Below are 71,302 nucleotides of genomic sequence, written 5' to 3' on the forward strand. Positions count from 1 at the left end.
TATTGTGTGTGTAATCAAGTGCATGTGAGTGGTGTGCCATGAACCACTTGTAGGGGTCAGAGGATGTTTTTATTTTTTATTTTTATTTTTTTGCAATCTCTTCTCTCCTTCCACCTTTACTAGAGTTTTGGGGTAGAACTCAGGCCACTAGGCTTACTTAGCAAGTGCCATCTTATTGGCCCTCACACTTATTTTTAAAAAGCCTGGCCAGTATGTAATGGGCAATTTTACACATGTGGCTTCACTGGGTTGATATCAAGCTTGGGGCTTCAGACAGGTTTGGAAAACACTCTACCATTGGGTGTCACCTCCAGCCCGCATGCAGCCCTTTGCTTTTCATCTGACACAGTGACACTATACCTTACTTGTTCCCTCCCTAACATCTTTTGTGACTGATATCATGGTGTCGGGTGTTTTTTTCTTTCTCCAATTATTTGCAAATAAACTACAGGCAGGATGACACTGCTTACCTCTACTACGACTTTTTACAAAATCCTAGCCTATCCACATTTAACACTGATGGAGCACACAAGCTAATGAGTTGATTTTAACTGTCTCTGTAATATTGCCCTCTTGTTCTTTGAGCCAGGACCTAAATAATAAACATACATCATGTTTGCCCCTCTCTGGCCCCTTTTATCTCACTGCTTTTACTTTCACAATGCTGTGCTTTCAAAGAGGTCAAAGCAGAAATCTTTGAGAACTGAAGACTCTGTTATTTACTTCTTACCAGGTAAGCAGTCTCAGCATTTGGGAAAGTGACTTCTTTCTCAAGGGTATCAGATAAGATTACATAGGTCTGCATTTTACCATTACTCCATTATTAGGAGTCCTTTTGTCCCTAAAAGGAAACAGCTGAATCAAAATTCCTTCCCTTTGGATATATCATTAATTTGGAGTTAGTAATATGACCCCTGGCTAAAAGATGCTCCAGAAGAGTATCAGAACAATGATAGAACAAAACCTAAGGTTTTACTGCAACCACGGCCTAAAAGGTGTTGGCCCTTAGGCAAATCTCAACATTTCCATTTATTGTAAAGGAATATGGTGGGGTGAAATTGGTCTGTTAGATTAAGAACCTTTGAGTTCTAAAATTCTGTAAGTGTGACAAACTCATTTGTGGGATAAGAGAGTTGAACTTGGAATCAGATTTGAAGACTCCTAACACAGCTCTGCCACACACAAGCCATATGAATTTTTATAAGTCATTCAATCTCTTTTAGCACCTGGGAAGAATTACAGGAGTTGTTATATCCCAGAATTCCTTAAAAGCCATAAAGAAATACCAAACTGAACTGCCAGGTACGATTATATAACGTCCAGTTTTCCTCCATTTGAACCAAATGCATCAGCAATCCAAAGTAAGACACACCTCACCTTTTTTTTTTTTTAAGATAGGATTTCTCAGTTTAGCCCTGGCTGCTCTGGCTCACTCTGCAAACATCAGGCTAGAGTAGATAGATCTCGGAATCCGTCAGCCTCTGCCCTCTAAGTGCTGGTATTAAAGGCATGTCCCACCACTGTCCGGTCCAATTTAAGTTTTATAATCAGGAAATTGGACAAAGATGTAAAAAACAAAATGAAACTCCCCGAACCCGTCACTATTAGCACCTTAGCACGCCTTCTAGGCTCCGCCCAACAGCTACCTAGCAACAGTCAGGTAGGCCTGGCTTGCTATAAAAGGGAATGTTCCCCCCACCCCCTTCGCTCTCTGTGACCCCTTTCTCCCTCTCCCCTCCCCCTCTCTCTCCACGTGTTCCTGCCGGCCTTTTCTGTCGCCTCTCTTTCTCTTCTTCTACTACTTTCTCAGCTCCCCTTCCTAAACCCCCAAATAAACTCTATTCTATACTAGACCTGTCTTATGGCTGGTACCCTGGGGGTGGGGATGCCTCAGCATTGGCCTGATGAGGCAACCCCTCCCACCGCACCATACCGCGCTCTACAAAACATATCCTTGGCTTTACAAAACACATCAGGCATCAGGAAATATTAATTCAGTTCCCCGTGTATCCTAACTTTATCAAACTTTGTGTTTATTCTACAAATATTTATGTTGTGATAATACTAAATTTACTAAGATACTATAGTCACTAGTACGGGCTGGCTCTCCATAAAGTGGTCCCTGTCCTTGACTGCCGGGTGCGCAGGGCAGAGAATACTGTATAGGATCAGGACAACACATACTTTTAAGCTAATCTCTTTTTGTGAACAATTTCATTGAGCCATCAGGCCCGCTGGGAAGGATGGGCAAACTGAGGCAACCGCGGATGTTTTCCTGGTAGTTTTCAGGCAAATAGGGGCTAAGCTTCAGAAGGTCACAGCGCGACACTGTCCCCTGGGCTCAGGGCCTCGGGAGGTTTCGCGGGGCGTTCGGGGGCGGAACCCGTCGACCTAAATTCACTAGTGTACCCCGACACCTTTCCGCGGTGATTCCGTACTTCCGGGAAGGCTTGCGTACACGCCCCCTCATTTAGGAGGAGTACTACTTTGTACTATGGGGTGCCTCTCATGAGGCGATGGCTCTAGGTTCGAGATGCGACGAGAAGGCGGCTAATGGAGAGGCGGGAACCGCAGCACAGAGGATAGCTGAGCGGGTGGACGCGCGAGGACAGTTGAGAGGCCACGCTAGAGGCTGAACCAATGGTCCGCTCGGAGCTCCGCCCCCTCCATGCCTGCTTAGTGCGCACGCGCACCCGTCATCCGGGTGCCGCTGCAGGTTGCGCTGGAGCTGAGTCGGGGGCGTGGTCCCCGCGGGGGGGCGTGGTCAGCGGCTCATTGTGCGCAGCGTAGCGCGGCGCCGCTGGCCGCCCGGGCCAGGGTTGGAAGTTGGTGCTGCCGCGGCCACCGCCTCCACCGCCGCTGCCTCCTCCTCCGCCGCCGCCGCCCTGCAGCCCACTCGCTGCCTCGGCAGCGCGTTGCTTTCCCAAGATGGCTGCCGCTGCCGCTGCCGCTGCCGCTGCCGCTGCCGGGGCCGTGGTAGCCTCGGCCGCCTCAGGGCAGGCAGAAGGGAAGAAGATCACCGAGCTGCGGGTCATCGACCTCAGGTCCGAGCTGAAGCGCCGCAACTTGGACATCAACGGGGTCAAGACGGTACTGGTCTCCCGGCTGAAGCAGGTGAGGCCCGGACGCTGCGCGCAGGGCAGCGTAGGCCGCGCCGTTTAGCTGCTGCGCTTCCGCGGTCGGGGCGGACCGGGTGGCGCCTGTGCGTGCCGGGCGCGCGAGGCCCGCGCCTCCGCGAGGAGCCTGGCTTTCCAGCAACCTCGCGAGCTGCCGCCGGTCGCGCCCCCTGCCTCCCCTGGGACGCCCCCTCCGTCGGCTCCGCGGCCTGCGGAGGGTGGAGCTGCAGACCCTGGGCGGCGCTGGGTACCCCGGCCTTCGGGCGGTGCGGAGCGCGTGCATCGCTCGGGCTCCGAGGCGATGGTTAGTTTGCTGACTTGACCGAAGTTACCGTTTAATTGTGCCCAACCGTTTCTTCACCCTGTTGGGAGAAATCGGTAGTGGGAGTTGATGAGTGGATGAGGAATGTTCATCTTTTTTTCCATTAGGTTTTTAACTGATTTATTTTTAATTTTTAATTTCTGATTGCATCAGCGTAATCATCCACGTTCTCAGTCCTGTTAAGCTTTCAGGTTTATTCTCGTGAAACCTTGGAATCGGAGAGGGTAACAAGTGTACGCAATACACGTTAGGAAAACTCTTCATTATTTAAGAAGCTACAAACTTTTCTGTAATAAAACATATTTAGGTTCTTGTTCAGTATATGTATCGTGTAACCATCGCCTGGGTGGAATCTAAGTTCCATGACATTTCAGTACTCAATACCCCCACCCCCACCCCTTTCTGTGTAGCATAATTACTCGTTTGTGAAGTCGGTTTGTAAAATAACTGGCAATTCTAATGTCTTGAGGCTGGAGGTTTGCTAATATATTTTCATTAAGTTTTTATAAAATAAGTTTAGATAGTTTGTGTAGCATATTAACTTCTCTTTCTAATGTAGGCTATTGAAGAGGAAGGAGGCGATCCAGATAATATTGAATTAACTGTTTCAACTGATACTCCAAACAAGAAACCAACCAAAGGCAAAGGTTGTTACGAGTTCTGAACATATTTTACAATATATTTTGGTTATCTAACTTGGCTCTGCTCCTGTCCCACTCGCCCTGTTTGTATAGTGCTACTCTTTGCTATTCCCCTCTGGCGCTCTGCCTTCTTGGGTCAAGGAAGAAAAGTTACTGTTAACAGGCTCCGAGTAACTTGCGGCCTTTCAGATTCGGCTGAAGATGACCAGAAAGTGAGAATATTCTTTATTGGTTCTGGAGAAAGGTACAAAGTTACATTGCATACTGATCCTTCATAGTAGGAATGTCTGAAGACTAAAATACAGTTTGATCCGTGTCTACCTTGCCCCACAATTGGCAGAGTTTTGGTGAAATTCCTACCAGACCTTTCCTTGGCTCTTTGCTGTTCTCTAGTATATCCAAGTTCTGTAACCTTTATGTTTAGTGTTTTAATTGACATACTGGTTATTTCGCATTTATTCCAATATGTAGTCTAGTAATTTTCAATGAAATTCAAAAGACCATCGATCATACTAACAAAAGCAAAAACCCCAGGACTCATTAGCTTTAAAGAAGTTTTAAGATACGGGGATAGTAAAGGTTTTTAATGTTGTAACTTTTAAATTGGGCTCTGTGTATTTCCAGGGCAGAATGATCTGGTGTGAATAGTGAAAGGTAATTTTCAAATGAGTATTTTGATAATAAATGGGAATTAGTTATTCTTAAAAACATCTGGTGAGTATAATCATATTTGAATAGTTGCAGATTACTGCTTCTCATGAGGCACTGTGACAGAGGGTAGACAAATAGCTCTCTGATGCCTGGTCTCTTTAGTTTCCAGGCAGATTATGTCATGAACTCCTGGGTCATTTTGTTAATAACGTAACTTTCTTTACTGCCATATTTGATCTATCACAGTTGTAATGGGAATAAGATAATTAAATAGGCCAGGTGGTGGTGGCACACACTTTTAATCCAAGCACTTGGGAGGCAGAGGCAGGCAGATATCCAGTTGGGGGCCAGCCTGGTCTACAGAATAAGTTCCAGACAGCAAGGGCTACAGAAACCCTGTCTCTAAAACCCAAAAAAACCAAACCAAACTAAAACCCAGATGATTGAATTTTAGTAGAAAAGAATCTTCAATTTTGATCTAAAACACTATGTCTCAGGACCTGGTCAGCTAACTATTTGAGATTTCTTGATTCAAGAGTTCCCTGTGTGTGCTGATAGAAATTAAAAAGGGGTAAGGGTTTCCTGGGTCAATAGGAATGCCAGTATGGCGTTACAATTTTAGATTAACTAAGTTGTCTTGAAGACCTGAGGCTTTTAATTTAGAGAGATACATTCCTATTACCTTGGAAGCTTCTGGTGAAGTAGTTGTTTTATATGAAAAAGAAGTATGTCATGGTCAGGAATGACCATGTTTTTATATAGGTTTCTGATTCACATTATTTATTTGGTGTATTATGAGAGCTGACAAGCTGTGTTTCAAGTTACTGGTTTTAACACTGATCATGCCGTCTGATTTATTCAGTTCACACATGCTTTTATTGTTTGGTTTTGAAATTTTTGTTTTATATTTACAGCTCTGGGTATATAGATACATACATGTGTATATATGTAATAAATATATATGTAAAAAACTAAAAAACAATGTATGTTCGGTCTTGGGGTAAGACTCTGGGCCATGCCGTGGGTTCAATCCCTATCACTCTTTTTCCCCACCTAAAATATGTTAAATGACTGTGCTCAGACAGGTTAGAGGAAAAGGAGTTTACAATCTTAAATACAGAACTGAACAGCTACAGGGACAAAAGTCCGTGGTGTGGATTACATTGTAGAGGACTCTGGTATTTGTAATAACATGTAGCTAATATCAAATAGTTTATGTCTTGGGTTGGTTCTCAGTTTTTTACAGTCTCTTTCCTGGGAACTTTTTAATAAGTAACCAGATGAAAGCTTCTGTTGAGAGTCACTATCATATTACTTGGGTGTGTATTCAGAAAGCAGTTAAACAGGTAGAGCTAATGCTTCCTGCCTTGTTTCAGAGATACTGTATCTGTTTTCTTTTAGATTTTCAACCTTTAAAATTACTACTAAACTTTAGCAAATTATGTATTTAATCAGTACACCGTTCAGCATTAAATATAATACCTTAATTGGTATTGAAACTAGTTTTCAGTGCTTACAGGCTTTAAAAAACTGTAGGATTTCCCCCTATAGAAATAAGTATAATATAGATTTTTGGTTTGCATAAACATCTGAAACCTAATATTTTTGTGAGAAAATAACACAGATAATACTATATTTTTATTCTGTGAAACTTTCCAAAATTACCAACTAGGATGATATAACAGCCACAGAGCACATTCCTAGTAGTTCAATCCCAGTGCATGGTCATTTTGCCCACTACCTGCTTTATAGTGTGTCGGATGTTAGTCACTGGCAAAACTGGAGTGAGAGGTACAGTGAGCACAACATTTTCACAGCTGCTTCTCCCGTGCCTGCTAAACTGAAAGCTCTGTGATATATATCAGTGAAGTTCCAGGGTATAATCTTTATACCTCTAATGGCCAGAGGCAAGTAATGTGTGCTCAAATGTTTATTGAATACATTTTGAAGGCTATTGTCTTTGTAACTATTACTTTCTAAAATACTTCTTGCTGCCTGTTTCACTTGGATATTTGTAGGAAGCATTTATACAGGCATTTGTAGTCTGTCAGGTTGTCTCAGGATCACAGTGCTTTCTTCTTATATACACACTATGTGAAGTGTGCTTTGAGACCACACAGCTCACTGCACTGCTCTGTTTGTTACTAAACTGGAGCTGCATTGGAAAGCCTCCTGACCCTTGCTGGAATGTCATCTAGTATCTGGATCCTATGTCATTTTCATTTCACAGAGCTAGTTCATTTGTCTCAGCCATTAAACATATTGTTTATCGCTAAGATATTCTTGTACCTTTTCCAGCTGCGATATCAAACACAGTATGTGCCAGGATAGCACTTTGCTGCCAAGGCACTCATCTTAGGGATTCTATGTCACATGCTGAAAGCTATGAGTTTATTTCCGTTTTATGAACTCATAAAATAAACTGTTGATTCTATGTGCATTTCAAAAAAGAAATCTTAGTACTGTTGATGGCATGAGATTTTAATGAAAAGATTGAATGGCTTAGAGCTCATGTAGATTATTGATTTATTTAATCAGCCATTCTTCTGACAATGAGAGGACCTCAGTGTTGTCAGCTTCTGGAGTGAACTGTGCAGATCCTAAGCTGCACAGCCTTTGTCGCCTCTGTGTCAGCCCTTTGACGCTGGAATAGTAGTTTAGTGTTTTCCAGGTCATAAAGGTGGAATGTTTTTGTTTTTTTAATCAGATAATCCAGAAAAATATAAAAGGACAAAAATAGCTCATAATCCTACCATCTTGAATGTCATTCTGTTCAAGTATTCTTTTTTTACTTAACATTTTTTTAAAGATTTGTAAAATTTTGTCTCTGTGGGTTTTTGCCTAAGTGTCTTCATGTACATCACATGCATGATTGAAGAAGTCAGAAGCCATTCGATGCCTTGGAACTATTACTGCATCTGGAGTTACATGTAACCAAATGGCCTTTCAATGCCCACCCCAGCTCTGAATAATGACAGAGACTTAAATTTATTATAAGCTTTAGGCACGATCGTTGTGCAGATTCTCAGCTATTCCAACATGACAATACTACTATTCTGGCCTACATTCTGCCCTGTGGCTCTTGTTCATTTTAGCTCCTGTTTCAGGCCAGAAGGTTCTCCCTTAATTCTCCAGCCCAGCCATTGGCTGTTCAGCTCTTTAGTTGGCCAATCAGAAGCTGATGGAGAACAGCATTTACAAAAGACTTAAGGTGGGAGTATGTGTTTCATAATAATGACAATACACAGAAACCAGCATTTGAGTAATAGAAGGATAATCTACTACCGTACACAAAAACATCACTCCAACAGTTACTGAAGGTTCTCAGCCCCCATCTTGGGTTCTCTAGAAGAACAACAGGTGAGTCATCACTTCAGGCCTGTTGTTTCTTTTTCAACAACTGAAATAAGTGCACATGATACACTTGGTGCTCTGTTACCGTGCTTCTACATGATAGGTTGAAAACCAGCCCTTTCCTCTCATTTTCCTTACTCTGGTCTTGTTCGTTAGTGACACCCATCACCTAAGTAGTCTATACTCTGCACTAAAGTCATTGGAGTTTTCAGAAACAGACACCAGGTTCCCAGTTCTTTGAGGCTTAGTTTTCATGCTTTCTTGCGCAGACACCAGTCTTTTCCAAAACGGCCAGATGGTTCTCATGTGCAGCCAGGGCCGTAGTACTTTTTCTGGGTGGCTCTACTTATTAGCTTTATATGCCTTATTCTCCAAAACCTTTCACATGGCTTTTGTTTGATTCTCACAGATGTGTTGAAATGTAAGCAAAACTTAAGAAATACATAATAGTTTTATTTAGATTTATTTTATTTTATTTGTGTTTTGCCTCTTGTATGTGACTGTGTACCTGTGTGCCTGAAAGAGGCCAGAAGAGTCATTATAGCCCCTGAAGCTGGAATTCTGGAGAGTTGTGAGCCACCCTCGGTCCCACCCTGCATCCTCTTCAGGAGTAGCTTGTACTCTTAATCCCTGAGCCATCTTTCCAGCCCTAGAGCTGTTTTTAGTTGATAGCCATAAACTTAGCCATGCCTATTAGGAACCCAGTTAAGTCTTACTATTTTGCATATGTACTTGTTTAGTTATTTTCTCTGTGCTAGGGTCAGTCTAGAATCTGGGGCCTCACACATGCTAGGCAGGTGTTCTGCTCCTGATCTATATAACCTTGGCCCTTTCACCGACTTCAAAAATCTTGGGTGTTTGTTCTAATTATCTTTTTTTTTTTTTTTTTTTTTTTTTTTTTTTTTTTTCGGAGCTGCACGAACCCAGGGCCTTGCGCTTTCTAATTATCTTTAGATGACAGATTTAGGAGACTTTAAAGATAAATACTTTGGATATTGATTTGTTTTGATGATTGTGAATCACCTTTGATATAACACATATGCATCTATGTGCATAAATATATGTGTATTTATGTTTTTAAAAAATCAGACTCATTCAGTGACTTATATTTAAGAGAGGGTACGAAGATTTTCAGAAATTTTGTTCTATTTGTAAAATGCTAATTAGTAGAATCTAAAATATAACTGGGTTTTTTTTTTTGTTTTGTTTTGTTTTTATTTTTGTTTTGTTTTGATGTATCCCTGTAATCCCAACTTGGGAAGGGGACAGTGGGTTTAATTTTGAGGCCATCCTGAGCTATATAGGGAGACTATCTCAAGAATAAAGTAAAATAAAATAAGAGTACCTAAAACTCATGCCAGTAGTTGCCATACGGTAAGATTTCTGGTTTAAATATTGTATGTTGGGGCTGTCAAGGTGGTTCAGTGGTAAAGGTGTCTGCTACTGTACAACCTGAGTTTGATCCCTGGGACTCTTATGGTGGATGGAGAAAACTGACTCCTGTTACTCACGCACCAGGGCATGTGCTCATACACAGATACATAAAATAAAATAATGAAAAAAGTTCTAGGCTGCTGCATGATTTTGGGAGGAGGTTTTGGCTGGAAATGTCAATGATCATTTGGAAACCATATTCTTTCCAACAGAAATTTTGTAACTAAGCTTTCTTCCCTTTCCCTAAACTAGGGATGGGACTCAAGGCTCTATGTCTGTTAGGCCAGAGCTACACCACTGAGCTTTATAACTCTGTCCTCATCTGTATTTCATAGTAACGTCTCTGTTTAAAGGGTAAAGTTACTTGGAAAAATTACTTTAAAATCTACTTAAGTGGATTTTGTTTTGTAACCTTTTCTGAATTTAAAGATTGTAAACCTTGATAAGGACCAATTTATCTTTGGAGAAGAAAAAGCAGTTTGTAACCAAGAACCTTTATATCTATTTCTGAAATGTATAAGTTGTGAAAACTAAAAGTTTTGTGGTAAAAGCCAGCTCTTTATAATCTAGATTTATCCTATTTGATGTAACCATTTATATACTTAATTAAACAAATACTTTTATATTCTTTTCTATTTTGAGACAGTTTCTTTGTGTAGCCCTGGCTGTCCTGTAAGTCACTCTGTAGACTTAGCTGGCCTTGAACTCATTTATCTCCTTCTTCTGCCTCTCAAGTGCTGATCGAAGACATGCGCCACCATATCCAGATAGGTGCAAACATTTCTAATGATTGTGAGAGAAGCCTAACTTAGTAAGTGGGACACTTAGAGTACTCTTCACTCATGCAAAGCCTCTCAGTGTGTAGTTCTTCGACATGAGTTGGCTCAAGGCTTTATTAAGAAATTATTGCCTACACAGTGTCATTCACAGACTGTTTCCAGTTTTGTCAACTTTGGTTTATGTGTTTTTTTACTTAAATAGCATTTTGAAAGTTGGGCCTGGTGGCGCACACCTTTATCTGGCACTTGGGAGACAGAAGCAGGGCGGTCTCTGAGTTCCAGGGCAAGCCAGGGCAACACAGAGAAACCTTGTCTTGAAAAGCAAGAAAACAAAACAAAACAAAAAAAAATTAGCATTTTGATGAAGTGTATATATTTCAAAATAGTTACTTAGCTCAAGATGTGATATTTCACTTTCTATTTTTTTTTCGGACAATGTTTACCGACTAAAGCATTAAAAAGTGATGTGTGCAATCTTCATTACTTTGAGTTAGCCTTCATTGTCGGCATGCCTTTTTCCTTTGAGCCAGTTTGTCTTTCTGTGGTACATTCCAGATTTCCTGAAGGACAAAGGAAGATGTCTGTAGGGCCTTGCTAGCACAGGGTTCAGTGGCATAGACAGAAATGGTTACCAGCTGAATAAAGTGTGCTAAATGTAGTTTTACTGGAATTTATTCTTGAAGTCCTTTCCCATCTGTGACTGTACAAAAACCTATAGATATTTATAGCATCAGTTAAAGCTAGTGTAGCCTTGTTAACGGGAGACTTTGACTTCTATGTTACCTCTTACCTTTATCCCAGTTGGGCCTAGTAGAAGTCTAGACCTTGGGCGTACTAGTATCCAACCTGTGACTTAGCCTGTTATGATCAGTCAGGAGTTGCGGGAACACCTGTTGGCTGCAGTGCTAATCCGGGATTTCTCCTGTATGGTGCATGTGGTAACTTATGCAGGTTAGTTGTATTTGTGTAGAGTGGTAATAACTTTTTATAGAGGTAACAGTTACAAAGTTACAATATAGTTTCAAATTCAGCATTAGTTAAATAAACCCAGAGTTACAGATTATGAAAGTGATCAAAAGCTAGTGAATTTTCTGTTTTCTCAAATGCTATGTACGGCAGTCTCACTGTGGTGTTGCCTAATTTTGTCCTTGTAGTTTTCAAGTTTATAAGGAGATAGTAACCATCTAGTAGTAGTGCTTTTGTGTAAAATGACATCTAGAAACAGCTTAGAGCTTTCTTTGTATCCTCCACTACCTCTTCTTGACTGTGTGTCCTAGTGCAAGTTACTTAATTGTTGTGAGTTTCACAGTTTTCTTCTTTGGTTTTGTTTTTTGTTGTTTTTCAAAACAGGGTTTCCCTGTGTAGCCCTGGCTGTCCTGGAACTCCCTCTGTAGGTCAGACTGCCCTTGAACTCAGTGATCCACTTGCCTCTGCCTCAAGAGTGCTAGGTTCAAAGGTGTGCGCCAGTACCACCCAACTCAGCTTACATTTTTAAAGACTTGGCTTTGGAGCCTTTACTACAGGAGAAGTAATAGTTAGCACTTGATACATTTTAGCTCCTGAATGGCTTCTGGGAATGGAATTGAGCTTGGCTTAAATACACTCTTCAGCCTGAGTTTTCTAGTTTGTGGAATGAGTGCTTCAGATTAGGTAGTAGATTGAAAAGCATTAAGTGTATGCGACTATAGAAGCACTCCTTGTAGAGTCTGGACAACAAACAGGAAGCATGTGAGCAGCATCAGTGACTACTGCATGGCTTGAATTTCCAACCCCAGTAAGCTCACATAAAAACCATACAATCCACTTATTGTTAATTATAAGCCTAGTATTAATCATTCACTGTATTAATTTATTCCCCAGCTATGAGACCCCACTTGCTACTTGTGGTTTCCCCTGGCCTCATGGTTCTGGTCCACCATGGCTCCCTCCTGCCCTTCTTCTGTCCTCTCTCCCCTCTCTTACTCTTCTGCCTCTCTATCTGTACCCATTTTCAATCCTCCAGTTCTACATTCCCCCTCCACTGCCCAGTCAAGGCTCTAGCCTTTATTGACCAGTTAAAATGGAGAGAAGGTTTACAGATCATTACTTGAGTACATGATGGGCTGCTTGTCAGGCCAACCCCTCTTGAGGAAGCAGAGTTAACATCAGCATATAATTAGCATTAGGACAACCCACAACATTTTCCTCTTTTTGTCCAATTAAAAAGGTTCTTCCCCATATGGTAACAAACAATATATAGTAGGAGCTATTTTGAAGCAATAATAAAACTATTAAGTATGAATTACACTTATAATGTCAGTCCATTATACTTGGCAATCAAGATAAAGTCCTATCCTAACTAAAAGAGTTTACAGTTCCATACCTCAGTCTTGTTTGATTTTAACTTGTATTACCATCTGAAAAAACATCTTTTCAAATCTAGCACATCATCTTTCATGTTAACTAAAGTTCAGTTATGAGACTGTAACTAGTCTTTACCCCCATCAGAGATCTCAGAAGGAAGTAAGTATAACCTGAATATGTAGGAAGCACAAAGATAAAGCTTCCAAAGTTAGTGTAAATTGTAGAGACATCTGACTGCCTGGACAGTCCCCAATAGTCCTTAAAATGTTGGAGCATCTGTCTTCAGTCTTCTGGCCCAGAACCATCTGACAGATTTAAGTGAAGCAGGAATTATGAAGGGCTAGCTTACCCTGTTTTGGCAGAGCTTAGCAGTTGACTATCCTGCATCCAGTTTGCCTTTTTTTGGACAGCATTTTGTCTGTAGATGGAATTAAGGCAATTCTTGCCCAATGGCTAGCTTGCCATAATTGGAGCAACTCCATATGGGGGTAATGATGCTCAATATTTTCTTTGAAGTGGAATGGGAATACTGTCAGGAGCAGACATGTCTCATCGTCAGAAACTGTCTTAATAATGAAATAACATTAAATGCCATATTCTGTGGATTTCTTGATGTTTTTGAAGATTATATAGCATAACTGAATTGTCAAACATTGATTATTATCTATTCACTTTGAGTGAATCTTGAAAACACTTATTGTAATTAACTGAGTTAGAATCCAATAGAACCATGAGTTTCACTATCTATTAACTTGCAGTACTTGGTCATCGTAAACAGTTTGTACTAGCAGCTGTTAAAAGGACTGGGTCGGGGTTGGGATTTAGCTCAGTGGTAGAGCTTGCCTAGGGCGCAAGGCCCAAGGTTCGGTCCCCAGCTCGGAAAAAAGAACAAAAAAAAAAAAAAAAAAAAGGACTGGGTCTAATAAGCCTTGTATTTTTAAATGAGTTGCATAGACACAATGCCTATCTAAGAGTAACTATTAATTTTAAGTTTTGTATCAATATACAAAGACTTATACTAATGGAACCTTAGACCAGTATCAATATATAAATGCTGGACCAATGTAAGAAACTATATCTTCAATTTTGCTTTAAATATAAGGATTCCTACTAATGTAAGATTATAGCTATACAATGCTTTAAGAGTATATTTAATATCCTATCCCTGTTTGTCTAATTTATATACTATTACTATATTTCTCCTTTTCTTTTCCACTCCCCCTTCCTTTACCTAAGAAAGAAGGATAGAGAAGAGGAAAGGAAAGGTAGAATTCCCTGAATCTAAGCTGTCTAATTTTCTTCCTGTCCAAAGGTAGAACATTTTCAAATTATCCCTTAAAAGGACAACATATCAATAATTCATAAAATAACCAGAACCGTCCACCCCAACCTCAGGAACTGGGGTGATGATCTTTTGATTGTTTCTTGCAGAATTGGGCTTAGAATTCTTTCCTAGGGGCCCAAAGGAAAGTAGGAAAATTGGTTTTGTCAAAGGAAGGCTAGCTGGTATCATTTGCTGTCCAGTCTCTATGTGCTGAAAAAAGTTCACAGCTTAGCTGAAGTCCTGCCTGTAACAGTCTGAAAGACTAGATGGGCAAACTAGCTGTTCCGGAAGTGTCCTGGCTAGTCTCTAGCTTTTACTGACCAGTTAAAATGGGGAGAAGGTTCATCTGAGATCACCTTAGTACACGATGGCCTGCTCTGCAGAGGCAGCCGAGAGGAAGCAGAATTAACATCAGAATACAAACAACCTCCGAACAGCCAACAACAGCTGGTTCTTTTTGTTGAAGTGTAATTTGAGCTTCCTTTAAGTAAACTAAAGTGAGTGGGCTTCGCCTTGGAGTGAGCCTACTGGGTGCTTGTCTGTAAACTGCATCAATCACTCCCTAGAACAATCAGTGCCTTGTTCGTGGGCCTAGAGACTCACACTGGAAAGGAGCGGTTAGCAAATGATATTGCTGGTTTGGAACACGCTACTTGGCCTCTAAGCTCCTTTTCTCTTTTGTAAAACAGTGGAGCCTGCCTCATGTACCCAAACATGCCTGGTAAAAAGTATTTTTAAAAAGTACATTGTAAATTGTAAGACAGATTTTAATTACGAAAAGCAAGTACCTTGAAGCAACTAAAGGAGTTCTCTCTAAGCCTTGTCCTCTAGGTTACTTGGGGGCGTGTATTTGTAGAGGGATACAGGCTTGAGGTTTTTAAAATTTTTTCCTCTTAAAATTAAAAAAAAAATTATTTTTTATGTGTGTGTTGGCCTGCATGTGTGTATGTGTACTGCACGCATGCCTTGTACTGGTGCACAGCATAAGAGGAGCTCAGGTCCCTTAGAACTGTAGTCGCAGATGGTTGTGAGGTGCTACGTGGGTACCGAGACTACAACCTGGGTCCTGTGCAAGAGCTGCAAGTGCTGTTAACTGCTGAGTCATCTCTCTGCCCTGGATATTTTTGTTAACAGATTCCCTTCTATAACGTAATAGAATAATTTAATAGCTCATTTGCATTCAGTTTTCAGAAAAGCAGCACCTTCGCTGTGAACTTTCTTCAGCACTGGTAGATTTTAAAGAACAAGGACTGTGAAGTGGTTGCCCTTGAAGTCATTTCTATATTTAGATTTCATGCTTCTCATAGGCCTTTTTGATTGTTGGATAAAACACTAAAAGAAAAATTATGATAAAAATAATTGTAACTTTTTATGTACATTATAAGTTTATATGTTCCCTAAAATGTAGACACCAGTATTTTAAATAGGAAGGTCAAACCAAGGGTGGTAGTTCATGCATTGTAACCCCATCACTAGAAGGCTGAGGCAGGAGGATCACTGCCATTGTAAGGCCAGCCTGAACTACATAGTGAGTTCCAGGCTAGCTAGGGCTATAGAGTGAGACCCTGTCTCAACTCCTTTCCTCTTTGAAAATATTTTTTTAAAGAATATATATGTATATACATACATACATGTGTATACATACATATATACACACACACACACACACACACACACACACACACACACACACACACATATATATATATATATATATATATATATATATATATATATATATATATATTCTCACAGGCACGCGCTGTTCCTTGAGTAAATGAGAAGCGTATGCTCCCAGTCTTAGTTATATTTGTAGGATCAGTGTGTTTCCTGTTAACACTCATGCACAGAAAGGGTTTTGAATTGAGAACATGTGAAAGATGGGGGCCAGAGGTTAGAGGATATGGAGAGGACCAGCTTTTTAGCATTTACCCTGGAGCTAGACTCTGTGGAGTCCCAGTGCTTGGTACAGGCAAGAGGAAGATGCCGTTTGGTTTTTGCCTCAGAAGGAAATATCCATTTTATGTTTCAAAAGAAAAGGTTACAATTTCGGTATTAAAGCTTCAGTAGCTGTGATTTTCTAAAGATGGCATTTATAGTACATTACAGATTTCTAGGTAATTTTTTTTGGGGGGCTATATTGAAGACACAAGAAACTTAGCATTGGCTTTGTGGAAATTTTTTTTTTTCTGAAAAACTAAAGTAGCACTCTTTAAATTCCACCAAATAACATAATTTTAAAAATGAAGGCTAAGCAGGGAAATGTTATGGTCTGCCAGGAAGCTGGGGATAGTCTGTATTTGGAAGTCAGTTTGGCCTTGTGTCAGCTCAGTATCATCTCGCCCTGATGTTAAAGTGGTCAGGACTGATGCACAGTGGGGGATAGTGTGTATCTAGAAGTCAGTTCTCCTGCCTTGCAGCAGCTAAGCAGCATCTGACCCTGAAGTGGCCAGGATTGCTGTTCTGAGGCTTTGGGGAAAAGAGCGTCCAGGCAGCCACTGTATCAAATGACCTTTTCCCTTTGTGGGGAGGTGATATCCTGGAAACACAGCTAGGCAGTTTGTATCAACTGGCATGTTTCGAAGGTGAGGACAGAGACTTCTGTCATGTAGCCCAGGTTAGCTTCAGACTTGAGAAATAACTTGAGTTCTTGATCCTCCTGCTTCCCCCTTCCACGTGACTGGGATTACAGGTGTGCACCATCATGATTGGCCAAGTGTGAGATTTTTATTTCAGATAAAGCTATTTAAGAGGTGGAGTGAGGATTTTATGGGCACTGAGTCTTGAATTTGGCTATAGGTATCTGATTACATATATAGACTGTAAAATACTGTTGAAAGGTGCTACTGTTGGCAAAACGGAAGATAGAGAATGTATGTATATGAAGAAGATGTACCATTGGCATTAGGTGAGCTGAGATTGATGGGCTCTGGGCAGCATGCATGTCAGTGAGGTGGCATGGCTTTGGTAAAGCTTTTTTTGTTTTGTTTTAGGTTTTTTGTCCAGGTGTTTTTTTGTTTGAATTAGCTTTGTAGAGGATTCTAGGAGTGGAGAGTGATAACAGCAGAGTAAGTGTAGAATGTTCTTTTCTTAAAGTAATAAAATACTGGTTGTTAGCCCATTTTCCTTCTTTCGCAGGTAAAAAACAAGAAGCAGATGAGTTGAGTGGAGATGCTTCTGTGGACGATGAAGCTTTTGTCAAGGTAAAGTGTCAATCATTAGGCTAAGGTGTTGCTGCTTGGATATTGACTGGAACAATAGACACGGCAGTGCATAGGTTAAAGAGACTTAAATATTGGCAGACCCATGAGCTCTCATAATTGAGGCATAAAAGAAGAAACTCTTTAGCTAAGGGAGACATGAAGAGAAACTTAGGCTGGCGTGGTGGCACACACTTTTATTCCTAGCAGAGGCAGGCCTAGGTTACAACAGACCCTTGGAAAAAAGAAAAAAAGAAAAAAAAGGTAAACCTAACCCATGTGTTTGGGCATTCGAGTGGGAATCTGTAGCAAGAGGGTCTGGGAACAAGCAGAATAATGGTGTTCGTTCCACCATGAAGGGTACTGGTATATTTTTTCAGTCTGTTAATTGCATTAACTTTTAAATACTATAATATGTAAGACTTTAAAACTGGAGAGGGAAAATTGCTGATGTGTTACTACCGAGTAAAGATTAAATAAAAAATGTTATGCCCTTTAAAGATAAATATATCATATCTTTTTTAGCCAAAAGGAGAATGTACCTTAAAACAATAATTTACCGCAAAAACAGAATATTTAAGTAATAATGATTGGGGCAGTGGTATTCTGTGTATTCCAGTTATAGAAGAACAAGTTATTTTAAGTTGTAGTTGGGTATTTTATTTTGTTTCTTTCAATGGAAAGTGGTGTGCTATTCATTGGGTCTAAAGGACCGTGGCATTTGCAGGTACTACTGATCACAGTTCTTTTTAAATCATATGCATTTTTATTCTCATTTATTCTGGGTTCTGTGTATAGTTAATTCACAGTTGTCACAGTTGTCTCTGGGTGTTTGTGTATTCTGCCACGAGGTCAGTTTATGTCCACTTCCTCTCCTGTAGCTCCTGCATCACAGTTCTGTGTCCTCTCTGTTTCCCACACATCACACCAAGCAGAGGTGGAAGCAGTTAGTTGAGAATAGATCGTTTTAGGAACTTTCCCCCAGGGAGCCACTAAACTTGGTAACTGCATTTTATCAGCTCTTGTTGAGCCTTTAAGAACTCTTTAAGTTTTAGTATCTCTTATTCTTGTGCTGTGTCTTTCATTGGGTCCATTTCTTTTGTTATTTTCTCTTTTTACTAATGTGCAATTAAACAAAAATTGTAAGTTCAAAAACATTGCAATTTGTAAAAACTTAGGTTTCTGATTTATCATTATTTTATATGCATTGGTGTTTGTTTGCATGTGTGTTGGTGTGGGGATGTTGGATCCCCTGAAACTGGAGTTACAGATGGTTGTGAGCCACCATGTGGTTGCGGGGAACTTAACTTCAGTCCTCTGGAAGAGCACCTAATGCTCTTCACCATTGAGCCATCTCTCCCGGCCCCCAGACTTCTTGTTTTGTACTGTTTTAATTTGTATCCATCATTTGGAATGTTGGGGAAGACATGTGCTTCATTGAGCAGAGTAGTGAGATGGCCTATCTGCTGGGAAGGGTGCCTTGTATCAGCCTTAAAACAACTTGTGGAGATATCTAGAAGGGCAAAAGGGATTTTCTTTAGATAATTCTGTGTGAATGGACCTTTAGTTCTTAATATTTCTTTCTTCACTTTGAAAGTATATGCAAAGTATTTGATAAATAATTGAGTTTCTTTTCTTGCTTCTAGAATTGGTAATTTTGGAAACTTTTAGAATAGTGGTGGGTAAGTGGCACCTGATGCCAGTATAGCAGTTGTTTCTGTGGCAAAGTGAAATCCAGGGTTGCTTCAGAATGGCGCAGTCCCCTTCAGGCACTCCCTCTGTTGTTGTTCGCTACTGTGCTTCTGCCATCATCAGTTACCTATCCTGCCATCAGCTTCCAAGGCTTCCCTAGTCAAACCAGAACCCACTCTATGGTCACCATGCATTGTAGAACAGCATGGTCCTCTCTGCCCTCCTCCCTCACTAAGTCAGTCTTCCCTTTCTGTGGTCAGCTACAAATGGCGAGTAGACTGGGTTTTCCTTTTTAGCCCAGAAACAACTTCTTAAATCATCTTGATTCATGGCAAGAATAAGGAAGGCACTTCTATGGTTATCAGCCCTTCCTACCACCAAAATACCTTATTTCTATATTTTGAAGGAAACACAGACCTTGTACAGAGCTAACCCCACTCTGTGTCTCCCTTCTTATTTAAATTGATAGTGAGAAAATTTAAAACAAATACCTTTAAATGAATATTATGCATACTTTTCAGGAGTAGACTGATGCAGCAATTGGGAGTTTATTATTAATTTGAAGTAAACTTCATATTTATATATGCATATGACTTCCAGGCTCTTTGATATTAAATGAGACTGGCACATGGAGAATGTAGTTAGTTCACTTCTTAGAAGCTGTCATACCTCTGGGCAGTTCTTATACTGTAGCTTGGTAACTCTTAAATACCTGAACTTAAGTACCTCTCTAGGATTCAGCTTGCTATTTCAGTGTGAAATCTGAGATTCAGTCATGGCTCATTGGCTTTGGTACTGACTACCTGTTTAAAAGACAGTCTATGTGACAGGTGGAAACACTTGCGCTTTCACTCTGGGAATATCATGGAGTACAATCAAATCTGTGTAAATTTCCAAAAGTGTTTGGTGGATAACCCACACCACTTTGCCTCTAGTTGTACCAAATTTTCTTACCATTAAAAGGACTGTGAATTGGAGAATCAAGAGACACATGATCACGATGGAAATGACGAGCTAAAGGACTTGGAAGAATTTGGCGAAAATGAAGAGGAAATTGTGCATTCCCAGGAGTTGCTTTCTACAGAAGAGAACAAGAAAACCCATGAATTTATTGAGGCAGAAGCAATAGAAGATAGAGAAAAAGAGGACATCGAAAGTCAGGTCTTTAGCCAGTTTTGTTAAAACATGACACGGATACATTAAGATTTACTAATAGAAAGTTTTTTGTTTTTTTTTCCTAGTTTGAGTTGGAGGTCTCAGAACTTGCAAAGTTTATTTATAAACTACTTAGACTCCTATCAACTAAGGCTTTTAAATTTTTTGCTTATTTTACATGCCATAAATTGCTGTTGATTCTATATTCTGCTTTTATATAACATATCATAATGACTTCATAATTAAGCTACTTTCTGTGTGTCTAATGGCCTCTTTACAACCTTGGATATTTGAGGTTGGGGTTCTTTTCATGTCACTGGAAATGAGTGTGCCTATTTCACGCTGACCTTGCCAGTATTACTGGGTGATAGGGCCCTCCACCCCTTTTTTCTGCTTTAGTAGGATAAAAAGTTATCTTTATTATCAAGGGTAAGAAAATTAAAGTTGAATTAAAAAGCAGTTTTCAGATATTCCTTTAAACCAGACCACTTGTCCTGCTTTGAAGTATGATAAGATCTTAGGAAAACCATTGGAGTATAGGGAATGAGGACTGTTGTTACTCATAAAACACTTACCTCCTGCCTACCCTGGTAAATGAGGGGCTCAAGAATTTTCTAATTATGAAGAGGCATGACTAATTTTTTTATGTTGTCCTAGAGAGTGTAGCTTGAATTTCTGGTTTGGTGCCCATAGTTCACAGTCTGAGGCAAATGATAACCAGGTGTGAGCATCAAAGCATTCCCACTGTACCCGACGGTTTGTAAAGCGAAGTTGTTGTATACCTTTTACTTAGGAAACTGAAGCTCAAGAAGGTGAAGACGACACCTTTCTAACAGCCCACGTAAGTTTGCACTTAGCTCCGTGAGTATGCATTGTGGGTGGAGGGCTAGGGAAGGCAGTCTTACATTTTTACTTTGTAGTTCTTTAATTCATAAAAGTGCCTTGTTTGATCCTGAATTTTGAATGTGATATGTATAAACTGTTGACAGCTGAAGGTTCCCGTGCCACAAACGTGATTAGGAGTTGGGGTTCCTATTATCTTTAGAGTTAGAAAGTTCAACTTTTGTATAAAATAGTAGAGACTTCTCAAAAAACAAACTTTGGGAAATCTATAATCTTTTTTTTTTTTTCCAATTGGGTATAAATAAATAACTTAGAACTATAATATCCTTTTCAATGCTTCGATTTTATTTGTTTGACATTGCTAAGGTAAACTTCAATAACAGTGGGAAAATTCTCTTGTTCTTGACATTGTTGTGTTTGGTGAATGTGGTGAATGTCCTGGTCCATGTTATGCATAGTGTACATTTGAAAGTGTGATTTCCCCATGTTGGAAGCAACATCTACAGCTCAGTTTCTGCAGTGTTAATAACTGACCTCCGTCTCTTCATTTATTCACAAGGACCTGTTGTATTTTAACTTTTCATGAACCATGCCTTCAAATAGAGGCACTGTACCACTCACTGTTGACAAGATTGCTAGATTTAGGGGAAATGGTGATCCAATGTGGGACTCTGAGTAGTGTCTGCTGAAGAGCAGTGACAGGAGAATGTGTTCAGACTGCAGAACTGGGGCTGGAGAGATGGCTCCAGGTTAGGAACATTTGCTGCTCGCAGAGGAGCTAGGGATCCCAACACCCACCTAGTGGCTCACAACCATCTGTCACTCCAGTCTTAAGGGAATAGAACACCTTCTGACCTCTAATTGACACCAGACATGTACTCGATGCACAGACATAAATGCACCTTTTTTGTGGCTCTCTGGCCTTTGCCATGATGACCCTCACAGGTGCAGTGAGGTGACCTGTGGCTCCCTGTTCATCTCAGTGGAAGAGAACTGACATTTCTGGAAGCAGTGTTTCTGGCTACTTGTAATATTCAGGAATGGGCCATTTAGACTGGGAGAGGCAGCAGGCCTGTTCTCTCTGTGCAAAGTCATCTCTGTATGATGTGGGAGCTCAAGCTTTATCAGATGCATGGAGTACTTTTCTAGATTACTAATTTTCAGAAAACTGGAGTTGAACTTTGTATTTTTGGCAACTAGCTTTTTGAGTTCCACTGCTGGGATGCTTTCATGGTTACAGAGACTGTGAGCTGCATGCCAGGGTGGTGTCTGTGACTCTGTTTACCACACAGGCTACTTCATGAGAACATGTTTAGCAGGAGGAAATAAAGCACTCGTGGAATGCTTGTCTTTCCCAAGGTTAAACAAATTTTTATGGGCTAGAATAAGCAAACCTTCCTGATAGAGAGAAAACAGTTACTTTAGAGACCAAGATATAGTGAGAAAAAACAGTTACTTCAGAGACCAAGGTATAGCCATACTGTATCAAAACATAGAGGCGAAATCTTTAGAGAAATTTTAAGCACAATCTTTTAGCTCATAATTATGGTGCATAGCATAACCCTGCCCTTGGAGGAGGTAAAATAGGTGCTTTACAGGCAGCAGGGTTGCAAGTTCAAGGTCAGGTTGAACTGTGTATTGAACTGTGTAACTAGACCCTGTCAAAAATCCCCAATAAGAAAGGATAATGCCCTTTATTTTTCCTTTGTGTAAATAATGTATATGTAAAACACTTGGAGACATACAAATGTATGCAGATTTTTCTGTGAGCTGTGCTTCTGAAGGTTTTTATGAATATATCAGATGCCTTAGGGTAAAGCGCATGTAACGATTGCCCATCTTAAGCTGTTTCAGCTCCTTCAGTCTGTTTTCATCTATATTGTGCATCTATATTTCTGCAGCTTTGAAAGTCAAATGCATTTTCCCTGGCAAAGTTCAATATGTAGCTTTGAAAGAAATTATTAATAGAAAAGTGATAGCATCATTAAGTAATGCAGCCAATATTCAGGTATTCATTAAGCTATGGATAAGTTTTTACAGGTTTTGTTTGAATCCAGAACTATCCATTGTGATTGATTGGCATGTCTGTTAATTCATTTCAATCTATAGCTTGCTCTCTGACTTAGTTTCTCCTAGGATTAATTGTTCAGAGACTTTGTTGATTTTCTCATAGAGCATGGGTTGTAAAGTCTTCTTTAAAGGGCCAGAGAATAAATATTTTAGCTGTTTTGGGCCATATCGTCTGTGTCATAACTACTCAGCTGTGCCATGAGAGTGTGAAAGGAGTTAGAGAGATGTAAAAGGTGAATGGACCTGGCTGGTTTTCAATAAAAATAGCTGTTTCCCAAGTCCTGCATTAGGGCCTCCAGTGTCTAGATTTTGCTGGTTGTATTCCATGGTGTCTCTGAACGCAGTTGCTGGGAGGGTGGAGATAGGCTCTCAAATTCAAGGACAGTGTGAGAGACAGCTGCTTCACTGGTAGGATGCCTCCGTGTGATAAGTTTCAAAGTGGTCATAGTATTAACTGAAATAGTTGTAGAAAAAATAACTTTTTATATACTAATTGGTTACCAAGTAGTGTCATTTATAAAGGAGAACCAGGATATGTATTATTTTTTTTCTTTTTATTCACCAAGTTCCAAATAATGAGCTAGTTTGCTTGCACCGCCAGCACTACTAATAAAAGGAGCTTTGATTTTCTTTGCTTTTTGTCCTTTAATTGTGGATTCATGGCTTTAGTATATTTAATGTATGCCAGTCTGTTGTTATCACTGAGGTGAGTGTTCTGCTGGTGCCCACCCTTAGCTGTCTGTGTAAAGGCGCTCTAGCTTTGCTAGACCTGTTTGTAGCCACCACTTCTGTTAATGGTCAGCGCTGTGTCAGCACAGCAGTCAGGGCGAGGGGTCACTGCTCTTGAGTTACTCATCATTTCTAGGCCTTTTCTGCAAGCAGCTCATAGGGGTGCTTCCCAGTTACCCATTTCCTGTGGCCCACAGCCCATTCTTAAATACAGTAGTCTTAGAGTAACACACCCCCACCACCAAGGCCATCACTGATGAGGACTTGAGAGTTCCTCTGTTAAATTCTTACTAAGATGAACAGGTTACTGTATTGCAGATCAGTTGTGCCCCTTGGAGTAGAGCACCAACTGGTACATACTTCTTTTTATTTCGGTTGAATTCTTTTGGTCTAATTTTAATTATTGGTCTAAGAAAATCTGTAAGTTTTGGGAGTCTACAGTTATTTTAATCTAATTCTATACATATTTAAAATATTTTCTTGACTTCACATCAAAGATATTCAGAAAGTGTCCTTCTACTCCCTTTTTAGTAATTGTTTTTGAAAATTCTTTGATTTGGGCTGGAGTGGTTAAGTAACACAAGCTGTTCTCTGAAAGGTCCTGAGTTCAATTCCCAGCCACCCACATGGTGGCTCACCACTATAACTGCAGTTTAACTCTAGTCCTGTGGATCCGATGCCCTCTTCTGATGGGCAGATAAATACATGAAGATAAAATACCTGTATACGGGGCTGGGGATTTAGCTCAGTGGTAGAGCGCTTACCTAGGAAGCGCAACGCCCTGGGTTCGGTCCCCAGCTCCGAAAAAAGAACCAAAAAAAAAAAAAAAATACCTGTATACATAAAATACATTAAAAAAATTCTTGACCTAGTCTATTTCTTTAAAAAATACAAACAAGATATGATGTTTGTGTAAGGGTAGCTTAGCTCCAGGTAAACCCAGTCCTTTGCTTTTGTCTTGAAGTTTAAGTCTCTAGAATACTGTGACTGTGGGCAGATCCTCTTGGTCATTTTCAACACTAAGAATCATGGCTGGGGATGTAGCTGAGTTGGTAGAAAGCTTTCCTACTATGTATAAAGTCTGGATTTGACCCTAGGACCATACTTAAAAACAACCCTTCTTCCCTAGACCTGATGTATTAGTCTAGATCCTGGAATGAACATGTGCAGTTAGTGTTTCTTTGTAGTTGACTAAATTGAAGATGTCATTTACTTGAGAAATTTTTTAAAACATTGAACAAACTAGGATTTTAAAATTTTTTTATTTATTTAATGTATGAGTGCTCTGCTGCATATATATCCCCAGGCCAGAAGAGAGCATCAGATCCCCTTATTGTGTTGTGAGCCAATATGTGGTTGCTGGGAATTGAACTCAGGACCTCTTGAAGAGCAGCCAGTGCTCTTAACTGCTGAGCCATCTCACCATCCCTTACTTGAGTTATTTTTTTTTTTTCAAACATTATGTCTGGAATGTTCTTTAAGGGCTTTAAACCTTCAGTTCTCAAGAAGTTCTTTAGCTGGGTATGGTGGTACACAGATTTAAACCCAGCACTTGGGATTTAGACACAAGAGGAGCTTGGTGAGTTTGAGACCAACCTGGTCTATATAGCAAGTGCCAACGCTACATAGTGAGAGCCTGTCTCAAGAACAGGAGGGGCTAGAGAGATGGCTTAGCACTTGAGAGTACTGACTGCTTTTACAGAGGATCTGGATTTGAGTCCCAGCATCCAGCTCACAACCATCTATAACTCCACTTCTAGGGGGTCCTCTGCCCATTTCTGGCCTCTTCAGACACCAGGCACATACGTAGTACACTTATATACATGCAGGCAAAAGCACTTGTACTCCTAAGATAGAAATGAGTAACAAGAAGGGTCCCTGCAATACCCTAAGTACACGAGTGCTGTGTCCATTCCCTTTTCTGTGTGCCTATGTCCACAGCACCTCTCTCTCCTGAGGGCCTTTCCTTTGTGGGCTGGGGACATGCAGTCTGTGTGCTTTTCAAAACCAGGGTGCTCCCGTCTCTTCATCTGGTAGTTGCTTGCTGTTCACATCACAGAGTGCTGTTTCTTACTACTTCTCCTTTTCCTTGATACATAGCACATGTGAGTCTATGGAATAAAGTCTAAATGGATGGCATTACAAAATGTTTTAATGGTAAAGACCAACGAATTACATCTCATGATTAGTCTCATAGTCTTTAAAATTGTAATTCTATTTTGTGTGTTTGAGTGTGTGTGTAGATTAGAGTACAACTTGTGGGAGTGGCTTCTCTCCTACCATGTGAGTGCTGGGGATTAACCTCAAGTCATCGGACTTGGCAGCAAGTGCTCCACCTACTGAGTCATCTCACCGCTCGTTTGTTTAGTTGTTGGTTTATATTACACCACAGTCTTCTCACTCAGTAACTCCATACGGTTGAGAGTCTTCTAAGTTCTATTTAATTTACCGTAGGACTGAAGCTAAGCCCTTTAGAAAGAGTAGCGTCTTACAGAGTATTTATTTCAGCAGATTCTTAGTGCTTCTTATTTAACACATGCAAGCCTGGTGCTCTTGTCCTTACAGCTCACTCATATGGTTCCCATGCACAGAAAAATTTACTTTTCCCCATACTGTTTAGTGCAGTGCCAGCTAGATGTGAGGCAGTCACTGACGTAAGATGGTTTTGAAGGCTTATTCAGTCAGGTTGAATATAGGTCTTTTTATTTAACCATGCAGAGACCTGTATATCACACATTAGCCTAAAGAATGGCAGTAGAATATGAATGAGAAGTGTGTGTGAGGCTTGACTCTGACTTTTTGCTGTCCCTAGGCTGCGTGGAAAGAGAGGAGCTTTATGTTAAATCCTTCAGCATGACTAGGAGTTGTAGGCCCCACTCAAGAAACTGCTTGAGCACCTGATTTTTAGAAAATGTGATTCATTTTCATGCATGAAGTGCTCTCATACCAGATAATCCCTAAAGTGGCTAAATTAAAGATTGTTTTCGATGGGAGATTATTTTCAAACACATTGCATATTTATACACAGGTGTCATGGTTTGGACATTTTCCCATTTCTTGTATTTCTTGGTTTGTCTCTGTTTTATAAGGATTATAAGAAAAATGTCTAGGGAGCTCAAAAGAAGGCCCAGTAGTTAAGAGCACATACTGGTCTTATAGAGGACTGCAGTGTGCATGAGTGCACACACTCATGCGTGCGCACACGTACGCACACGCACACACACACACAGACAGACACACACACACACACAAGTATTAAAATTTAAATGAAAGGAGATCATGGTATGTAGTATCAGTACACCGATAGGCAGTATTTATATTGCTGTTGGTGTATAGCACAAGCATGCGGTCTGGAGTTCAGATCCCAAGCATTTATGTAAAAGCCCGAAGTGATGTACACCTATAACTCTTGAGTGCTGAGGTGGGAATGACAGGATGGGACAGGCAGATCTCTGGAGCTCTCTGGCCAGCCGGTTTAGCTAACTGGTGAGCTCTCTATTCAGTGAAAGACCCTGCCTCACCAAAAAGGAAAGGGGGGAGATAGAGGAAAGGCACCTTCCATTGACCTCGGGCCTCTGTGTGCACATGTAGCAATATACTCTTGTGCATATGCACACACACATACAACATCATAGTTGTTATCCATGGTAAAAAATTAATTTTGACTTGACTTGAAAGTTGCTTGAAATCTTCTTTCAGTGCTAGGCAGGAGGAATTGGTCAGGTCTTTTCTGGACCTGCAGCGTCTGAGTCATCCGGACACAGGTTAAGTGGTGCGCATTCTTCAGCCGTTCACACCTGCAGCATCAGAAGCTGTGTGGCTGGGACCAGCAGCCTGTTTGAGCAAGTGCTTCCAGGCTTCTGTTTTGTTCTGTGGTGTTTGAGGAGCAGCACTCTCAGGCTTTCCTCATAGCAGTGTTCCCGGCTCACCAGAAGCAGCTGTGTTAAGGAAGAGTTGAGTGGCCAAGGTGTTCCTGAGCACCTCATCTTTTGAGACTGTTATGCTTCCGACCTTTTCTGTGGCTTATGTTGGGAGAGTTTAGTAATTTTAGTGGTGTTTTCTTAATTAAAAACGTTGTGTTTTTCCCCTTTTGGCACACACAAGAGTTTAGTTGCTGCTAAGTCCCCTGCCCTTTCACAGTATACCCAATAAACCATTTTTTTTCCTTAAAGACAAAATTCATCCTCTTCCAAGGAAAACATCATTTCATTGAGATATTTCTATTTTAAAGCTAGCACATAGTTAAATTTGGGAGTTAAATCAAGTATCTTTGTTAAAATTTCTTCTTTTAAATGGGTGTGCTCTTTGCTTTGCTTACCTGTAGCACAAATACCATTTCTAAATTGGCCATTAGCTGGTATGTTTGTGGAAGCTTGAATTTATTTAACAGATACTTTTCTAGGAAGAGTAATTTGGAACCGAGTTGTGATCATCCCTTCTCCATGTTGAAACGTAGACAGGGAAGTGGACTTTGTTTTCTTCATTTCTTTATCATGCATCCACTTCATTGCTGATTGCACTTCTAACTCCTTTGAATGATAATGTTAGAAGTGTCTCTCATAGGCTGGGGTGATGGCTCAGGTGGTGAAGGCTGTTAAGCCCAGCCACCTGAACTCAACCTCCATGGGAGAAGAACAAAATCCAAACTGACTCCTGCAGCCATATTCATGTGTGTGGTGCCACTCACTGCCTCCCACTAATGTAATATTAAAAAGTTTCTTTAAAAACTATGAACTGAGTGACATAAAAGAATTTTATTGACAGCTCTGTAGTACAAGTAAGGTTTGGATTATATTAACTAGTTTTGGTTAATAGAATGATATGCTTACTGAGAGATTTGCCTCTTTTTATAGTTATATATAGCAGAAGGGTGCTCCATAGTATTAAGTGGGTCTGAGTTTTGATTGGAACATATTTGCATGTGATATGTGTCTTTAATGAATATTTTTAAATTATCTACTAGTTTAATTTGACTAATTTGTGCTATTAAAATGTAGTTCTCTGTGAGCTTATTTTACATTTGATTATTCTTTGAATTTCAGGATGGTGATGAAGAAGAAAATGAGAAAGGTATGTTTGATGCTAAGTAGAGTTTCAAGTTTATGGACATGTAGAAAAGCAAATTATAAGAAAATAAACATTCCTTATTTGAGATCTTATTTTAAAATAGTTTCTTTTCAAATTACCAATTTAGTAAATTAAGTTAGCTTCTTAATTTTCCAATTGGTTTTGGTTTTCTTTTGAACACGAGATGTGCCCTAATAGTACATATCAGTTACTGTAGTGAACAATACCTTTCTTACTGTGGATTTAGTGATTTAATAGACTCAAAATCACTGGAGATTTTAAAAATAACTGTAGCATACGGTAAGTAGATTCTGTCTTTAAGACTGACACTGCAGTAACTCATACGTGCTTATTAGAGTTTTATGACTCAATGAATTCTGCACTAGTCCTAAGAATGGTGAACGACCAGAAAACTGGCTTTTGTTTGCTACTTAGAGAAACTTTCATATGATTTTCTGACATATGTAGTGTCTTGGGAAACCATCTTATCCAATACAATCACAGGACAACAGTAGCAATATGAGGTCACTATGAGGTTGAGTTCTTGGACAGAAGTCACATTATCCTAATTGGACTAGAAAGGACATGGAACAAGGCTCCTCAGCCAGGCAGAATTAATCAAAGCCTAGAAGCAACGATGGAATAAAGCGACTGACTGCAAATCTCACATACCTGACGTCTTCTTTCTATGGGAATGCAAGAAACCTTTGCAAACAGTCATTGCAGACCACCTGGGCAGGATGCAGACAGCAAACAGTCACTTTCCTAGATGCACGGCAGAGCTTCTTCGGAGTCGACCGTAGCAGTTTTGCATTTGATCTGGACTACCCAGGGATTGAAGAGTGAAAAAGATGGGCCTTGGGAATACTCTGAAGACCAATGTCCTCAGATTGTGACCTTCCAGGAAGTCACCAAGGAGCTCCCAAGGTCACAAGGATTAAATCCCAAGATGAGCTGAACATTGGAAACAAATGTACACATCTCCCACTCTACCACGGAGGAAAACAATTCAGATACCATCAACTTCTAAGCAGAAGTGAAGATCTGACTCTTGAGGATGGATCCATTCTCTCACTGTTGTTGTTTTGATGTTTGTATGTAGAGATCATTTGCCCCTGAAGAATAAGTGATCTTAGGTAAAGGATTGTGTATGTTAGTTAATCCCTGTGTTCCCCCTAACCCTCCATCAGTGCTAATGACTGGCTTTATATTTTCTAGGTCCTTTTCTAGCTTATGAATGTGAAATTGTTTAAACTTCTTGTTTTGCCATATTTATTCCTGTTAAATCCTCTTAGATATAGCAGGTTCTGGTGATGGCACACAAGAAGTATCTAAACCTCTTCCTTCAGAAGGGAGCCTAGCTGAGGCTGATCACACAGCTCATGAAGAGATGGAAGCTAATGCGACTGGGAAAGAAGCTGAGGATGACAACATCTCGGTCACAATCCAGGCTGAAGATGCCATCACTCTGGATTTTGATGGTGATGACCTCCTAGAAACAGGTAAAAATGTGAAAATTACAGATTCTGAAGCAAGTAAGCCAAAAGATGGGCAGGACGCCATTGCACAGAGCCCGGAGAAGGAAACCAAGGATTATGAGATGAATCCGAACCATAAAGATGGTAAGAAGGAAGACTCCGTGAAGGGTGATCCTGTCGAGAAGGAAGCCAGAGAAAGTTCTAAGAAAGCAGAATCTGGAGACAAAGAAAAGGATACTTTGAAGAAAGGGCCCTCGTCTACAGGGGCCTCTGGTCAAGCAAAGAGGTTTGTTTTTCTATGTCAGTTCTTTACGATACTGAAATTCCAGCATTCAATAAGATCGCGCTACATTAAGGGGGTGGCTTCAAGACCATGTACAATAATTAGTGTCTTATGATCCTGCCTAGAGTATTTTTGACCGTCATAAGTTATTTTTTAAAAAATTCAAGATCTTCATAATATGCAGTGTGTCCTGAGTGCATTGTCGAATTGTCAGCATATATTTGGTTTTTATTTTTTATTTATTTTTGTTTGTTTTCTTTTTTTTGTTATTTTTTTTTCAAATTGACAATTTTTGTGTTTTATTTTTAAAAACCCTTGTGATGGTGGTTAATGAGCAACTGTCAGTCCTAAGAACACAAAGTGAAGTCAAGCCCCAGCCCTGAAATCTGGAGAAGATGGCCATATAACCACTGAATAGGATTGCCAGAAAACCTAGATCTTCAGGCATCTTGGGCAAAATCAGTACAAGAATCCTAAGGGAGCCTTTCAAGTAGCCTACTGTAGGCCTTTGGAGTTGTCCATGTGTATGAGTAGAACCCGTTTTGCAATGTTGTCAATATCAAGTTGTTTGGGTTTTGTTTTGTTTTTTGTTTTCAATTGTCTTCTGGTGATTTGCCTCTTTAGCTCTTCAAAGGAATCTAAAGACAGCAAGACATCATCTAAAGATGACAAAGGTAACAATATTTTTTTCTATTTATTTCATGATAACTTCACACACTTGTCTTTGTTCCCTTGACATTTAGTTTTTAGAACTCCATTGAGGAGATAAAAGGTTCAATAAACTTTTATTAAAACATTTGCAGCGGGGTTTAGCTCAGTGGTAGAGCGCTTGCCTAGGAAGCGCAAGGCCCTGGGTTCGGTCCCCAGCTCCGAAAAAAAGAACCAAAAAAGAACCAAAAAAAAAAAACATTTGCAGCAAGCCTGTATGAACATGAGAGATGGTACAAGTGTTGTTAGTTACAGTGAGTTTGAAACATTAGACATGACCACATCTCTTTCCTCTTATCGTGAATATGCTTGTGTATATTTATGGACTCCTCTACTAACATTCAATAGTACTTAATTCTTTAAATTAGGATATACTTCTGTACATAGGAAGTATACAGTATTTAAATGTTTCAGAGATCCCTTCCGAATTTGACTTGTGTTAGTGGTTGTCTTATATAGAAAAATAATTTTATGTTCAATTCCTGTAAGATCTGAGGAACAATTTTTAAAAGTTCTATAGAATTGTACATGGTACTTGTTACATAAGAGTCTTTAAACAGCGTATGTTGTTCCTTGAGCATATCCCTTGTACTTCTGGAGGGAGCAGATCTTACTGCTGCTTGTCATGTGGAGCTAGCCGGTTATCTTGTGCCCATGAGCAGTATGACTTCATGTTGTACCTCTTCTGTGATGGCTTTAAGACCATTTGTTTTCTAAAAAAAGCATCCTAAAAGAACATGCTTTTCACCTATGTCCTACCAGATCCCCAACTCTCTCTCCTGAACGTCAAAAGGAGGATTTCATGCCTTGCTGTGGTTGTGTTTCATTGATGTGTGTCATAGTTAGAAATTACTACTGACTCGACTCAGTAACTATAATTGCAATGTCCTTGTCCTTTATAGTCGGAGTTCATGGATAAGATGCAAAGGTATATCCTTTAAATTGAGAAACTTTAGTTAAGTGGTACCTTCTTTCCTGTTATCTAAAACTTTTTCCTATAATTAGGTAAGTACTGAGGCCCAAGTATTCCTAGTTACTGTAGATAAACAAACCTCTAAGTTACATGTCATAAAGTAAACCATTCTGATGACTGTCCTCAAGAATAGGAAAACATTAACTGTTGGTATTTCAGGGTTTGAGCCAAAAGCTGTGTTGGCATTTATTTTATGTGACTTTATTTAAAGCCCTCAAATGTTTACTCTTCTTTGTGCCCATGTGATAGCATGGCATTTTAGAAAGCAGTGCTGGCACTAACTTGTGCATACTTCATATGTGTGAAGCCATGTCTGTGTGGGACAGTTCAGAAAAGCTGTGATCATGTCCCTAGTCTTGTTATTTTTGAGGTCTCTATTCTTTCTGTAATGATTATTTTAGGAGGTTGTTTCTTATTTAGGTCTAGTGTAATTAAACTGCCTATGATTCCCACGAAGGTGGCCAGGTGTGGCACAGGCACTGCAGCACCTGTAAGGCAGAGGCAGGCAGATTTGAGGTCAAGGCCTAGCCTAGTCTACAGAGTGAGTTCCTGGAGAGCCAGGGCTACACAGGGAAATTCTTTCTCAAATAACTAGAACAAACATACAAGCAAAAACCCCAAACCAAAAGAGAAAAGGGAAATGAAGGTGAATTATTAAAATGTTTGTTCTCTTTCCCATTTCTGAGCCTTTAGTGTCCCTGACAGATGTCCAGCACTGGAGCAGCCTGCTCATTACCACAGGGCAGCTTCCAGCATCTCAGTTCAGTGCAGTGCTTTGAGGACAGGTTGTTAACATTTGGTACAAAACAACAAAAAATAAGAAATTTTACCCACTTTGTGTTAAAATTCATGTAGCAGGAAATGTACAAATATTCATTCTCACTGTTCTCTTTGACTTTCATAATGGAAAGTTTGTAAGATTTCGTGTATTGTAATGTTACACTATCAAAAGTTAAATGAGAAAAGATTTCATAATGGAAGCCTGTGAGCCTTGTAAGCAACTGCAGGCACTTAAGCCTCTGGTGTTAAATCTGTCCTAGGGAGCACAGGCAGTGCTGGTGGTGGCAGTGGAAGCTCGACTAAGAATATCTGGGTCAGTGGGCTGTCTTCTAATACCAAAGCTGCTGATCTGAAGAACCTCTTTGGCAAATATGGAAAGGTACGTTCTTTTTACTTTTAAATATTCAAAATAGTTACACAGATATATTCTATATATATCATACTTTCTTAAATTTTTAGATTGATTTACCTTCTTTCTTTTCTGTTTAAAAGATTTTATTTTATGTGAGTATACTGTAGCTGTCTTCAGATACACCAGAAGAGGGTGTCAGATCTCATTACAGATGGTTGTGAGCCACCATGTGGTTGCTGGGATTTGAACTCAGTACCTCTGGAAGAGCAGTCAGTGCTCTTAACCGCTGAGCCATCTTTCCAGCCCCAATTTACCTTATTTCATGTGTATGAATGTTTTGTTTGCATAATTTCTTTGTACCAGGTGTGTGCCTGGTCAGACGAGGTCCTTGAAACTGGAGTTATGGACAGCCGTGAGCTGCCATGTGGGTGCTGGGAATTGGACCTGAGTCCTCTGCAAGAATGAATAGCAAGTGTTTACAGCAGCTGAGCCATCTCTCTAGGCCTATCGTCTATATATTTTTGTACCTCTGAGCCTTGGGAGTCTTTGAGTTCCAAGTGCATATTATACTCATTTGAGCTAAGAACTGAGTTTTATTTATCAGGATGGAAACAATCTGGCAGATGCTGAGACTAGTCGATCATCCTGGAAATAAATATAAGAGGCTGGAATTAGGTAGTAGAATGGATAAACTGCAGAGGAAGCAAATACTCTTGTGGAGGTTCTCAGCCACTAGTGAGGAAAATGTAAAACTGTGTTTTATTGATGATCATGGGATTGACTGCCATTCTCAATGTTTTCTATCTGACATCCTTAAGAACCTGCTTTACTTAGATGACTTTCTAATTAAAGATGTAAAAGCCTCTAAATGATCGATGGTTTTGAAATGTTAATGCTCTCTCTGTGTGTGTGTGTGTGTGTGTGTGTGTGTGTGTGTGTGTGTGTGTGCTTGTGCACAACTCCCTAACAGTAAAGAGAACAACTACAGAACACTCAGTCAATAGATAGTGCTGTGCTACCAGTGCCTGCTTTTCAGCGCAGTCCCTTCTTTCTTTCTGTTGAAAAGCATGGACTTAAGTCTTCATCCTCCGTGGTTACATCATAGTGTCTACCTTGCTCTACTTACTCTAGTCTTACTTTGTATGCATATGGTAGGCCTTAATCAAATTAATAACCAGTGTTGGTTATCAGAATGATAGTCCCATAATCAACTCTGGCATGTGTTGTGTTGTTTCAGTTATGTGCTTTGAGAGAACGCAAAGCCGTGCTTTATTTAGTGCTGGCACTTATCAGAATAGAAAATGTGAGAGTATCATATATATGATGCCAAGACTGTGAACTCAGGTTTTAAAGGCTTTTCTTAAAACTCAGATGACGCCTACAGCTTCCATCAACCCACCACAAACCCTGCCTAAACTCCCTCTGCCTCCTCCTCCAGTGTCTTTGCTCCCTCTTCAGTCCTGCTTTTCCTCTGACTCCCACGTTGTCCTGCTCGGAACTGTCACTTTGATGCTGGTCACCTTACAATGTTTGGCATATTCTTGGTGTATATTTTAAGTCTGCCTTTTTTCTTTTTTCTTTATTCATTTTTTGAAATTTAAAGTGACTCAAAGGAAAGAGCAAAGGCTTCTTTAAAGTGTCTGCAGACACATCCGTCTGTACATTGTCCGTAAGAGATGTAGGGTCTGCCCAGTATGAGGACACTGGTCCAAATCCAGTTTCTTCTTGTTTGTCATTTTTGCACTATTTACTTTATTGATGTAGTTTGTTTGGGTTGTATATTTGGGTAGAGGTAATATGTACTTAAAATATTCAAAGGAATTACTTATCAGGGTAGATTTTGGTCACAAAAGTACGAGAGGATAGAATTACACCCACAGTGTATCTGTGCCGTCCCTTACCTTCATGGTCTTAGTGCTGAGTCTCATCTGTTAGGAATTACAGTTCTGAGTATAATCTAATTTTACAGGTTTTAAGTGCAAAGGTAGTTACAAATGCTCGAAGTCCTGGGGCAAAATGCTATGGCATTGTAACCATGTCTTCAAGCACAGAAGTGTCCAGATGTATTGCCCATCTCCATCGCACAGAGCTACATGGACAACTGATTTCTGTGGAGAAAGTAAGTGTGACTAGTTTTTCATAAAAAGGGAAAGTAACTAGAGACCTAATCTGAAATAAAACTGTTTGAGTCTTATCAGTAGTCAAATTTTTGATTTTGGTGCATTTGAGAGTTTTTGGTTAAGATGCTCAGCAGGGAGAGTGGATGCAGATACCTTTATTCTAAACCAGCAGGGACAGGGATGCAGGTATCTGAAGCCTAAAGTGTGGGACAATCCTGTCCAAGTATTTCAGATAAGAATAATCAACTTGTCTCAATCTAAAAATGTCTTTCATGAATGATAGACAGTGCATGGCTATAATTTCAGAGCTTGAGAGGAAGAAACAGAAAAATCATGAGTTTAAAACTACTATGAGCCCTTGGTCCCAAGGGAGACCTGATGACCCAGCATAGGGGGATACTGGAGCAGTGGGGGAGCACTCTCATACAGGCAAAGGGGAGGGGGAGGGCAGATGTGGGATGGGGGGTTGGTGGAGGGGTAACTGGGAATTGGGATATCATTTGAGATATAAATAAATGGAATAATTAATAAATAAAAATTAAAATTAAAAAAAAAAAACAAACCCCAAGACTACTGTGAGCTACAAAGTGAGATCCAAACTTGCCCAGAATTGTCCTCAAACTTAAAAATCATCCTGTGTCCGCCTCACATTTGTGACTGTGCCCAGCGCAACTCCATTTATATAATGTAACTCTAAAGCTTACAAATTTTTTTTGGGGGGGGGGAGGATTTATTCAGCTTACATTTCCACATTGCTGTTCATCACCAATGAAGCTTACAAATTTTAAGAACATTTATTTATTTTTGTTTTAAACCTTTCAGGTCAAAGGTGATCCTTGTAAGAAAGAAATGAAGAAAGAAAATGATGAAAAGAGCAGCTCGAGAAGTGCTGGCGATAAAAAGAGTGCCAGTGACAGGAGTGCCAAGTAAGGGCAGGGCGGGTTGGTAGCTGTTCAGCCACATCTGGCTTTTCATAGACAGATGACTTCTTGGTACATAGCAAAAGTAGTTATTCTGGTTTTTTGTCTTGAATGATATGGTCAGGACACAAGCATCTATTAAAAAAGAAGAGAAAAGGTCATCTGAGAAATCGGAGAAAAAAGAAAGCAAAGATACTAAGAAAGTAGAGAAGGAGGAGAAAAACGACGATGGTCCAAGTGGGCAGACTTCAGAGTCAGTGAAAAAGAGCGAAGAGAAGAAACGGATAAGTACGTCACGTACCCTTCTTCCCTCAGCTCCTCTCGGCTGTGCCCTTCGTGTTTGTAGTTCAGAGGCATAGCTCTCAAGGGTCGTTAGGTCCAGAAGTAGAAAGGGACTTATAGACCAACTTTCCCTTCTACTACAAGGTCATATTCTTATAAGTAATGTCCCTGGCTGTATCCTTAAGTCTTAATTGACTTGGGTTTGGGCTGTAGGCTCCCCTCTCCCAAATGAGCAGTGGCCATTGATTTTCGATATCTTACTGAATTAGGATCTTTTGGTATCATTGAAAGTATTTAACAGATTATTGTAATGTGTTTGCATTTAAGTTAGACTTTTTTTTTTTATATCAGGTGAAAATTCAGTTTTATTCAATATGCTCCTTTTCAACAATATTTTGTAGCCATTTGTTTATCTAAAGTATTGATTTTCTTTTTTTTTTTTAGGTTCAAAGAGTCCAGGACATATGGTGATACTAAACCAAACCAAGGGAGATCACTGTAGGCCATCAAGAAGGGGCAGATATGAGAAAGTAAGTCTTCAAGACGAAACTGTCTGCTTGTTTGACCTTTATTTCCAAAAGATAAGCTGTTGTCACCAAAGAAAGACATTGTTTAAGACGTCTTTAAAAGGCAGTATTACTACTTAATTGGACTTCAGAAGATGTTTTATTGATTTATTTTGTATTTATGTGTGTGAGTTTGCATGAGCTTCTGTGCACTTTGTGCTTGCAGGGTCCCCTACCCTTAACACACACACCCCCCCCCCCACCAGAAAGTAGTAAATCTCCTGGAACGGACTCAGAGGCAATTGTGAGCTGCTGTGTGGTGTTGGGAACCAAACCCGAGTCTTCTGCAAGTGCAGTAAAGGCTGAAAAGCACGGAAACCTCTGAGCCACTGCTACTCCCCTCATTTGAACTTTTAAAATGACCAGGGAACCTAAAGTATGGAACTGCACATGATTTTAATTATTTTCTAGTCTTATGTTTTGTTTCTTCTTCTGTAGGGTCATGGAAGAAGCAAAGAAAAGGAGAGGGCCAGCCTAGATAAAAAAAGAGACAAAGACTACAGAAGGAAGGAGATCTTGCCTTTTGAAAAGATGAAGGAACAAAGATTGAGAGAACACTTAGTTCGTTTTGAAAGACTGAGACAAGCAGTGGAATTCAGAAGGTAGGAGGAACATGTTTGATATGTCCTTAACATGTGTCTTTAGCTGTAACCCAGCCTGCTAGGGACTGTATCCCCTCGAAGCCTGATTGTCAGTCGAAGGCAGTGAAGGCATGACCTGATGATTTAAGTGCATAGCATTCCACCATTTGCAAAATCCTTTTTGGTTTGTTGTTTCCAGCTCAGTTCTGTAAAGTTAATTAAGCCCGATGTTTCTATTAAAACCAGAGGCCTGGGGAGGCTGACTGAATCTGCCAATGAGCTGATGAGTGGTGGAGTCAGGACTCAGGCCCAAGTCTTACTTCAGGTCCAGTGCTCTTTCCTCTGTTTCAAAATGCTGCCATAAAAACTAGGTCTTACAGGAGGGAGAATTTCCAGATAGTGTCAGAGTAAGCTACAGAGTTGAACTGTTGTCACAAAGCTGAGGAATCCTTCAAGGTTCTTTGCATTAGTTTCTGTTGCTCTGAGCTTTAGCGCAGTCCCTACCCTATCCACATTAAAACACACCAGAACCCAAAAGCAGATGCCTCCATTTTTAGTGGCAATATCAACAAACCCACCAGATTTTCAGGTCACAGCCACATACCTGTGTTTGGATGCCACATGACATATTGAGAACATGTCTCCTAGTCTGCTTTTAATCTGTTAAACCTATCTAGCACAGAGTTCACTCACAGTTTCATCTTTGTAGTCTCAGATGTTAGGAACTTTAAAAGGCCATTGCCTATGGCTAAAGAAATGATTCCTCACAAAACACACCTTCATCAACCCTAGGTCCGAGCTTCTGCTCATGAGTGACTGACTGGTCAGGGAAGAACAAGGAAAGAGATGCTAGGGAAGTGACTTTCAGATTTCTTTAAAATCCTCTGTGTTGCTCGACCTTTTTACTCCTGAGCTCAAGGCATCCTTCTGCTCAGTCTCCTGCGGATCTGTAACCACGGGCACGCACTAGTCCATCTAGTTAAATGTTCAGTGTGCCTTCTTCACTCTCCTGGGAAAAATGTATATTTATCTGCTCATAATTTAATGTAACAATTTAGCAGTAATGTAAAAAAGAAATAAGTGATTTGTAACGTGTGTGTGTGTGTGTATACACATATACATGTATATGTATATGTAGATGTATTCCAGATATAAATGTTTAGATGTGTAGAAGATACATTGAACTAGTCAGATATTTGTATCTTATTAGACTCACCAAGAATGTGAAAGCTGCAGATATAGATGGATTTTTTTGTGTCGAATTGGTGAATCAGGTATCAATAGAAGTGTTCTAGGGGAAAGGAAGGAATTTAAAGATGATTTCTGAAATGGTAACAAATCTTGGGTAAAGCCCTCAACAAAATATAATCCCTTCCCTTTAAAAAAAAAAGTAAATTTTGAGTTGTGTTATTTGAAAAGTTTAATATATGAACCTGTGCTAAAGCAAACACGCCTACCATTCATGAAAAGTACAGTTAAATTTAGACCATGCTTTAAAGGCATTTGTTGTTTCTCAAGGGCGCAGCTGTCCACCGTGGCATAGGAAAGGGTTTAAAAGTATTAGGTAGGGGTTGGGGGTTTAGCTCAGTGGTAGAGCGCTTGCCTAGCAAGCACAAGGCCCTGGGTTCGGTCCTCAGCTCTGAAAAAAAGGAAAAAAAAAAAGTATTAGGTAATCTTTGCTTTGTAGGTTATGTTCTTTGGTCTGTAAACTGCACTGGCAGTTCATGCCATCAAGTGTCATAGAATTCTTGGTCTCCACCCACTGAATGGTAGTAACAACCTACTGACTTTCAGTTAAAATGCCATACCAGTTTTTAAGGGAACAGCACTGACCCATTGAGAATACTGAATTGCTACAAGCAAATATACAAGTGTGCAAAAAATATTAAAGCTGCTTACCTGAGGGTCAGTAAGTAAAGAAGCACCGAACAAGGTCTGCTATGTGTGCACTGAATTGCCTTTGACTAGAAAGCATGGTCCCCGTAACTGTGTATTACAGTGGCCTTTAAGAACACATTCTGTTATATGCCGTTTCTTAGAATTGTTTGTGATTATAATTCCAAGCTATCAGAATAAAGTATATACATTATTTCAGGAGTTAAGGATATATGGTAGATTTTAGAATTTTTCTATGGAAAATAATTGATAAAAGTTGTAGTTTTGAGCCAGTTATGATGGTACACACCTAATCTCAGTACTTGGAGGCAGAGGCAAGAGGTTTGCCACAGGTTCCAGGCCAGTCTAAATAGTGAGTTTGAGGCCAAACAGAGCTACATAGTGTGACCTGTCACAAAAAAAAAGAAGAAAAATTGTAGTTTTATAAATTTATATACATTTTTAAAATGTCAATTATTGGGTTTTTATTATGGTGGTATTTTCATTTAACCAAATCATCTAATAGGCAAATAGTGTATAAAATTTAGCTGCCTAGTGGACAGTCCTATAAATAAGTGATAATACTGAAATATGTTTAAAGTTTTATTTTGCGTTCTTTCCAATTACATTAAAACTATTAAGATTAATGTTGAATTTTAAAATTGCCAATCACGAGGAAAAATTCAAATTCAAAGCTATTATTTTTCACACAGTGCTAGCATAATTTAAGTATTTCTAAATACTGATTTTTGTTAGACGAAAAGAGATTGCAGAAAGAGAGCGTCGAGAGCGTGAACGCATTAGAATAATTCGTGAACGGGAAGAACGGGAACGCTTACAGAGAGAGAGAGAGCGCCTAGAAATTGAAAGGCAAAAACTAGAGAGAGAGAGAATGGAACGCGAACGCTTGGAAAGGGAACGCATTCGTATTGAACAGGTGCAGTCAGAAAATCTTTTCATCTTGACAACTCGCCTTTGCAAACCCTGTAATTTTTTGCCCTCAAGTTTGCTTTACTTACTGTAAAGCTCCTGTAGATCAGAGTGAGCACTGAAGTGTCCCTGACGATGACGAATTAGGCACAAGTGAGAAGTGTGTTGGATTGTGACTTCCTTGTTGATTACAGTACCCTGTAGCTCTGCAGTGTAATGGCAGCCTAAGAGTATGAGCATAGGACTGAGTCCAGAGTAGCTGTAACCCAGCACTGTCACCACCCCAGACTTAGAAAATAACAAGGGCTTCCTTACCCAAGGCTGGAAGGAAATACTGCGCCTCTGCACAGTTGCCACCCGGGGCTTAAGGCACTTAAGAAAACCCACTTTACTCATTCCTTTTAGGTGCTTTTTGTTTAAGTCAGTGTATTAAATGAACTCTGACCTTCCCCCAGATGCTCACCAGTTTCTGCCCCTCGACCCTGTTATTTTACTGTCACCCACCAGTAGCTGTAGTCTAGGTGATTAAAATCTAATGTATTCGTATGTGCTCTACCTGGTGCTTCTCTGTGATGGTTTCTCAACCCAGATGTACACTTACCTTCTGTCTTTACTTTGTGTTTGGTTCATTCCTGTGTGTCTGAAGGAACGGCGTAGGGAAGCTGAACGGATTGCTCGAGAGAGAGAGGAACTCAGAAGGCAACAGCAGCAGCTTCGCTATGAACAGGAAAAAAGGAATTCTTTGAAACGCCCACGTGATGTAGACCATAGGTAGTTGCTTCCTTTCTTCCTTAGTGGTTTGCCTTGCTATCTTGTTAGTGAGCTAGGGTTCTAGAATTCGAATGCCAGTGCTCCCAGCTCTGGAATAAAAGATCCTGGCCAAGATGGAAGGGACGGGAGCCGTGCACCAGCAGGCAGGGCGTCTGCTCTCTCTCTCAGCCTCTTCTAGCACCATAGGATTGCTCATGAAAACTGGAGGCACACAGACATAATAGGGGTAGATAGAGTTTTCCAGGTCAGGCCTTTGAAAACTTACCAAGGCAGAGAGTAAACTAACCAAGTTGTGGATTGCTGCGTTTATATTCATGCTTCCTAGTAGAGTTTAAAATATAAGTGTTCTACATCATTTTCTTAATACAAGTTCTGAGCACTTTAGGATTTTTGTTTTTTGTTTTGCTTTAATGGAGAAATGAGTAGGATGAATGCGTTGTGCTCTGGTCTTCTCCAGCTTCTGTGAGGCCACAGTCACGGAAGCTAAGGGTATAGCTCAGGGTTGGTGTGCGTCTCTTGCACGAGCAGGTCCTGAGCCGCCATCTGCACTTTAAGGAGAGAAGGGAGTAACTGGAAACTGCTGGTTAGAATTGGTTATGACACTGATGTCAGGAGTTCCTCCTTTTCATTTGAAGACGTAAGAAGAAGTTCAGGCTAGAGAGACGACCCAGTGGGCAGAGTGACTGCTGAGCAAGCATGAGATCGGAGCTTATCTCCTCAGCACCCATGGAACAAGACGGGTGCAGAAGTGTGCGCCTGTAATCCAGCTCTGGAGAGGCAGACAGGCGACACCCTGGAGCTCTCTGGACAACTCGTCTAGTTCTTTCAGTGAGCTCCAGGTTTGTTGAGAGATCCTGTCTTAAAAAGTAAGGTGGAGGCAACATCCACATTAACCTGTGTCCCCACATGCACAGTTGTATGCAGTCAGACAAGCATGTATACGTGTGCACACATAAAAAGCAGGCAGTTTTTCAATACCTTTCTCCTCGTATTTATGACTCAGGATTTAGCAGTTTGTTCGGTCCCTGCTACTCACTGTTGTAGCTTGAGTTTAGTAGCCTTTATGTCCACAGTTCCAACGCAGTATCTATGAGTCCAAGTGAATGCTGTTCGTTTATTACCAAATAATTTATATAAATGAGCAACAATTTCTCTTCAAGGCGAGATGATCCTTACTGGAGCGAGAATAAAAAGTTATCTCTAGATACAGATGCACGATTCGGCCACGGGTCTGACTATCGTCAACAGAGCAGGTTCCTTGACTTCAGCCATCGAGAGCGGGCCAGGTTTCCTGACACTACATCTGTGCAGTCATCATCCTTTGAAAGGTTGGTGGACACACTGCAGCACTTACATTTGAGACAGAGCCTTGCTGGTCACAGCTCCGGTTCTCTGTAAGATCTTCGTGAAGTGCTGAGTCCACAGAGTGTTCGGCACAAGCCATAGGTCTAGTTTTGGTCTCACTGGCGGGAGAGTGCTGTTCTCTCCATTCCTTCAACTGGACAGAGGCTTTGGGAGGTATGGGCTGGAGAGTCAGGAGTTGAGACCAGCCAAGGCTACACAGCCATTTGAGACTCTGCTCCATAAAAACCAATACAGCGTGTGAATGGAGAATGCTAATTTTGGATGTGCAATGGCCGTAACAGTAAAACATGGAGGCTGGTTGTGACTCCACTGATATATTTCCTCCTGGAAAACAAACCAACCTTTGAGTTAGACATAGCTCGATATAAAAGAAAATCATTTCAGTAGTGAGAGCTTTTCTGGCAGGCAGCTTTGCCATGATTTCCTTTAAAAGGTTTCATGATTATAGGTTATGCAGATCAAGTTGAGAGTACCGGCAAGTAAATGCTTCTTAGGACCTGTATCTGTTTTCCTTCAATAGACGGGAACGGTTTGTTGGTCAGAGTGAAGGGAAAAAACCAAGACCAGCAACCCGAAGAGAAGAGCCAAGTTTTGAAAGGTACCCTAAAAACTTCAGTGATTCCAGAAGAAATGAGCCCCCACCACCAAGAAATGAACTTAGAGAAACGGACAGGCGAGAGGTCCGAGGGGAGCGAGACGAGAGAAGAACAGTAATTCTCCATGACAGGCCTGAGGTCGCTCACCCCAGACACCCTCGAGAAACTGTGCCCAATCCTTCTAGACCAACCTCCTGGAAAAGCGAAGCGAATATGTCCACAGAGAAACGGGAGTCAAGGTAGTTCTCAGTAATCTCTTTGTGGTATACTGTGCCTTTGAGTTTTTAAGAATTATAAAGTGAGGTTTTGATTCTTGTGCTCTGTTAACAGAGTTGAAAGACCAGAACGGTCTGGGAGAGAAGTCTCAGGGCACACTGTGAGGGGAGCGCCCCCTGGGAATCGGAGTAGTGCCTCAGGCTATGGAAACCGAGAGGGAGACCGAGGAGTCATCTCTGACAGAGGAAGTGGAGCACAGGTAAAGTTGCTGGAAGCTTCCTGTTGATGCTTACATTTTCTCTCTTTTTAAAAATTAAATTTCTATTTATGGGTGTTTTGCCTGCCTATATCTGTGTACTATTTTTATGCCCTGTGCCTATGGGATTCAGGTCTCCTGGAACTAGAGTTCCAGACTGGATGTTAGAGCTGGGGATTGAGCTGGGTCCTTGAGAAGAGCAGCTGCTGCTCTTACTGCTGACTACATCAGCCTGGAGAGTTGCCTTTGATGAGGGTTTTGTTTGTTTTCAAGACAGGGTTTCTCTGTTGTATCCCTGGCTGTTCTGGAACCGGCTCTGTAGACCAGGATGACCTCAAACTCACAGAGATCCGCCTGCCTCTGCCTCCCGAGTGCTGGGATTAAAGGCCTGCGCCACTACTGCCCAGTGGGAATACATTTTGATGTTATAAGTTCTATGCCAGATAGAATTTGGCGTTGTGTTTATTTTGTATACTTAAACACACACCAAGTTTAATTAAATCATCTTTGGCATGTGTTGGCATGTGTTGGCATGTGTTGGCATGTGTTGGCATGGGCATGCAAGCATGTTTGGTGTCCTCGATTGCTTCTCACTTTATGTTTTGAGTCAGGGTCTCTTGCTGAAGCTGGAGCTTCAGTTCTGGCTGCTCACGCTAGCTAGCCTGTTCCAGGGACTTTCCCCAGTGGCAGCCACCACTCTTACCCAGTTCTCCCTCTCTCTCCCCCCTCTCTGTCTCTCTGTTGTTGTTTGAGACAGGGTTTCTCTGTAGCCTAAACTCCGAGATCAGCCTACTCTGACTCCCGAGTGCCAGATTGAAGGTTCGCACCAGCACTCCAGGCTTCTTACCTAACCTGTCTGCAGGTTCTGGGGATCTGAACCCCGTCATGCTTGGATGGAAAATACTCCATATACCAGGCCTCTCAAGCCCTCAATGATACAAATTTTGTTTTAACTAGAAAATGTCTTCAAATCTTGTCATGTACTGTGTCACTGTAGGTCATTTCCTCCAGCACATTTATGAAGTAGGTTCTTGGCCTCATGGTTATGAAGTGTAAGTGTGTCAGTACTTCATAGTAACATTTACACAAGTGCACTAACCTGACCACCCTTACTGAGACTTGAAACTAAGCATATGATGTAGTTAAGAGTAAGAAGTTGTTCTACACCAGCACTCTACAGTCAGAAAGACCTCTAAAGAAAATCTCCTCAGGAGGCGAGCCTAGAGTCCTTGTCAGAAGTTTATGATGTCTGTCAGTTGTTTGGCCAATATTGTATCCAGTTTGCGTGGATGCTGGCAGCTTAGCCTAACTGGGTGTCAGCAGCCCTTGACTCCTCCTCCTGTCCTGAGTTCTATAAATACATGTGTCCCCTTGTCCCCACTCCTTGTGTAGCCACAGTGGAGCACATGTGCAGGCTTCAGCACTAAGTCCTACTGGGAAAACAGGACAAGCTTTCTGTAACGGTGTACAGATTGTTCTGATAGGTTGACCATATACCCAACCTCCAGCTCTTTAACTTTTGACCCCTTGTGTATATGTAGAGATTTATCCAGGCATTTGAAATTCCTGTGCCCAAATAATGCTGGAGTAGTTGTGGATGTGGACACAGAAATAAAGGTACTAAGGAACTCCTGCCAGAATAGGTGGCCCCTCCTTCCTCTGCTGCATTCTCAGACATTTTACTGGTTTGCCCTGATATTAAAGACAGCAGTGTGAGTCAGCACATGGGACTAAGGGGCCCACACTCATCTTTTCCTGTGCTGTTCCCAGCACTACCCTGAAGAACGACATGTTGTGGAACGTCATGGACGGGACACAAGTGGACCAAGGAAAGAGTGGCATGGCCCACCCTCCCAGGGGCCTAGCTACCATGACACAAGACGAATGGGTGATGGCCGGACAGGAGCAGGCATGATAACCCAACACTCAAGGTGAGTAGCTAATGTTTTAAAACTTTTTCTGTTGTCATACAATTGGGTAGTCCTTTTCCTTGTGATTGTTAGAGCTTTTGAGAAATTACATGTGGATAGTAAATCCCCAGGTTTGCCCAAACCTTTCCTAGGAACTGAGTCTGCAGAAGCCTGAGCTAGCAGCTAGTTTGTAAGATTGTCCTCCCTGTTGAAGGTTAACAATTAGCATTCTTGCAAGTAGGTCCTAGATGTAGGCCGTGCATGTGACCTTGTGGTGCTTACATCAGGAGGTCGAGGAAGCTGACAGCAGGTCCATTCCTTTTCATACAACAGTCCAGCTCGACACACTCAACCCAAGCCTATTTGAGGTGGAGGAACAAGGTTGATCTTTCTCTTCTTACTCTGTGGTGTCAGTGGTCTCTCTGCAGCCTCACCGTCTTGCTCCTGTCCTGTCTTACACCCTTGTTTTAGAGGAGACACTGCTTTGCTCTCCTGTTGTTTACTTCTGCATGGCACTGCCATTTGCTCTCCATGTGTTGAAAGCACCAGCAACTTGTTCTGTGTAAGCTTTTTGGTTCTGGGCTCCTTACGGTTTGCTCTGTTTCACTCTGTGGCTTTCCTCATTCTGAAGCAGTCTCTTGGTTTCTTGGTCTTAGAATGTGTAGGCTGACTGTCTTCAGATCAGGATTCTCTTGCCTCAGCCTTCCAGATACTACCCCACAGTGCGAGCACTCCCACCCTACCTCTCTCTTTCTCTCTTTCTCTCTTCCTCTTTCTCTTTTCCTTTTTTCCTTTGTCTTACTCTCTCTCCCTCCCTTCCTCTCCTTCTCTACCACCCTTCCTTCCATTTTTCAAGTTAGGGTCTTACTACATATTCCTGCTGTCCTGGAACTCACTGTAGACCAGACTGGCCTCAAACTCGAGGTCTGCCTGCCTCTGCCTCTGCCCCTCTGTCCTAAGTGCTGGGACTAAAGGTGTGACCACCATGCCCAGCTTTCAGCTTTCAGCCTTCTGGTTTTTCCCCTCTTGACCCTCCTCTCTGGCTCCTTCAAGCAGATGAGCTTCAGACATGACTTTTCTCTGCCACCTTCTAATGCCTCTGTTAGCTCCACGTCTCAGGCAAACGTGTGCCTCTCCAACTTATTTTTTTTCTTCAAGCTTCTTTTACCTCTCAGTGCTGCCATCCTCAAAACCCTGACAGGGGAGACATGGCCCAGCCTTGATCTTTCTTTGTTCTTAGAATAATTCAGAACGGTGTCCAGCTGGTAAGTATGTTTCTGTTGCTGCCCCTGCCTCTGCATCCATCCCATGGCTGCTCCTCTCAGAGAACGTGTGACAGTCACCACCTCTGAACATGGCTGTGGAACCACACATTGTGTTGTATCATTTACTTGCTTCAAAACCACAGTGGCTTCTGTAGGTTGCAAACTTCACCCAGAGTTCTCCGCTGGCTTTATAGGAAGCACTTCACTGCCCATCACGAGAGAGTCCTGGAGTGTCTTTATCCTGTCACTTTGTGGTATCTGTAGTGTTGCTCTCAATAGAAAGGCTGCAAACATCATTGAGTGACTTTCTGGTAGTGAGTTCATGAAGCTGTAGTGTGTACCACAGTCTCCTTAATGCTGCTAATGAAAGCCGACTAGAGAGTCCACCCACACCACTCTTTCTTCCTTGGTAAGGAGGGCTTAGCAATGAGATGCGCCTTACAGGGTAGAGTTGCTGTGGGTGAGAAGAGCAGGGAGCAGCTTGTGTGCCACTGAGTGGCAGAGGTTGTGAAGGCCTCTCTTGTGACCGTCTGTTCTGACCTTTGTTTCCCCTCTAGCACTGCGTCTCCAGTTAACAGGATTGCACAGATGAGTGGCAACACCATGCCGAGAGGAAGCAGCTCTGGGTTTAAGCCGTTTAAGAGTGGACCTCCACGGCGATTTTAACGCAAGCTTCCTGCTGTGGCTTCAAGATAATTTATTGAGATCTCCTGTAAACTTTCCCTGACTGCTTACAAGGACGACTTCTGACTGCTTGAGAGTTCTAGCTGACTGTTGTTTTTCATTTTAAAAAAAATTTAACACGATTTCTTTTCTCAATTTTAGAGAAGATGTTTAAATAGTTCTGTTGAAACTTTTCATAGTTTTGTGTATCATTCAACTTTTTCTTGCAGCACTGAGACCCATTTGAAAGGCTTGCCACCAAGGCTGTTCTGTTTGGCGCTGTGTGAACATGAGTGGTTTGCAGCTGAATGGCAATGGTTTCGTCTGCAGCACAGCTCTGTGGTGTCATAAATAGCAGTGGGCTCGTCTGCAGCACAGCTCTATGGTGTCACCAGTGTTTGCTGCCTCCACTTTGAAGGCTATTTGAGCTTCAAACGCCTGCTGTCCAATTTTTAGAGAATAAGATTGTTCCTTGCATTTCGGAGTATTATGTAACCTATTTTTGCAGAAGGTACTGTTACATTAAGTGCATCTGTGTATCCTGGTTAAAAAAAATGTAATCTTTTTGGAAATAAACCTTCATATTCTGTATAGTTGCTAAAGTGTTGAGAACTTTTTTATTGTAAACTGAAGGAAGACTTTCTGTTCAGCTTTGCATGGTGTAAAACCATGTAGTTGAAGGAGATGTTGTCCTTGTGTCCTGAGGATCTCGTACTGAGTCAAGCAGGTAAGTGCACTTGTGGGGGTCTTCACATTTTGATGGATGGATCCCAGCTCTCAGAATTTTGAGATAACATCCCCATCTTCCCCAGATAATGCTGAGAAGTGGAAGAGGCCCATAGTCTAGATGGGTGAGTCAGTCAGGGTTGGCGAGGTTAAAACCCACAGCTCTTGACAGTGGACTTAGATGAGCGCTTAAGCCGCCACAGCCTCCTACAGTCCATAGACACCAGCTGCCATAACCCAGGCTGTCCAGAACCTGGTCCCCACGTCGGCCTGCCTGTGCCTCGTGAAGGGTGGAAGGACTCTGTAGAAGTGCCTGATCGTGTGCAGCCCCGGTGTAGGAGCATGAGAGGTCTCAGATTCTGATTGCTGCAAGCAGCCAAGTGATGCTGGGGTCTGGGTCTTTAGGGAAACCCCCTTCTTTTTTGTTTTGTTTGTTTTTTTCTTTTTGAGACAAGGTTTCTGTGTGCAGCCTTGGCTGTCCTTCAACTCATCTGTTGACCAGGCTGACCCTGAACTCTGAGATCTGCCTGTCTCTTGTCTCTGCCTCTGCCTCTGCCTCTACCTCCTAAGTGCTAGGATTGGACTAGTATGGGCTGCCTAGCGCAGCTTGGGAGCTCACTTTTAAATAGAGCTGGATCTCAATCTGCCCTTCTACAGCACATGCTCTCTCTCTCTCTCTCTCTCTCTCTCTCTCTCTCTCTCTCTCTGTGTGTGTGTGTGTGTGTGTGTCTGGACAGCCCTTACAGCTTTGGGGATGGTGTGTGTGTGTCCCTGTCCAGTCCTAAGCTGTGTATATCCGTATCAACTCCCACTTTTTACTTTGTGACACTTGAGAGTGGCAAAACAGAACCCTCAGTGTTCCCTCCTAGCTGGCTGTAGACTGGGTTTGCTCCTGTTGGTGGCTAGAGTCAGTGTGACACCTTTATGCTTTGGTGCTCATAGGTAGCCAAGGACACACTTGGTGTCCTGCACAGTCCTCACCTGTACATCTCAGAAGACCTTGGCTTGTTAATGTTTCTCTAATTTTTTAAACTAGTCTCCTATCAGACACAGAATTATATTCTCAGCTTACTGAAATGCTATTAAAAAGTTAGTATTGAAGAACCTAGGAAGATGACTCAGTGGTAAGTGCCTCTACAAGCACAAGGATCTAAATTTCAAATCCCCAGCACCTACATAAAGGACGAACCATGGGGCTGGAGAGATGGCTCAGCGGTTAAGGACACTGGCTGCTCTTCCAGAGGACCTGAGTTCAATTCCCAGTAACCACATGGTGGCTCACAACCATCTATAATGGGATCTGATGCCCTCTTCTGGGACCCAGGTGTATATGCAGATAGAACACTCATAAGACAGGCCATGATGGCATGTGCTTCTGACTCGAGTGTTGGGGTTAGAGTGTGTTGGCAGTCTAAGTGAGGCCGTGCTTCAGCTTTCATGAGAACCCTGGTTTGTCTCAGGGAATAAGCAGAGACTAAATAGTCAATCCCTGAAGTTTTCTTTGGCCTTGATCTAGGCACGCACAGCTGCATCATCTACACACCATGCAGTACACTAGGTACAGCTCCAGATGTTGTTGCTCATAACAGTAATCCCAGCACTCTGGAAGGCTGAGGCAGGAAAGCCCTTATGACTTCAGGGCTAGCCAAGGCTACCTGATGAGATCCTGCCGCAAAAAATTAAAGGTGGAAAGTTGTTAAGATATGGGATGTCAATCTTGGGTCTACATAAATACACACATACCACTGCATCTACATGAACATGAACATGCAAATAGGTTAGAAAATACATCTTTAGAGAGTGGGATATGTGTTGTCCCAGCCTGGGCTACATAGACCATTTGGTCTTTGAAGGGCTCGATAGGTCTAGTGGCTGGTAGTCTTGCCTAATAGACAAGAGTCCCTTGTTCCATTCTCAGCACAAATTAGTTTTGAGTGTTGCTACTCTTTTGCTTCCTCTGAAGAGCCCAACAGTGTCCAGATGCTGTTTTTTTTTTTCTCATGTTGCCATGGTTACAGCCTTTTCTAGTTTAGAAAACTTTTGAAAACCACATGGGATTACTCAGGAGTTGTGAGTAGCTCTGAAGACTTAGGTCACGAGCAGAGAGTCCGTTGGCGAAACTGGATTTAGAGAGGGTTTGTACAGAGGACTCTTCTCTGGCTTGAGCGAGTGTGGAGCTGTCCAAATGCTGCATTGCAGCATGGAGTTTGTGCTGCTTTCAAACCAACAGAAGGCTTGTAGTTACTCAAGAAAATCAGTGTGGGGAAGATGCTGAACTCAAACTTCACATACGGAAGGATGCAAGTGAAATACAAGGCTTAGGAATTGCATAGACAGCACTCGGCTGGTGCCATGTGGCTTGCTAGACAGTTCCCCGACACCTCCGTTCCCAGTTGCAATAGATTGTTTTGAGACCTTCCTGGAAAATGGTTTTTTTCTTTTGCCCCCATTCTTCATAAAGTACAGCGTTTAAACCATCTTCTTGTCTGTAGATGAATCTTTCCTGCTGCTCCTACAAATAGTTTTCTTAGGCTCTTCGCATTTGAGATACTGAAGCCAGGCACAGTAGTGCACACCTGTAATCTTAGCAACAAAGGAGCTAAGATAAAATTTTAAGGCCAGCCTTGACTAAGAGCCCTACATTTACAAAATTAAAAATAAATCTAGGTGTGATGGCATATGCCTATAATCTTAGCGTTCAGGAGATAGTGCAGAAAGACAAGTTCAAAGCCAGCCTGGAATACATAAAAGAACTAAAACAAAACAGCTAACTGTGGCGGTGCGCACTTGTAATCCTCTGCACTTTGGAAGCCACCCTGGTCCAGAGTCCGTTAGAGTCCAGCCAGGCCTACACAGTCAGACTTGGCCTCAGAATATACATTATATATAAACAACAACACAAGGGTATTAGCTGGGTGGTGGTGGCACAAGACTGATTCCAAGGTTCCATTCCCTAGGACCTGCATGGTGACGAAAAAGGGATCTGATGCCCTCTTCTGCCATATGTGGGCACTGCACACATGTTGTATTCAGACATACCTGTATTCAAAAATATTCATACATGTAAAATAGTACAAACATCTTTTTTTTTTTTTTTTAATTCTTTTTTTCGGAGCTGGGGACCGAACCCAGGGCCTTGCGCTTCCTAGGCAAGCACACTACCACTGAGCCAAATCCCCAACCCCCAAACATCTTTTTAAAATTTAAGATGTTATTGTTCTCTGTGTGAACACACCCTTTCTCTCTTCCGCCTACCTGAAGCCAGTGACCTTGCCAGAAAGCAGCTTCCCAATAAACCTGCATTTAATATAAAAAATTTAAACTGTATATTTGCATGTTTCCCTCTGTGTTCATGAAGCTAGATCCTTAGGGACTGTAGTTGCAGGCAGTTGTGAACTGCCTGAGGTGGGTGGGTACTGGGGACAAAATTCTATTGCTCTGCAAGAGCATGTACATGCCCTTCACTGCCAAGCTCTCTCTCTAGTGCCTTGCCCTCCCCATTCGAAAGTTTCACTCACAAGCAAAGACCTAAGATTTCATATTGATTCTGTGGTAAGCCTTTCTCAAATGTAAATCCAGGGGGCTGCCCGGATTTTTTGATGCTAGTGCTTTCTCTCCAACCTTGTACTTTTCATTGGGTCAGAATATAAATGAGACAACACACACACACACACACACACACACACACACACACACACACACACATCCAGTGGTTATGGAATGACAAAGGGAAAGTAACAAGTTCACAGTTTTAGTGTGTGAATCTTGCACACTAAATGTTATATCAGATGGAATTTTCTCCATGTGCACATAGAGGCTAGAAGTCAGCCTCAGGTGACCTCCCTCAGGTGCAATACACCTTGTTTTGGGGATGGGCTCTCTATTTTGGTTTGCACCTTAACAATTATGCTAGGCTGGCTGGTGAGTGACCCCTTGGCATTTGAGTATGCCCCTCTTCTCCATGCACACCCCCATGCCCCATGTCTTAATTTCTTGTCTATTGCTCTGATAAAACACTATGACCAAAGCAACTTACATTTTTTTTTTCCATGCAGAAAGGTTTAATGAAGCGAAGTAGAGTAGAAGAGGAGAGGAGTAAAGGCACGTGGAGGGGAGAGAGGGAGGGACTGGGGAGAGAAGGGACGAAGGGGAAGAGGGAGAGAGGGCAAGAGCAAGAGGAGAGAGAAGAGCTCCATTCTTTTTTAAGGTGTTTATTTGGGTTTACAGTTTCAGAGGGTGAGAGTCTGTGATGGTAGAGCACAGTGGGAATTGCACAAGTCTTTTGAAACCTCAAAACCTGCCCACCCCCAGGGACACAGCTTCTTCAAAAAGGCTTCTCACCCTTCCTAGCTGTTTTACCAACTGGGGACTGAATATTCAAATATGTGCCTCTGTTGGGGCATTCCCCCGCCCCCCCAGCTGGGGACCAAACCCAGGGCCTTGCTTGCTTGCTTAGCTCTACCTCTGAGCTAAATCCCCAACCCCTGTGGGGGCATTCTTATTCAAACTACTACACCCCACTTTTTTAAAACATGGATTTTGGAGAGGGAGCTCAGGTTCTCATGCTTTCTCCTCAACTACATGTTTTTGTTGTTGGTGCTGCTGCTTTTGGTTTTTTGAGACAGAATTTCTTGGTGTAATAGCCCTGGCTGTCCTGTAACTAGCTCTGTAGACCAGAATGGCCTTGAGCTTCACAGAGATCTACCCGCCTCTACCTCCCAAGTGCTAGGACACCACCATTCCCAGCTTCAATTAGAATTTTTAAAATTTCAGTTTTGTTTTTTGCTAATGTATAAAAGCACTTGGAGTTATTTAAAAATGGATTTTACAGATGATCAGAACACAACTATCAACAAATTTAAATGGCTGTGCCACTTCTGCCATGATCAAAGAGCAGACTAAAACTGAAAATCTTCGTCCTTTTCTTGTTTTTAGATTTAATCTTCATTATGTGCAGCATGTGTGTCTATGCACAGGAGCTCAGACTCCCTGGAGCTGGAGTTACAGGCGGTCCCTGTAAGAGCAATGCAGGCTCCTAACCGCCGAGTCATCTCTCCAGCCCTTTGCGTCCTTTCCTGGTCATCCTAAAGCACTTCCAGCGCAGACAGCTACTGTTGCATTTTATTTTCCTGTCAGGTTTCAGGTAGCTAGGATCACACAAAAACACCTTTAAATGCAGCGCAGAGTTTGCATGTGGGCTGTTGTGTGTCAGTTCTTTTTGCTATGAAGGTTTCCATTTGAGCATATGTACCGCAATTTCCTGTGCCTTCACTTTATTGATGGAAACTTGGTTTGCTTGCCGTTTGATGTGAAAAAGTTTTTGAATATTTGTGTGAAAGTCTCTGAACGTGTTTTAATTTCTTGGGTAAGTAGGCTTGGAATCGGCAGGTGTTACAACACGGCAGTCAGTGTACATTTACCATTGCAGGAAGCTGCTGGGAATTCTGAAGTTTGTGCTATCTTGTGTCTCAGCTGCCCAGATTCAAACCTGAGTGATGGCAGCACTCCTGGTGTTGCCTGTCCCATGCAATGAGCATGCTATCTCGTTTTGGACTTAATCTTTTTTTTAAACTCTTAAAGAAAAATGTGCCAGTACCCACCAGGTTGTGTCATCTGGCTACAGAGCTGGGGGAGGGGCAGTTATTGATAGCATGTGGGGTGAAGTTAGCCAGTATTCAGGATTTTCCACTGTACTAATTTGAATAATTTCATTGTAGGTATAACTGTCTCAAGTCATCTGGCTTCTGTTCTGCCCCTGTTAATTAAGTTTGGATGTAGTAGCCTGACATTTGAGACTCTAATTGAACTTAGTCACTTAGTAAGGGAAACTGGCCTCTGGTTGGTGCCCCCTTTAGAACAAAATAATATTTGTTTAAACATAAGACAGTGTCTCACTCCATATCCTAGAGTGGCATTTAACCCACATCAATCCTTGTGCCTCAGTCCTGAGGGCTAAGATTATAGATGTGGACCACTATTAGTGGCCACAGTAAAAAAAAAAAAAAAAACTTTCAAAAAAGTTTTTAAAGCCCATTCATATTCAATCCCAAATTTGAACCACAGCATACATTGCTCTGAATCACTTATCAAACAAATTTAGATAGCTCAGTGGGTAGAGGTGTTTGTGACACTAGCTTGGCAGCCTAGAGCCCATAGAGGAAGGAAGAACGATCCCTTCAGCTGTGCCTGACGGACTCCAGTAAGAGAGCTGTGTGCGATGGTGGCTCTCTGTCTCACTAGAGCCAAGGTTAGCACTTTGCAGCTTAGCGTTGTTTATTAACTGTCCCTTATGTCAAACATTGATCTTAATGAGTCTCAGATAAATGTGACCAGCCATCCAGGCTACAGCTTAGGGCGATGGGTACACATACAGAGAGAATGTTCAGTCTAAATATCAAAGTTTATTGAAATAAAATATAATCTATAATAAAAAATACTACGGTGTTATTCACTGGTTACAGTTTTAAGTATATTAACAAAAACATCCAACGTTTTAACCCACTGATGACACTTGTGTTATAACGAATTTGAGATTAAACACTGAATAATACTGAGTCATTGTGTCAGAAACATTTTATACTTTCCCACCTATATTCAATGTCTTTTCAGGAGTAGTTTCCAAAAGTGAAACTTGAAATTTAAGACATAATTTTTAGAGGTGCTCTTAGCATAATTAACATTTAAAATAGTTTATTTCACAGAAATCAGCTGAGCCCTGCAAGGGGTTGGTGCACTTTAGGTCTTTTTCCTACTGCTATGTCGTCCCTCTGTTACTCATCATTCTTCACTTCATTTAAAGCAAAAGAATGACTCGTTAGAAGTAGAAAGGATGCTAGGACAGACAAGAAATGTGAGTAGAGGCGCTCAGTCCCCACAGTCACTTCTGACGGCCCATTTCAGCTAGCACACAGCTCCATGTGTCATAGCAAGGTGGGGGTAGAAAACCTGTCTCTTTTGCTTACAACTGTTTGAAATGACAGTCTCCGTCATCATTCCATAGCCTGTTGTTCTCCCAAATCCATGTTTCAACCTCGTTATTCAGCCCGAGTCAAGGACGAGAGTCAAATGTGCTGGCATTAGATGAGCTGCCCACATATCACCCTTCCCACCGCTCTGCAGGCACACGTCCACCGCTCTGCTGCTGTCTTAGGAGGATCTGCCGTGGCAGCTGTCCTAACAGAAACTACTAGGAAAATCCTGGGGGGTGAAGAGACACTGCACCCTGTCACAGTGGTTATGTCATACAAATAATGGGTGGGGAAGATCAGCAACAAACATTCTGACGAACCAGACATCGTTTTCAAAGATTAAACACCAGTCTCTGTTTTTAAAACTCATTGCATGAGTTATAGCTGCTTCAAAGGGCATTTCTGTTACAGTGTCATCAGCGATTCATGATTTCTCTTGGGCACTTCAGCTTCCTGACTTTCCACATACAGATGGACAATCACTAGAGCCAAAAGAGTGAGTGCTGCCTGCCCAGGGGCTCCACTCTGGGCGTCCTTTACTTGCAGGGATGCCCTGCCTCTCCAGGTGTGTGACAGTACAGGTGGACAGAGCAGTTAGGAGGTGACCAGTAACAGCGATGCGGTGAGCTGAGGAAGACTTTACAAGTCATGCTAGAGATCTGGGGCAAGAGGGCTTTTGTTCTTTACTTCACCATGGGGCAAAGCTTAGGTTTCCTATCTCTGCCGTGGTAGTTTAAGTACTTAATGGGAGGGTATCATGCCCTAAAAATACCAGCTTATTAAACAAGTCTAACTAACTTTTGTCAGGACAAAGGACCATTGAATTTGAGGCGGGAGTTGAAGATTTTTACCCTGTTTGTTGAGTTTAGCTTTCTTGAGCTCAGAAGATAGAAACTAGAATCCTACATGTAAAAAAAATATATGCATATATTAATGTTAAGCTCTATTTCCTAAGGATAGAAACACCAGGATTAAGTAAAGACATGCATGAATTAAATTTTAGATAGATTTTCAAAGTAACTGTTCCAGCATCCTGCAAGGTTTCCTCCTGATTTATCTTCTCTGTAATTTATTCCCTTTAGGGAGCTTTTAATTTAAAGTTATTTTAAACTGTTACCTAAGAAAAGTAAACTCAATTCTTCATAATTTTTTTCCCTTTAACAGTTTCAAAAATGTCAAGCATCAGTAACAAAAGATGCTAACTTATCAGAGAACCACAGACGCTAAGATTCACACATGGTCCTTTAGGGTTTCTCACTTGTCTAAAGGATCTGACTTGCACAAGATCAGAGTTCATTTTTACACTAAGCCACAAATAAGTTGTGTACACTGACAGCAGTGGGGAGAGCAAAGTCAGTTCCTGATATTGCTCTACCCTGGAGGGACTGAGCAAGGGGCTCTAAAAGCTGGATCTGTGGAGGATACTGGGAAGACAGGTCTGTGAAGTGCATTTTGTAAGCCCAAACACTCCTGGTCTTGACACTAGCCTGCTAAATAGAAAAGCAGCTGCAAAAAATATTTTTGAAAGCCAGGATGCCACATTCAAAGGAATCCTACACATTCTAACAGCATAAAAAACTGATTTAAGTCATTATAAAAAGTCTTCACATTCGAGAATGGAGAATGTGCAGTGTCTGTGATGATCTCGGTAATTCTCAGTGCTAAAGTATGGCCTTTTCTCAGGAGAACCAAGCACTGCGGGCATACATGGGAAGAGGAGCACCCTGCACAGAGTAAACAGAGGCACACAATGATTGCCAAAACAGGACAAAGTCAGGTTTGGTTTTAGAATCAGGGTCTTATTATTTGCACAGAGTGGCCTTGAACTTAGAATCCTCCTGCTTCAGCCCTACAAAACGGTATGACAGGTATATATTACCATGCCCTGATAGTCAGGTTTCGAACACCAAATGAGCCAGAATTTCACATGTCTAATTCCTTAAAATATAAATAAGTGGCTATCTTTAATTTCTCTGCCTTATTTTGTCAAACATTAATTTTTCAATTTATATGTCTAAGACACTGTTAGGTACAAGGCTGTAAGCTTTCTGTCAAAAAATAAATAACCAGTACAATGAATCACAAAGCAACATGTATTCAGTTTGCTGTTTGCTTTTCTAAAGGAAGTTTCAACAAGCTGGGTATGGTGATATCCACCTGTAGTAGTGGCAGTGAGAAGCTGAGGCAGGAGGATTGTGGGTTTGAAGGTAGCCTGGGCTACAACAGTCAATTCCAAGCCAGTCTGGCTAGATATAACAAGACTATGTCTAAAATTTAAGTAAGATTGAGGACAGTTCTAGAAATTCTTGCCTAATTTGCTAGGATTTTACAGACATTTGTGATCAGAGTCATGCCTTTCCCTCACGTATGCTCTCTGGTCCTCCAGGTCTGAAATGAGTTTATGGTTTAGGGAAAGCAAATGCTATGAAGTTTTTGTGCAAGTACAGAGTGCCTAACATTGAGTTTAGTCAACTAACATCTGACATTATAGTATATATATTATATCTTCTAGAACCTAATTCCGAACTTAAGCTTCTGACTTGCTCAATCCTAGCCTGACCTTGAGACATGGAGGATGTTATTCTTCCCATCCACACTGACTGGGCATAAGGCCAGTGCCCTGATTAGCTGCCAGTGAGTCTACATACCTATGCTAGGAATTGAACCCAGGGCTTTGTGTGCTGCAGGCAAATGCTGTACCACTTGGTGATACTCCTAAGTGTGTGTGAATATTTTTAAATATTCACAACTTTTAAATCTGTTAGTTTTCAGATTGCTTTGAGGCCTAAACAGAAGTCATGGAGACATACACACGATTCTAGGTACTGATAAACTAGTACAGGTCACAGCACTGTTGACACAACAGACTTACTAATGAAGAAGTGCACATTAATACAGACTGGTGACTAACCTTACGAGTGTGCTCTGAATGTATGAGAAGAGTGCCAGGGACCGTATCTGCTCCCCGCCTGCCTTCTGCTAGCTCTCCCGCTGTACTGGCACATGAGTCAAGTGTGCCCAGAATTTAGAATCATTAAGCTCCAAAATGTTTAAACTGTAACGTGTGTTAGCAATATATGTATAACAATGTCAATATCACAAAATATTGTAAGGGGAAAAAATCCCTCAAAACACCATTTTCAAAGTCCTCTTTGCCCAAACAAGCAGTAATATGCCTGAATATTGATCACTTGCTGCCTTGAGCAAACATAGGAAATAAATACGTGGCAGTTTGGAACCTTGACAAGCCTTCAAGGACAGGAATCATATCTTAGAGATTTGTTTTAATAGAGTCAAACATTTAACCTCTCCCACAGTAATCAAAACAAACATCTTATAATAAGTTTGATATGACTCTTGTCATATCAAACTAAATTCCAGGAATGTAGCCAAGCCCAACTCGGGAACCTCATGTAAGAACAGTTTGGATTGACGAACAGTGCACTGCTGATGTTAAGCACACATCCACTCCTCTGACAGCAGCGCTGATGGTTTTCAGTGAGTGGTGTGTGTTCCTTCTGTTTTATTTCTTCCTTCTTCTAAAGGGAACATAGTATTGGCAGTTATTATCTTTGGAAAAATATGAGAGTAAAAAATAACATAACTTTTATATATAGATCTTCAAGGGCAATAAGTAGATATTGTAATATAATTGTGGAAAAATATGCCTTGATCTCTTAAGGTTAACTGTTTCCTAAACTAAAACATTAGACTGTTCTGGGAAAGGCAAACTCTGAGGTTTGCGTTTTCTCCTCCAATCAGCAGAACACTAACTATCATGGGTGTTTATGCTGAGGTCAGTCCATCTGAAGGGGTCTGGTCTCTGACAGTTCGTACTCACTCTAGGTTGCACTCAAGAGACTTATCAGGTATTTTACACACAAATGTTATACCCCAGGCAGGTCCTCTGATTCGTCCCCATGCTAGTATAGAAAGTCCGAAGAAACAACAAAGGGTATAAATAGATATGTACTATAGAAGGACAGAAAGGTACAGCGTGGCCCTGAAGTTCTTTTCCTCTTAGAACAAGACTTTTCATAAATAAAACTCTACTTTTTACATATGTACTCAGCCTACAGCCGGCTTGGAATCATGGAAAACATCAATGACAATAGTCTTCAACTCCAGACTTCTTTCTTTTGGTAGTCTTTCGTTGCTTCCAGACCACAAGAAATATTCTCTAACTGGATTTTCAATCTGTGATGCTCCTGAATAAAATTTACTGAGGTTTAGGATAAATCACGCAGCTTTGTGCACTGGCAATAATCTTTAAAAATAACTGAAACAAAGTCTAAATACAAAGTATATAAAGCATGTGAAGGACAGTTTTCCAAATTGTATCTAGAAATACAGTGTGTGCTGTCTCATCGCCAGGCTGAGTAAATATCCCCGAATCCTAGAAATGATGTAAGGTGTCTTAGGTTCATTTGGTTCTCATAAGTTAAAAAATCTGATTGCTTTTACATAAATTCCTTCAGACTCCTACCTGTGTTTAGAATTTTATTAATATCTTTTCATTAGAGTCAAGAGATTAACTCTCCTTCAGAAATGTGCTTTTTATTGGTTTAAATTTCTAGCAATAAACATGATTTAAAATTTAAGGTTCAAGGTAATTCTAGAAAAAGGTAGACAGTGAACTCTGCTCTTCTCTGTCCTTATATTTACAAGGCTGAACATGAGTGTGGTCTTCTCCTCACTCACATATTACATCCTCATCAAACAAGCCACCTTTCAGGCTCTGAAGGTGTTGAAATTTCTCAACACCTCATAGCACTACAAAGTCAGTATCTCATCTGAATAGGTTATAAGTATTAGTGTTGTGTATTTTTTTTTTTTTTGCTATTCGAAAATAAAAAAATATTTTTCTATCTAAATTGGATCCAAGCTCCGTTATCAGTTCCCAAGGTAATAGCTAAGATGTGCATTACTAAAGACAGGTAAAGCTGTTCAAGGGCTGAACCAGTTCAATGCACAATGAAGGGTCATTATTCCTGCTGCCCCTCCCCAGTATTAAACTCCTTTTTCCTCATGGATTAGAACATAATTTAACAATGTAAAGTTCAGACATAGTTCTGCTAATAATTACATCTTGAGAAGGATCAAACTCATTCAGTGACCTCCATCCATTGTCACATAGAACACAGTAGCTTACTAACTGATTGAGTTGCAATGTCACTAGACACAAAATAGGAGTGATATACTCATTTGGCTACAGTGACAACACACAACAGTTCCAACTTGTAACATAAAACTCCAGCTCATAAAGAGTGTATTGTGTAACTTGAAAAAGTTGATTGTAACAAAGTAACAACTTTCCCCTGGAAAACATGAGCAAAATCCATTGGGAGATCAGGCACAGACGGTAGGTACTGGGTCTTCCTTTCCGTCATCTGCATAGGTGGTTCCCACAGACGCCAGCAATCCCTACAAAATCACGCAGCTATTTTTTTCCTTTTCTTTCTCTTTGTCTTTTTCCCGAGGTTCCTTGCGTTTCCGTTCACTATTCCCAGGCTGTTTTATACTTGATGGAGAGGCTTGCGCTGGCTGGCCCTGCTGTATGAGAAACACATATGGGAAGGGATGACTAACTCTTCGTGGGCACTGAATAACTAGCCAGCTAGAGCCACAAAGACAAAGGCATCTTCACAGAAACAGAAGCTTTGGGGGCACAGGGTACGGCTTCTGCTCACAGGTGTTGGGTTAGGATAGGAGATGCTCCTGGCCCACAGATGGCCTGTTGCCCTGGGAGGTTTGGGTATCTTAGAGGAGAAGGCCTAGCTGGTTCATAAAAAGGTGGTGCGTGAGGGGTGTGGCAGGGTGTGTCCTCCTGCCTTGGTTCTACTGCTGCTTCCTGACAGAAAGGATGGAAATTCTGTGCTACTAACTCCTACCTCCATCAGCCATGTCTTCATGACCATGATGAACTGCACCCTCTACTGTAAGTCACAACAAACCTTTCTTCTCTAAGTTGCTTCTGTTGGGTGTGAGAGAAATAAATATCCAAGATACTCATATAAAAATAATTAATGTATAAATAAATTAATCTATCCATTATTCAAAAATATAATTATCTATAATTATTTAAGCTTCTAGTTTAAATATTTATGTTAAGATGACAATTTTGGTAAACCATATTTCTTCAGGATTTCATTAATTACCATAATAAACAGGCTCTTAAATACAATAAAACAAGAATCCTGAGAAGTGAGAATATAAAATAATGTGTTTTATGAACTTGAACAAAATGAAAAGCTGATTTAAACAAAGCAGGAACCATCTGCTCAGCTTGAGTAGTTAGTACTTGATCTAAAGGCAGGAGTTTTACATGAATTTTAATGGAGAAAGAGAGGGAGAAAGTCTGTGTGCATACACGTGAATGTGGTGAGAAAGGAAGGCTAGGGTGTACATCTGGTGGCATCTGTCACTCTCAGCCTTATGTCCTCTCACAGGATCTGGAGCTAGGTTGGTGACATCAAGCTGCTGAGCTTCCTGTCTGCCCACCAGTTATAGGTGCACAGTTGTATCTGGCCTTTTACGTGAATACTTGGGATTGAACTCAGGTCTCCATGTTTGCACAGCAAACATTCCTATCTGCTGAACCATCACCCCACCCCTTTAATGGTGAATTCTGTACATGGTTTCATGAGATCCTAAAAGGCATCTTGTTTTCTTGTGTACCCATGTCAAAGAGAAAGGTTCTGGCATGGTGTAGGTTAGCATAAAAGAAAGGGATACTTTTTTTAATTCACGAAATGAGATTTTGTTTGTAGAACTTGTCTGACAGTCATATTTTACTGCTTAAAATATGAACAAGAAACCTGACAAGAAGAAAGATGCTACCTGGTGCTGAATACATATTGGAAATTGAGCCAAATGCCAGTCTAAAGAAGCCTCAGGATGAAGTCTTCTGGTTTACTGACAGCGAGAGGGGCCACGAGAGACAGGACCGTGACCAGGTGTTTGCAATGGGAAGACAGAACCAGCATGAACTATGAGCTTGTATCTTTCTGGCTCCAAAAGTTGTACTCTTTTCAGCAAAACCTCAACAGGAAGCCTTTAACTCAAACTTAAAGTTAAAGTTAACTTGCCTTTAACTCAAAGGAAGCTGGTTTATATTTGTAGCTCTCAGTAACTTTAGAAAAAAGACTCAATAATCTTATCAGAACCTCTCAAAAAAAGCATTTTCATGAAATCAGAAATATGTTAGATAGCAAAAACCTTAGAACAATGTACAAAAGTTCCATGGGTAGGGCTAGAGAGACAGCTCAGCAGTTAAAAGGACCTGGGTTCGATTCCTAGCACCCACATGGTGGTTCACAACTGCACAAAACTCCAGTTTCTGGGATCAAATGTCCTCTTCTGACTTCAGTAGGCATAGGGCACAGACAAGGTGCACAGATACACATGCAAACAAAACACTATACACATAAAATAAACCTAAAAGCAAAACACTATACACATAAAATAAACCTAAAAGCAAAACACTATACACATAAAATAAACCTAAAAACAAATTAAAACAACAACAACAACAAACCCCATCCCTTGGGTGCTGCCATGCTAACACAGCTGAGAAGCCAGGGCTGACATACAACTGCTTCACCCAAACAGACACTCCTTCACTGCTGAAGTGACTGTCATGTTGGAGATCCGCAGAGCTGTGGTTTTACCTGGGCCTGCGTGGAAGGGGTGGTGGTGGCCACAGCAGCCTGAGCCTGCTCCTGCTCCTGGTAGTACTGAGAGGCCCGTCGGTCCTCCTCTTCCTGGAGTTTCTTTGCCAACTCCAAGTCACTGATTCCTTCTGGGATTTGCTCCCAGTTGATGTCTTGGCTCTGCTGTTCTTGTTGCAGGGACAGTGCCATAAGGTAGTCCTGAGGAGTTCAATCACAGCTTCAACTTTGAGAGGGCCCAGGAACCAGCCAGTGTGCAGACAGACACCCACAAGCTCTAAGGGCGGCTCTCACAGCACAGGTTCTCTTGGGGTTGGGGGAGGGTGTTTTGTTTTTGGAAAACAGGGTTTCTCTGTGTAGCCCTGTCTGTCCTGGAAATTGTTCTATAGACCAGGCTGGCCTGGAACTTAGAGATTCACCTGCCTCTGCCTCTTGAGTGCTGGGACTGAGGTGTGAGCTGCCCAGCCGAACTGCACAGATTTTCTAAAAGCTCTGCTTCTAGGGACTTCTCTGCAGAGCCGCGCATTTGCTTCAACTGCCATTTTCTACATAGATTTGGGGCTCTTTTCTGGAGTCCAAAGTAAGGCGTTCAAGAAAAGTATTGAAAAAAAGGTTCTGGTTTAAAAAGAAACACAAGAGTATGGAAAACACAGCCAAGATAGAAAAGCCAAAGCTGATGGCTGTAATCACAGTAAGGGATTTACAGCATCTCGTACTTTCCACATCCACACACAGACTCAACACATCCACACCCTCTACAGCTATTTTATCTCTTACTTTCTAGCTGGTGTTTGTCTTTAAAACATTTCAAGAACGTCGTAAGATTATTTACTCATCTTTCTCTCCCTGCCCTCCAAAACGTTTTGTTCTGTTCTGAGGCAAGGTCTTACTAAGTACCTCAGGCTGGCCTCACGAGGGCTGGGGTTACAGCTGTACACCACCTCGTCCAGCTCTAAGGATAGTTCTTCTTTTCATTTTACTTTATTATGTAGTTACTCATTTTTCAGGGAGGTCCTTGTGTGTGTGTGTGTGTGTGTGCATGTGTGTATGTGTATGTATGTGTGTGTAAGCGTGTGTGTATGTATGTATGTGTGTGTATGTATGTGTGTGTATGTGTATGTATGTGTGTGTATGTGTGTGTTGGTGTTGGGGTGTATGTGTGTGTTGTGGTGTATGTGTGTGTGTGTGGTGTGTGTATGTGTGTGTAGTATGTGTGGTGTGTGTGTGGTATGTGTGGTGTGTGTAGTATGTGTGAGTGTGTGTGTGTATGTATGTGTGGGTATGTGTATGTATATGTGTGTATGTATGTGTGTGTATGTGTATGTGTGTGAGTGTGTGTGTGTGTATGTGTGTGTATGTATGTCTGTGTATGTGTGTGTGTGAGAGTGTGTGTGTGTATGTATGTGTGTGTATGTATGTGTGTGTATGTGTATGTATGTGTGTGTATGTGTGTGTATGTATGTCTGTGTATGTGTGTGTGTATGTACGTGTGTATATGTGTGTATATATGTGTGTGTGAGTGTGTGTGTGTGTGTGTGTGAGTGTGTGTGTGAGTGTGTGTGTGTGAACTCTTATTGCCAAGCCTGATGACCAGAGTTAAATTCCTGTCTGGTTGGTGGGAAAGGACTGATCTACACACTGTCCTCTGACTTCCATGTGCCCTGTGGCACACATGGCCACTCACAGACAATCTAAATAAGCACACAAACAATGGAGCACTAATTTCTGCTTATGTCTGTTTCTTTGCTATGCATTCTCCACATTCAAAAACAATGTAGCTCATGCAGTTTCCATAGTTAACATTTACTATAACTGTTCTTCCGTAATTAGAAATTCAAAGTCCTCACTATGACCCTCACAGTTCAACATAAAGCACCTTCTGAATCATAGTTTATAACTGATGTTCATATAGAATTATCACTTTTCTATTTAGGAAATGTGTGGAAAACTCACAGGTAAATTAAAGAATGAATCAAAAGTTTTAGATAAAGTGACAGGCTGGGGAGATGGCTTAGCGGTTAAGAACACTGACTGCTCTTCCAGAGGTCCTGAGTTCAATTCCCAGAAACCACATGGTGGCTTACAACCATCTGTAATGGGGTCTGATGCTCTCTTCTGGTGTGTCTGAAGACAGCTATAGTGTACTCATATATAATAAATAAATATGTCTTTAGATAAAATGACACTTGAAAAGAATTTGAGTTTTCCTTGTTGAGACTGGATCTTGCTATGTAATATTGCTCAGAGTGGTTCCAACTTGTGAGCTCAGTGACATCTCCCAGCCTCCCAAGCAGCTGTGAACATCACATTGCTTCAATGAAGAGTGTGCCCTTTAGCCAGGCAATGGTGACATAAGTCTTTAGTGCCAGGATTTGGGAGGCAGAGGCAGGAAGAACTCTCAGTTCAAGGGATTCTGGTCTACACAACAAGTTCTAGACCAGCCAAGGCTGTAAAGTGAAACCATGTGGGAGTGGAGGAAGGAAGAACGAGAGGTTGGAGGGAGGGAGGGAGAGAACACGTTAGACAATGTGAGAGTCGGGAGGGGGACAACTTACTTGATCTATTTGGTCTTGTTGACCTTTGTACACAGTCTCAGGATCTGAAGGAGGCCGAAGACGGAATTCCGAGTCACAGAAATCCCCATCGCCGTCTACATTGTGGAGGCTTTCCCAGACAACTTTTTCTTCAGTAAGAAACCCCTGGTCTGTTACCAACAAATACAGTTGACCCTTAGTAAGAATAACAAAAGAAAAAGGAGTGTTCAATTCTCCCAAAGTAGCCAACACTATATTTAAGAAACATTTTAAATCTATATGCTTGAAGTACAGTAATTATTCTAACTAGATCTTGCAACCCAATGAAAGATGAAGCAGATAACTTCTCTGCTCAGATTCACCTGGTTGTCTGTAGTCGGCACAGCAAAGTGACATGGGATGAGATAACGAGCTTTCGACCTGCTGAAAAACAGCTCTGGGGTTTGCAATCTCACTTCACAAAATATAAAGATACAAAAGATACTACTGTGTCTGGTTTTGTTTAAGGAGACAAAGACAAACCAAACAGCTGATATGACTAACCTAACCCAAGCCGGCCTTTCCCTTTCTCTGTACCATTTTGCTCCTTTAAAAAAAACAAGAACAACAACCCCTAAAAGTATGGCGCTCTCTCTCTCTCTCTCTCTCTCTCTCTCTCTCTCTCTCTCTCTCTCTCTCTCTCTCTCTCTCTGTGTGGGTGCTGCGGCACATGTGCAGTGCCCCAAGTGGCCAGAAATGTGTCATATCGTCTGAAGCTGGAACTACAGCCTGCTGAGAGCTGCCTGGGTGTAGGAAACTGAACTCAGGTTCTCTGCAAGAGCAGCGCATGTTCTTAAGCTGTGGCATCTCTAGTCCCGTTTGTTTTTTAAACGCCCCATCCCCTGTGTTGATTAATCAGTTTAGTCAACAACACAGTGTATACCAGAATACCACTCAGGTCAGCTCAGCTGTGCATCCCTTTGCCCCTATTTAAGGATAAGGACAACCTTTGCCTGTAGAGTCACTTTCCTACTCCTACATCCCCGTCTGCACCCCCCAGCGTCTCACTGTGCAGCTCTGGCTGTCCTAGAACTCACTATATAGAACAGTTGGCTTTGAACTGAGAGATCAGCCTGCCTCTCCCTCTGAGTGTTGTGATTAAAGTGTGGACCACTAGGCCAGCTTCTTCCCCTTTATTGCCTTTAAAACAAAGTGACAATTTCTCATTCAAAAGTCACTTTTAAAATAACTAAATGGATTTTCACTTAGATGCGGCATTCTGTGGGGAAGAAGCTGTCTCTCTTAGTCAAACTGTGAACAGAATTAACAGATTCCTATTCCACTTGCTTGTGTTGCAGTGCTAGTGAGTGAACCAGGCCCTGTGGAACCTGCTGGGTCAGGTTCTCGCTCTGCTACTCCCCAAGCCACATGCCAGCTTAAGCGTCACCCAGAACATCACTTCTCACTTCCAATCTCTATCAGGAAGGGAAGCAAAAAGCAAACCTCACAGCTTATTTTTTTTTCCTCCTTATGATGCACAGATTCCTTTAAAAATCACAGGTTGGTGGGGCATAGTGGTGCACACCTTTAATCCCAACAGAGGCAGGTAGATCTCTGTGAGTTCCAGGATAATCAGAGCTAAATATTGAGCTCCTGTCTAAAAAAACAATCAAATCAATCAATCAATCCAGCAAGCACTCACTCAATCACAGGTTGATCTTTATCTGGAAATATACTATCGCTGGACTCTTCAGACCAGATGTTTCTCTATAGTCTGCCAATGTTTTAAGATAATCAAGTTTCTCACATTAAAAAGTAAAAAAATGGGAAGGGGGCAGTGGGATCGCTTCACAGGTAAAGACTAACTGCATCTGATTCCTGAACCCATATGGAAGAGAGAACTCATTTGCCCAAGTTGTCCCCTGGCCTCCACAAGTGCACCATGGCACACAAGTGGCTTTGCCTGAGTGCTCACACAAACTCTGTCCACCTCCCAACAACGAATAACAAAACAAGAGCCAGATGTAGGTGCAGTGGCGTGCGCCTGTGAGGCAAGGGAAGCTGAGGCAGGAGCACCATCTGGGGCCTGGAGTTTAGGGTAACTGACAAGGCAGAAATTCTGAGGCTAAGTGTAATCCCATTTAGGAGGCAGACAAATCTCTATGCGTTCCAGGCCGACTTAGTCTACACAGTGAGTTCCTGGACAGTCAAAGCTACGTGGTAAAATTGCCTTATGAAACAAAACATAAACGGAAACATGAAAGACACCACCCTTGGTTCCACACCCGCATCCCTAAACCCCCACAGGGATGAGCCATCACCCGTATGTCCAATATCTCTTTTTTTGGCAAACCATTATATTAAGAAACAAGCTTTTAAAAAATGTTCATTTCTTTTAAGAGCGTGTGTGTGTGTGTGTGTGTGTGTGTGTGTGTGTGTGTGTGTGTGTGTGTGTGTGTGTGTGTAGTCAAGTAACCTGGGTTCAAATTCAGGTCCTCTGGAAGTACAGCCAGTGCTCTTAACTGAAGCATCTCTCCAGCCCTCAGCAAAACATTCTAGGAGTTGCCTGCCCTTCTTCATTCCCACCATTCTTAAGTAACTCAGATTCTTTTGAGGCCACTCCTGTCCCCTCCTCTTCTGTCTGTCCCCAGGGTTCTTCTCTCTTCTCTCTTAGCTTCCTAGATGCTATGCTCTGCTTTCCTCCTGCCCGCTTCCTTGTCAGTTCTTTTTACTAAGGCATCTTCCTTGAGTTGAGCCTTTAAAAGTTGGCATTCATTAATTCTCTATCTTAGGTTTTCTCTTTTGATTCCTTATTTTTCCTGTAAACTCCCCAAATTACTGTATTTTCTTGTAAAGCCTAAAACTCCTATCTGTATGCCCCAAACGTCCCAGTATGGAAGCATTTACTGAGTATTTCCACTTTGAAGGGCACCTCAGAAGCACCTTTGAGACCCCAGACCCTTAATATTGTATCTCTTTCTTTTTCCTTATCTGTTTCTTTTGTTTATTTGTTTGTTTTGGGATAGGGTCTTGTAACTCTGGCTGGCCTGGAACTTGTTATGTAAGCCAGCTGGCCTTGAACTCAGAGTTTCACCCACCCTGGCCTCCCAAGTGCTAGGATTAAAGGTATGATCCACTGTGCATGGCTAGTCTTACATGATTCAATAAGGAACATCACCATCTACATAGGATCCAGAAATCACTCACTTTTCAAATCCAATGGCGGTATCAGGCTAATCTGTCTCCTGAGCCACCACAATTCTTCCACATTGCACAGCCATTACCACACTTTGTCCAAGTCACTATAATCTCCTCCTCCTTCATCTCTTAGAGCGTTTGCTAACTAAACTTCACATCACTCTCCAAGTCTAAAGCAAATTAAAGGTATACAAGGGCAGGAGGGCACGTGACTAGTGCAAGATTGTTTAGCTGCAGAATAAACTTTATAGGAAATCTTAGAAGCAGAAGAAAAGGCAGGACATATTTTCTGGGTTCCAATAGATAGATAGGCCTTATAGATAGGCCTGCTTGTCTAGATAGGGGCACATCCTCTTCGACCACGTAAAATTGGGAACACTTAGCTGACCAGTAAAGACTTCCTGGTTGGGGATAATGTTTTAATAGAAGAGAGAAAATCAGAAGGTATGTAGTTCTGTGGTAGTGCTAACCTAGCTGGTATGAAGTGAGAAGTGGAAGGGGAGAGGGAAAGGAAGGAGAAGGAAAGGGAAGAGAAGGAAAAGAGGGAGAAGGAAAGGGAAGAGAAGGGAGAGAAGAGGAGTGGGGAGAGGGAAGGGGAGGGGAGGAGAGTGAGAGAGGAGGAGAGGAGAGGAGCAAGAGAGGGGAAGAGAGGGAGAGGGGAGGAGAGGGAGAGGGGAGGAGAGGGAGAGGGGAGGAGAGGAGAGGAGCAAGAGAGGGGAAGAGAGGGAGAGGGGAGGAGAGGGAGAGGGGAGGAGAGGGAGAGGGGAGGAGAGAGTTCTTAGCTACCAATGACATCCAACAGTTCTCCAACAGAAATGTTTCACTCCTACTCACTCTTAGGCCAAAAGAAGAAAAGAACGCCAGGGTCATTAAGGAAATCAGGTTCATTCTCCGCTGAGACTCTGGTCTAAGAGCCCATGGGTCTGTTCGCCTTCTTCCATCCATCTTACATCTGAACTCGCAGCTCACAGCTCTCTTTTGGTCCCACTACTCCCTTTGCACACAGGCTGCTATGTATTTCTGCTTGGATATTTCTTTTGGTTGTTGTTTTGTTATTAACTGGTTAAACTCTTAGATGATTCATTCTCAGATTTTATTCTTTTTCTTGGCAGTGCTGGGGATTGATCCAGGGTCTCATGCATGCTGAGTAATTGCTCTAAGACCCCAATTCCTTCTGCTTGTGTCTGTGTGGCATTCTCGGAAAAGTCTCTCCAGATAAAATCCTGGGAAAAGCTCTCAGAGCTTGTGGTATGTGTCCTTAACAGAAGGATCTCAGTAGCAAAGAAGTCCTTAAATGGGAGAAACCATGACTGCTGTATCTGTGGCTGTGGCTGTCCTGCTTAGCTTAGCTACTACTTCAGTGGGTTCAAGGCGAGGATAAGGAAAGCAAGACGGCACAGCAGCCGCTCTGACCTGACTCTAGATTCTTGACCATGCGTACATCTAACCATGAAGCTGAGGCAGTCGAATGCACTCTTCTAAAACCAAACACCTGTTTATGGCTTTGGTATATTTTTTCATTGGCAAACAAGCAATCTTGACCCCATGTCATCCATTGATTAAAAAACATTGATAAAAACATGAAGATGTGATTTATGGCTTTCATAAGTTACTTTCATTTAGAAAATAAACACATATTCACAGGGGAGGCAGATTGGCAACAAGACAGAAAACAGTAAAAACTCAATGACAGTAACAGGTTAGCAAAGTGGTCCTCGGCCTTGGAGTTACACTAAGGTCACCTGGGAGCGTTTGAAGCCACAGACGCAGGATTATCTAGCAGCTGTAAAGCACTGGGTCTCATCCTTTAGACTGCAAAGCCCCAAACAACAAACCACAAAAAGCCTGGTGTTCAGGTCCAGTTTAGAGACTCTGATTTAATAGCATTAGTGGTCAGTTCTGGGCACTGGTGTTTTTAAAAAGCTATCCAGATAGGTGTAAGATACAGTCAGGACTGAGAACTACTAGTTTAAGTGGAAAGGAGGCAGCTTTCAGTAAGTTAGTATCTGGGATGCTTCAAGAAAGGGTAATTATGGGATAGGCAGACGGCAGTAGGAGAGCTTCCCAAATAGGATGAAGAAATAAGAATGGGATCAGATGAGGACACATTAAACTTATATAGGCTGGGATCTGGCACAGAAGAACTGCATTTTTGTCCTCCAGACATAGGCGCTAGCTGAACATCTGCGCTGTTCAACAACACAGCAAGAACAGCATTTGGCCACAGGGGTCTAGATGTTAAACTTCTGAACTAGATGCTGCTTGTAAAATAAAAAGAGACAGATCTAAGATGAATAAAAAGAATGAACAACTAGTATGTATGTGTGCATATATGTAAAAATCATAAACACGTTGATAACTGTAATAAAAGCCAGCATTGTTCTGAAGGTAATTTATGATGGAAGGAAGGTGAGGGTGGGAAGGAAGTCTTGCTGTGTATTCCAGGTTAGCCTTGAACTTAAAATCCTCCTTCTCAGCATACTCAGGAGCTGGGATCACAGCGAGCACCAACACATCCAGCGTATGGCAAATCTTAATTCTAACTTCTAATATCCTTCACTGCTTAAATATAAGCATCCTCCATCCACAGCCGCCCTGGCTCTAGCTCTAGGTATTT

General features: G+C 41.5%; 2 protein-coding genes across 8 annotated transcripts in view; one reads left to right on the plus strand and one right to left on the minus strand.

The window, feature by feature from the left end:
* Positions 1 to 2,955: 2,955 nt before the first annotated feature.
* On the plus strand, positions 2,956 to 48,206 carry Sltm (SAFB like transcription modulator). 5 transcript variants are annotated; one of them, XM_032911337.1, is made up of 20 exons: positions 2,956 to 3,114; positions 3,998 to 4,085; positions 17,103 to 17,167; positions 20,805 to 20,852; positions 28,696 to 28,723; positions 30,016 to 30,484; positions 31,106 to 31,155; positions 33,203 to 33,321; positions 35,264 to 35,413; positions 36,237 to 36,340; positions 36,459 to 36,622; positions 37,061 to 37,146; positions 37,621 to 37,784; positions 40,395 to 40,575; positions 41,215 to 41,339; positions 42,500 to 42,667; positions 43,225 to 43,539; positions 43,631 to 43,775; positions 45,543 to 45,703; positions 47,505 to 48,206. In XM_032911337.1, exons 6-20 carry the CDS (start codon positions 30,111 to 30,113, stop codon positions 47,611 to 47,613), a joined length of 2,415 nt encoding a protein of 804 aa, XP_032767228.1. In that variant the 5' UTR covers positions 2,956 to 3,114; positions 3,998 to 4,085; positions 17,103 to 17,167; positions 20,805 to 20,852; positions 28,696 to 28,723; positions 30,016 to 30,110; the 3' UTR covers positions 47,614 to 48,206. The 5 variants fall into 5 exon arrangements, with proteins under 5 accessions (XP_032767228.1, XP_032767229.1, XP_032767227.1 ...); XM_032911338.1 differs by having other exon boundaries at positions 30,070 to 30,484; XM_032911336.1 differs by lacking the exon at positions 3,998 to 4,085 and adding an exon at positions 19,820 to 20,017 and having other exon boundaries at positions 3,011 to 3,114.
* Positions 48,207 to 54,717: 6,511 nt separating this feature from the next.
* Mindy2 (MINDY lysine 48 deubiquitinase 2) overlaps positions 54,718 to 71,302 on the minus strand; it is a 59,877-nt gene continuing 43,292 nt past the window's right edge. For 2 of the 3 annotated variants that reach the window (XM_032911343.1, XM_032911341.1), the window contains 3 exons: positions 65,530 to 65,703; positions 62,975 to 63,175; positions 54,718 to 60,857 (listed from right to left, as the gene is read on the minus strand). In XM_032911343.1, coding sequence (XP_032767234.1) covers positions 60,729 to 60,857; positions 62,975 to 63,175; positions 65,530 to 65,703 — 504 coding nt within the window. In that variant the 3' untranslated portion in view covers positions 54,718 to 60,728. Of the gene's footprint in view, positions 60,858 to 61,195; positions 61,279 to 62,974; positions 63,176 to 65,529; positions 65,704 to 71,302 lie in introns of all 3 variants that reach the window. The other variant, XM_032911342.1, reaches the window with a different exon arrangement.

Source organism: Rattus rattus, chromosome 8 (genome assembly GCF_011064425.1).
Source record: "Rattus rattus isolate New Zealand chromosome 8, Rrattus_CSIRO_v1, whole genome shotgun sequence".
NCBI classification, from domain to species: domain Eukaryota; kingdom Metazoa; phylum Chordata; class Mammalia; order Rodentia; family Muridae; genus Rattus; species Rattus rattus.

What these genes read in the sequence shown, in the direction of transcription:
- Sltm (XM_032911337.1), top strand. Translation starts at nt 30,111, where the DNA reads ATGGAAGCTAATGCGACTGGGAAAGAAGCTGAGGATGACAACATCTCG. An exon ending in GCCTCTGGTCAAGCAAAGAG is followed by an intron (nt 30,485 to 31,105) that starts GTTTGTTTTTCT and finishes TTGCCTCTTTAG; the next exon opens with CTCTTCAAAGGAATCTAAAG. An exon ending in ACAGAGGAAGTGGAGCACAG is followed by an intron (nt 43,776 to 45,542) that starts GTAAAGTTGCTG and finishes TGCTGTTCCCAG; the next exon opens with CACTACCCTGAAGAACGACA.